This window comes from Cibotium barometz, chromosome 17 (genome assembly GCF_041138505.1).
Source record: "Cibotium barometz isolate CiBa-2024 chromosome 17, ASM4113850v1, whole genome shotgun sequence".
Taxonomy (NCBI): domain Eukaryota; kingdom Viridiplantae; phylum Streptophyta; class Polypodiopsida; order Cyatheales; family Cibotiaceae; genus Cibotium; species Cibotium barometz.
The window spans coordinates 8802800-8874888 of NC_141062.1; the positions used below are offsets into that span (position 1 = coordinate 8802800).

The 72089-nt window shown below is 40.9% G+C and overlaps 1 protein-coding gene across 1 annotated transcript; it reads left to right on the forward strand.

Moving 5' to 3' along the window:
- The first annotated feature begins 27487 nt into the window (after positions 1 to 27487).
- Positions 27488 to 59797, forward strand: LOC147629648 (ER lumen protein-retaining receptor-like). Its single transcript, XM_086811153.1, has 6 exons — positions 27488 to 27703; positions 57789 to 58054; positions 58782 to 58897; positions 59015 to 59088; positions 59225 to 59288; positions 59371 to 59797. Exons 1-6 carry the CDS (start codon positions 27613 to 27615, stop codon positions 59405 to 59407), a joined length of 648 nt encoding a protein of 215 aa, XP_086667279.1. The 5' UTR covers positions 27488 to 27612; the 3' UTR covers positions 59408 to 59797.
- Positions 59798 to 72089: the final 12292 nt, after the last annotated feature.

The following is a 72089-nucleotide window of genomic DNA, read 5'->3' on the forward strand; positions in this document are numbered from 1 at the left end:
TCTCTTTACAATCCGTGTGAATATAAAACGATAGAAATTTCTCTCTTAGAGTATTTACTTATTCATTTATCAAATACTCATAGAAATTAAACATAGAATTAAAGAGAAATCTAATTTTGATATAAAAATTCTTTATGAATCTATTTATGCATGAAAAACCAACTTCAATGGGAATAACACTTTTAAAATAAAAAGAATTTCTTTATGCATCTATTTATGCATAAAATTAATTTTAATAAGAATAACACTTTTGTAATAAAAACTTCCTTTATGCATCTTTCTATGCATAAAAATCAGTTTTCATGAGAATAACACTTTTATAATAATAATAAATTTCCATTATGCATCTTTCTATGCATAGAAATTAAATTCAATGAAAATAACACTTTTATAATAATAAAAATTTCCATTATGCATCTTTCTATGCATAGAAATTAAATTCAATGAAAATAACACTTTTATAATTAAAAAAATTCATTATGCATAGAAATTAAATTCAAAGAATATAACACTTTTATAATAAAAAAATTTCCATTATGCATCTTTCTATGCATAGAAATTAAATTCAATGAAAATAACACTTTTACAATAAAAAATTTCCATTATGCATCTTTCTATGCATAGAAATTAAATTCAATGAAAATAACACTTTTATAATAATAATAAATTTCCAGTATGCATCTTTCTATGCATAGAAATTAAATTCAATGAAAATAACACTTGTATAATAAAAAATTTTCATTATGCATCTTTCTATGCATAGAAATTGAATTCAATGAAAATAACACTTTTTTAATAAAAAAATTTCCATTATTCATCTTTCTATGCAAAAAAATAAATTCTATGAAAATAATACTTTTATAATAAAAACAAAATTCCATTATGCATCTTTCTATGCATAGAAATTAAATTCAATGAAAATAACACTTTTATAATAAAAAAATTCCACTATGCATCTTTCTATGCATAGAAATTAAATTCAATGAAAATAACACTTTTAAAATAAAATAATTTTTATTATGCATCTTTCTATGCATAGAAATTAATTTTAATAATTAATATCAGTGATATCCATGCATATTCATAGGTGAATATGTACATGGAGTAAATTAGAATATTTCTTTTAGAATGCACAAACGGTGGGAATTAATCTTTTGGAATAACATAAAAATAAACTTTCTTTTCCATAAAATTCTAAAAAATTTAACCATAACCTCCTTTGTATGGCTGACCATTTCTCATTTTTATCATTCTAATTTCAACTTAAATTAACCCATTCTAGATGTATAGGACTCTAATCTACTCAATTTTCAGAAATCAAGAGAGTAAACAATAAGAAAAGTTTAATTAATCTTTTTATTAGTCATTCTAGGATAAAGAAAGGCTGAGTTGTAAAGAAGAGAAGAGGGTGGCCTTTTCATCAAGGCATAGCATTAGAATTTACTTCAATCAATTATAAAACAAGAAAATCAAGAAAACCATAGATTTAAAATTAAAAAGTAAGAAAAATTTAGCTTACATGGAGTTGTAAGCTTTCCTTTGGCTTGAGGGATTGAGGATTCTACTCTTGTTTGAAGCAAGAGTGGCCACCAATTACTTTGGAGAGGATTAAGCCAAAAACAATTGAATTATTAAGAAAATTCAATGTAATTGGCTCTGGGTAGGAGTAGAGTAACAGTGCATAATACCATTAAGCTTTTACAAAGGGGAAGGCTTCTATTTATAGGAAAAAGTGAGTCTCAAACCAAGCAAACTGATTCTAGAATTTTCCAGATCAGTTTGGTCAAGTTTTGACCATTTTTGGGTCAGCTTACTTTTTGGAACTAGACTTGAAATAGGAGAGAGGAGAGATGAAATATCTCATTTAATTGATTTAAAATTGGGGGATAATGATGAGAAAAAGGCGCCTCCTTCATGAGGGGAGATCCCTACTCTGAGGTGTCAAAATTTAGTTTTTTAAATGTTTTCTTTGGTCCTTAGTCCACTCTTCATCTTATGTGAGCATTTACTCATTTTTGGGGGGTTTTTCTTTTATTCTTCAATTTATCTCCTCCCTACTCCTCCCTACATTTGGATTAATCTTATTAGTCCCTCAGAATCTTAATCCAAAATTTTTAGAAAATCTGGACCCTTAGGCTAAGGTCTTTTGAGCAAATTATAATTTATTTCTAATGCACCTTAGGAATTTCTTTTTAAACTTCTATTTTGGGAAAATTTATTTTAATAAGAAAGGATATTTTTCCATCCAAAGATATCTAAAAACTGAATTACCTCTCTTTAGAACATTTTCTCTCTCTAGGTCAAAACAGGTAGAAACAAGATCTTTTATTATTTTGAAAAGGGGATTGATTACAGGGGAACATACTAGACATCTTGAGGGGCTGGGGAGGAATCTTACAAGAATCTTTCCACTGGCCAATTCCACTTGCATAGGTTTCCTTGATTTTTGATTTAGGACTAATTTATGCAGACATCTTGGGGAAATAAAAGAATGAGTGTTGCCTGAATCAATCAAAAGCTTGAATTGCTTACCCTGGTACTCTGCTAGAGTTTGGAGGACTGACGGTTATTCTCCTGATGCTCTATTGCTACATAGATCTGTCATTTTTCTTCCTCCACTTCCTCAGCTATAGTGACAGCTCTAGCTGCTGCAGTCTGAGGTGGAACTCTCTCTTTTTGGTTATTCCAATTTTGGGAGGGAGTTCGAGACTGCTTTGCATGGAGGCTGCAGGTTGAGCTGGTACTCTTTTGGGGTTACCCTGATTTTGGCACCGTGGGGGGCCCTGATTGGTGGACTGATACGAAGGAGTCTGTCTCTCAACTCTGGGACCCTGGCTTCCTTGGCCCACAGAAGGAGATGGGCAATCCTTGTGCTGGTGCCCAAACGCCTGACATCCGAAGCACCTGTTCTCACTTCGAAGCTCTTCCCTTTGCATTCTTGAGAGAGCCGGAGTTCCTAAGAAAGTACTTCGAGGGAAAGGTCTTCCTTCATTCCTAAAGCTTCCCATCTCCAGATTCTGATTGGGACCTTGGTGTCTCTTTGGAGGCGGAAGGTTGGAAGAACTTCTCGGTGTCTGGAATCTTTTGAAGAATGAGGGAGTTGGCTTTGGTGGGACTTTTACGATGAAAGCTTTGGCTTAATCCTTCGCCATTCTGACAGCTTCTGCCATGGACACTGACTTGGCATTCTTGACGAGTGTGTCTAAGGGTTCGTTCATTCCCCAAATGAACCTGGCCCCATGAGTTTCTCTTCATCTAGAGGTGGTGAATACTTGAGTAGAAGAGCAAATGCCTGGTGATATTCTTCGATGGTTTTGCTCCCCTGGTTTAGCTCTAAAAATTCATTCATTTTGGTTTCTAAGAACCCGGGGGGGACAAAACCTCTTCCTCAAATAGGCTTTAAGATCATTCCAAGACTAGGTATTCCTATCCAGATGGTTGGTGTCACAATGGTTCCTACATGCCACCCTGGCTATTTCCATAATTTTCAGCCTTGCAAGAGCCATTTTGCTCCGCTCATTGTAGCCTGTGACATCAAAATACTCTTCCATAGCTTCCACCCATTTCTCCACAGCCTCACCCAGGTTCTCCCCTTCTCCTTTGAAGGGTCTTGGCTAAGTTCTGTGAAGAACCTTGCGAACATCGGGATCAAGCTCTTCTTCTTCAGAGAGAGAGGTCTGGCTGACGGCCACAGTTTCCTCGCCTCATGATTCTGTCAAAAATGATATATTATTAAATTTTTATTTTGATATCATCCATGAGATCCTTAGACTTAAGAGGTTCAAAAAATAATCTCTTAAACAAGATAAATGATCTTATTGGAGATCTATGACATATGTCGGTACAGATTTTGCTTTATCAGTTCGTCCATAAACAAAATGCTCGAAGGCGAACGTAGTCATGTCTTGTGAGACTGGGTGAGGTCAGGAACACCAAATAAGTGTGGAACTTCCACCTATAAAGTCAAATTCTTTGATTAAAAATCTTCATTAATGAAGCTTAAGGAATGAAAATACAATATGTAAATGCTCTTTCTGAGTTTTTATTATAATTTTCTGATAAGAATTCATTTCTCCTTATTAGCTTCCAACCTGGCTTTGATACTAGTTGTTAGATCCCCCTCCGGGTACGCCGGCGAGACGGAAGTGGCGTCGGCCTCCCACACGCAGGGTGGGGATCCACACTTGAGGCCTCGCCCGCGCGCGGATGTCCGGACGAGAGACTAGCCCGACAGCTCCTCCGAAACCGAGCCCGGAAAAACTTCCCTCACTCGGAAGGCACGGGCGATTCCGCCATGTGAAAATCTTCTAACAGGGGAATTACTCTAACGAGTCAAAGTCTTAACTAGTTAAACTGATTTGACCTAACCTGAAGTCACATGGTCAGATCAAGAAGAGACTTGCACTTGGTCCATGGAATCACCACTTTTTTCCTCCTTTAACGAGGCACAGCCGCCACTGATCCCTTCCCACATAACAATGTCTTCTCAAGACTTAATCTAAGTAACGTAACTAATCGTCGCATCTTAATTGTTTCGCAGGAATCCTCCGATCCAGCCTAACCCCAACCGGTAGCCAACCACCCAACCACTGTATTCGTGGGATCCCTTTATAAAGATTTGGTTGTGTTTTGCCCGGGTATCGAGGAAAAGAGTTCCCTGGTCCCCTAGCTGGTGATTCATGTAAAAATTAAGGTAGGCATACCACGTACACACCCAATATGAAATTGCCATTTATAACAGATTCGGCTGGCTTTAAAACAATCCTTCAATAGAAATCATAATATTACTGATCATCATCCTCCAAAATTATGAGTCCATTGTATTACAAAATGTGTCCTCTGGACTCTCTGTTGAAGACCAGCTGGCCAACCAACGAGATCCAGTATCAAAATTTGATTCACAAAAATCTTTCCTTTTAGTCCATCCAAATCTTCCTCGATGCACGCATGGGTGTCCTAGCAACCGCGAGCCCGTGCATCACGTGGTGAGAACCCTCTAGGATCCTCCTTAGGTGTCCTAGCACTTCACTCAGGGACCGCTTCATCGGTCCTCGCCCATCGTACCGGAAGCGCACCATTTTAACCGTATCGAGGCTGGTCAAGACCTCGGCAAGCTTTGCTGCAAGCGACGTCCCTGGACGACTCCTCGCCATGTGTTGCAACAAACCTTCTCTTAGTAAAAACACATGCCAAATGCTTCCTCCAGCATTCTGGCGTAAAACAGTCCTTTAAATGAAAACAGAGATTCTATGCAAGTAAAATTCCAAGTTTGAGATTGGCTCCACAAAAACCCCTTTTTCCTTAATTTTTCAATTTCATAAATGAGAATCCTTGATCTCTCATCAGGGTAGTCTACCCATCATTTGACTGATTATCCAACTAGATTCTTGGTGATTTTGGTCAAAGGAAAACTAGTTTAATTCGACGGTGGTCTATTCTTTGTATTTAGGAACTGGAATTGGTCACAAAGTTTTTGCTTGATTTAGATCAAGAGATGGACAAGTAGGTTTACTGTCTGTTCCTCTCGTAGTCTAATCATTCGGTTTAGTTCTAACAAGGATTTTCTTCAGATAAACATCTACTTTTGGGTAAATACCAATTTAGTGATTTAGCCACATAAAATATCTAAAGATATTCTTTCTACCATTTAATTTCTCAACCTTAATTCCCTAGGAAGAATTATGGTGAAAATTCATCTTTTGACACCTAAAATTAATTCAAATCTTTATTTTCTTAAATATCATAAAAATTTTCTTTTAACTAAATACCAATATCTATTTTTTTGAATAAGCTTGAAATTTCTCTTTTTCTCATTTAATGAGTGCAATCCAATTGTCACAGGAAATCCTCTTTTATCATAACTTAAATCTATCTAAAATTCCTCTTTAAATTAAATAAAAATATTCAATATTTCAAATATACCAAGAATTCTTCTTTACCCATTTAAATGATTGAATTCCAAATATGATGGGAATTCCTCTTTGTAAGATTCCTCCCCAGCCTCTCAGAATGTCCAGTATCTTCCCCTATAGTCAAATCCCTCTTCAAAAATATAAAAGATCTTGTTTCTACCAGTTTTGACCTAGAGAGAGAAAATCTTCTAGAGAGTGATAATTTAATTTTTAAATATTTTTGGATAGAAAAATATCTCATCTTATTAAAATAAGTTCCTCTGAAACAGAAGTTCAAAAAGATTTTCAGAAGGTGCATTAGAAATTAAGTATAATCTATTCAAGAGGCATTATCCTGGGGGGTGAAGATTTTTTCGAAATTTTAAATTAAGGTTCCTATGGACCAATAAGATTCATCCAAATGTAGGGAGGAGATAAATAGAAAAATAAAAGAAAAATCTCCCAAAAATGAGTAAATACTCACATAAGATGAAGAGTTGACTAAGGACAAGGTTAATACTTTAAAAAAAGAGATATTTAGAAGTAATGATGCATTTTTGACACCTCAATATGGGGGAATTTTCCTCATGAAGGAGGTGCCTATTTCACATGCTTGAATGAGTTTTAAACTCCCAAATAATGAGATATTTTTATCTCTCCTCTCTCCTGTTTCAACTAGATCCAAAAAGTGAGCAAAACTGACCTAAAAATGGTCAAAAAAATGGTCAAAAATTGACCAAACTGATCCGAAAAGCTCTAGTCTAATCACTTTGCTTGGTTAGAAGCTCACTTTTTCCTATAAATAGAAGCCTTCCCCTTTGTTGAAACTCAATAGTGTTTTTGCACTGTTACCCTGTCTCTCCCAAGTGCCAGAAAACTGTGAATTTACTCATAATTCATTAGTTTTTTGACCTTTCCTCTTCCAAAAGATTGGTGGCCACTCTTGTTTCAAACAAGAGTAAAACCCTCAAACCATCAAGCCAAAGGAAAGCTCTCAAATTCATTAGTAAGTTGGAGATTCTTCTCTTTACCATTCATTTAATGGTTTTTTATGATTTTTGTCTTCTCTTCATTGCAAATGATGTTATGCCTCATTGCAAAAGGCATTCCCCTCTCTTCTCTAGTAAATCCAACCATTCTTTATCCTAGGTGAATGATTAATGAATAAAATCAAGTTTATTCATAATGTTTCTCTTAATAAATAAGTAGAAAAATGTTACTTTAGAATGATTTAAATACTCTTGATGCATTTCTAATTAATTTTAGAGACTTAAAATTGAAAAATGGTCAGCCATACAAAGGAGGTTATGGCAAAATTTTTCAAAAATTTGGAAACAAGAATTATCTTTCATTATTCTAAAAGAGTAATCCTTATGATTTCTATATTCTAAAGTGTCATTTTCATGCATAGAAGATTCATTTTGACTATTTGTATAAAAGAAATTTAGTTTTATTATAAAAGTATTACTTTCATTATTATTGATTTTTATGCATAAAAGTATGCATAAAAGATTATTTTTTTATTATAAAAGTGTTACTTTTATCATATTTGATTTTCATGCATAGAAATATGCATAAAAGATTATTTTTTTATTGTAAAAGTGTTACTTTTATCATATTTGAATTTTTATGCATAAAAGTATGCATAAAAGTTTATTTTTTTATTATAAAAGTGTTACTTTTATCGTATTTGAATTTTCATGCATAGAAGTATGCATAAAAGATTATTTTTTTTATAAAAGAGTTACTTTTATCATAACTGATTTCTTATAAAAGAGTTACTTTTATCATAACTGATTTTTATGCATAAAAGTATGCATAAAAGATTTTTTTTTATCATAAAAGTATTACTTTTATCATATTTGATTTTCATGCATAGAAGTATGCATAAAAGATTATTTTATTATTATAAAAGTGTTACTTTTATCATATTTGAATTTTTATGCATAAAAGTATGCATAAAAGATTATTTTTTTATTATAAAAGTGTTACTTTTATCATATTTGAATTTTCATGCATAGAAGTATGCATAAAAGATTATTTTTTTATAAAAGAGTTACTTTTATCATATTTGATTTTTATGCATAAAAGTATGCACAAAAGTTTATTTTTTTATTATAAAAGTGTTACTTTTATCATATTTGAATTTTCATGCATAGAAGTATGCATAAAAGATTTTTTTTATTATAAAAGTGTTGCTTTTATTATATTTAATTTTCATGCATAGAAGTATGCATAAAAGATTATTTTTTTATTATAAAAGTGTTACTTTTATCATATTTAATTTTCATGCATAGAAGTATGCATAAAAGATTATTTTTTTATTATAAAAGTGTTAGTTTTATCATATTTAATTTTCATGGATAGAAGTATGCATAAAAGATTATTTTTTTTATTATAAAAGTGTTACTTTCATCATAAATGATTTTTATGCATAAAAGATATTTTTTATATTAAAAGTGTTATTTTCATCATAAATGATTTTATGCATAAAAGAAATTCTTTTATATTAAAAGAGTGATTTTCATCATAAATGATTTGTATGCATAAACATATGCATAAAAGATATTTTTTTATATTAAAAGTGTTATTTTCATCATAAATGATTTTATGCATAAATTAGATGTATAAAAGAAATTCTTTTATATTAAAAGAGTGATTTTCATCATAAATGAATTGTATGCATAAAAGATATTTTTTTATATTAAAAGTGTTATTTTTATCATAAATGATTTTATGCATAAATTAGATGCATAAAAGAAATTCTTTTATATTAAAAGAGTGATTTTCATCATAAATGATTTGTATGCATAAACATATGCATAAAAGATATTTTTTTTATATCAAAAGTGTGATTTTCATCATAAATGATTTTATGCCTAAATTAGATGCATAAGAGAAATTCTTTTATTCTAAAAGTGTAATTCCTACTAAATTGGATTTATGTATGGAAAGATGCATAAAGAATTTATTTTAATCTAAAAGTGTTATTCTCATCAATCTTGATTTTATGCATAGAAAGATGCATAAAGAAATCTATTTTTATTTCAAAAGAGTTAGATGCATAAAGAAATCTATTTTTATTTCAAAAGAGTTATTTTCATCAATTTTAATTTTAGATGCATAAAGAAATCTATTTTTATTTCAAAAGAGTTATTTTCATCAATTTTAATTTTAGATGCATAAAGAAATCTATTTTTAGTTCAAAAGAGTTATTTTCGTCAATTTTGATTTTATGCATAGGAAGATGCATAAAAGATTGATTTTTAATTCAAAAGTGTCATTCTCATTTAAAATGAATTTATGCATAGGAAGATGCATAAAAGATTGATTTTTATTTCGAAAGTGTTATTCTCCTTAAAATGGAAGTTATGCATAATAGATGCGTAAAGAAATCTTATATCAAAAATAAGAATTCTCTTGTATTCTATAAATAGATATGAGGATGTGAAACGAATCAGATAGATGAAAATGAACGAGGAATAGATGGAGATGTATGTATGTGAAAGAATGGATGTAAGAATGTGGATGTATGTGAATGTGAATGTGGATGTGGATGTGGATGTATGGATGTAGATGCGGATGTGGATGAATGAGGATGTGAAAATAGATGTATGAATGTGAATGTGGATATGGATGTATGAATGTGGATGTGGATGTGGATGAATGAGGATGTGAAAATGGATGTATGAATGTGAATGTGGATATGGATGAATGAATGAGGATGTGAAAATGGATGTATGAATGTGAATGTGGATATGGATGTATGAATGTGGAATGTGAATATGGATGTATGAATGTGGAATATGGATATGGATGTATGGATGTGAATGTGAATGGATGTATGAATGTGAATGTGGATGTGGATGTATGAATGTGGAATGTGGATATGGATGTATGGATGTGAATGTGAATGTGGATGTATGAATGTAGATGTGGATGTGGATGTATGAATGTGGATGTGAAAATGGATGTATGAATGTAGATGTGGATGAGGATGTATGAATGTGGATGTGGATGTGGATGTATGAATGTGGATGTGAAAATGGATGTATGGATGTAGATGTGAATGTGGATGTATGAAAGTGGATGTGTGAATGTGGATGTATGAATGTGTATGTGGAATAATGAATGCAAATATGAATGTAAATGGATATGAAGTCGATATGAGCGAATGGATGAGATGAGATGTCATGTGAATCAGAATGTGAATGAATAATATAAGATCTAAACGAATGAGATGTAATGAGAAATGGATGTGATGAGACGTAATGTAAATTAAGAAAGATAGGAATGGATGTTATGTGAAGTGAATGAATCTGATGTGATGGGATGGAAAATGATGTATCTGGTCAAGAATGGATACACATATGATTTGGATTTGGATAAAGTAATATGGATTGATGTGGAACAATCTGGAAGGATGTGAGTTCATTATAGAAACTGTATTTGTGAACTGTTTGTAAATGATTGTTTTATGTCAAGAATGCTGGGGAAGCATTTTGATTGTCTTGAGAATGTGGTCGTGGAGACCTACCTGATAAAGTTGCAACAGCTGACGGAGCGTAGCAAGGTCGGTAGACAAATCCCTCTTCAGAAATATAAAGGATCTTGTTTCTACCAGTTTTGGCCTAGAGAGAGAAAATCTTCTAGAGAGTGGTAATTCAATTTTTAAATATTTTTGGATGGAAAAATATCTCTTCTTATTAAAATAAGTTCCCCCGAAACAAAAGTTCAAAAAGATTTTCAGAAGGTGCATTAGAAATCAAGTATATATGTTCAAGAGGCCTTATCCTGAGGGTCAAGATTTTTTTGAAATTTTAAATTAAGGTTCCTGGATTTATGCATGAAAAGATACATAAAGAATTTATTTTAATCCAAAAGTGTTATTTTCATCAATTTTGATTTTATGCATAGAATGATGCATAAAGAAATCTATTTTTAGTTCAAAAGAGTTATTTTCATCCATTTTGATTTTATGCATAGGAAGATGCATAAAAGATTGATTTTTGATTCAAAAGTGTCATTCTCATTTAAAATGAATTTATGCATAGGAAGATGCATAAAAGATTGATTTTTATTTTGAAAGTGTTATTCTCATTAGAATGGAATTTATGCATAGTAAAATGCATAAAAGGTTTATTTTTAATTCAAAAGTGCTATTTTCCTTTAAATTGAATTTATGCCAAATAGATGCATAAAAGGATTTTTTTAAAAGTGTTATTCCTACTAAGGTTGTCTTTATGCCTAGTTAGATGCGTAAAGAATCTTTATATCAAAAAATTAGAATTCTCTTACATTCTATAAATAGATGTGATGAGATGTGATAGGAATCAGATAGATGTAAATGGATGGATAGAAGTGATATGAATCAGATAAATGAAAATGGATGAATAGAAGTGATGTCCTGTGAATTAGGATGTGAATGAATGATGGCATGTGAATCAGATGTGAATGGATGATGTGGTTTGATGTGTGAATGATGTGGGTTGATGTAGATGGATGTGGATGTGGATGTGAAAATGGATGTATGGATGTGGATGTGGATGTATGAATGTGGATATAGATGTGGATGTGGATGTGTGGATGTGGATGTATGGATGTGGATGTGGATGTGGATGTATGAATGTGGATATGGATGTGGATGTGGATGTATGAATGTGGATGTGAAAATGGATGCGTGGATGTATGAATGTAGATGTGGATGTGAATGTATAGATGTGGATATGGGTGTGTATGTATGAATGCGGATGTGGAAGTGGAAGTGGAAGTGAATGTATGGATGTGGATATGGGTGTGTATGTATGAATGCAGATGTGGAAGTGGATGTACGAATGTGGATGTGTATGTAGAATAATGAATGCGAATGTGTATGTGAAACGATGTGTCGTCGATATGAGTGAATGGATGAGATGTGATGACATGTGAATTGGGATGTGAATAAATGATATGTGATGTGAATGAATCTGAGGTGATGAGATGGAAAATGATGTGATTGGATGAGAATGAGTACACATATGAATGAAATGTGGAATAAGTAATGTGGACTGATGAGGGATAATGTGGAAATACAAGAGTTCAATATAGAAATTGTATTTGTGATCTGTTTGTAAATGACTATTTTATGTCAAGAATGTTGGGGAAGCATTTTGACTGTCTTGTGATTAAGGTCGTGGAGACCTAACTGATAAAGTTGCAACTGCTGAACAGAGAGTCAATGGAGGACGTCTCGCGTAGCAAGGTCGACCGAGGTCTTAACCAGCCTCGGTTTGATTTAAATGGTGAGCTTCCGGTACGGTGGATAAGGGACCAAGGAAGCGGCCTATGAGTGAAGCGCTAGGTGACCTGCGAAGGATCCTAGGTGCTGACCATACGGTACTCGGGCTCTGGGTCACCAAAGATACCCACACGTGCGTCATGGAAGATATTGGAACAAGGAGTAAGAGTTGTTTTCTGAAACCGGGCATGGATTTGGTTGATTGACCTTGTTGGTCCTCAACAGATGAGTCCATGGCTCTTTTATATGGATCTGTTGGTTGATCTTGCTGATCTTCCACGGAGATTCCATTTTGTTATGTGAATATATTGCCGGTTACTATGAGCTAGGAACTATCGAACAGGCCCCTGTGTGAACAGGTGGTGAACGTTCTGGTTGCCAATGATGCCATAAGTACACCGATGAAGGAATGATTGGAAATAAGGATTCAACTAGAGATTTTGAGGATTGTGATCAGTGACACAATGGTTTCATTAAAGGATTGTTTTAAAGATAGCTAATGCTGAGAAAAACACAATTTCGTATTGGGTGTGTAAGTGGTGTGACTAGTTTTATATTTGCACGAACATCTGGCTAGGGGGCCTGGGAACTCTTTTCCGTGGTACCCGGGACAAAACCTAACCAAATTCCTAATTGGATCCTATCACTACAGAGGTTGGGCGGTTGGCTCTAACCCATGGGACTGGATGGGGTTAGGGCTGGACTGATGGATCCATAAATTGAGACTGATGGATCCATCAATTTCTGTTTAGTTCGATAGATGAAATCCCGGACAAAAATTGTTCTATGGAAAAGAATCAACGGCCACGATCTTATTCACAAGATGGTCAAAATGCTTCCCCAGCATTCTTGACATAAAACACTCATTTAAAAACAGGTTTCATAAATGCAGTTTCTAATGAACTCTCATCTTTCCACTTTGTTCCACATCATTTCTCCTTATTCCACATTCTTGTACATCAATTCACATTGCTTATTCCACATCCAGTCATATGTATTCACATCGTCTTCATCCATTGTCATCTAATCACATCATATTATATCTCATCACGTCTATCCTCATCACATCACGTCACAACATATCCACATCACATCTCATCCATTCATATCACATCATGTTCACATCTATTTATATCACTTCACATCCATTCACATCTACCCAAGTCCACATCACATCACATCTCATCTATCCACATCATATCTCATCCATTCATATCTAACCAAATCCACATCACATCACATCACATCCATTCACATCTCACCATATCCACTCACATCTCATCACATCCATTCACATCCATCACACCCATTCACATCCCACATTCATTCACATCTCGTCACATCCATCCTCATCTTATCACATCTCGTTCACATCCATCTACATCACATCACATTCATTCCATCCACATTACATCACATCCACATCTATCCATATCACATCTCATTCATTCCATCCACATTACATCACATCCACATCTATCCATATCACATCTCATTCATTCCATCCACATTACATCACATCCACATCTATCCATATCACACCACATTCATTCATATTTCATCACATTCATCCACATCCATTCATTCATTCACATTCACATCTATCCACATCCATCCATTCATTCACATGCACATCTATCACATCACATCTCATTCTCGTCCATTTACATCACATCACATCCTTTCACATATCATCACATCTCATCACATTCACATCCACATCCATTTACATCACATCACATCTCATCACATTCACATCCACATCCATTTACATCACATCACATCTCATCCACATCTCATCACATCCACTCACATCTCATCACATCACATTCACATCTTTTCACATCACATTCACATCTTATCACATCACATTTACATCTCCTCTTGTCACATTCACATCTCATCTAATCACATCGCATCATCCATTTACATCCCATCACATTCATTTAAATCCACATCACATTCATTCAAATCCACATTACATCTTATCACATCCACTTTAGTACCGTTTTCTACTTTCGATACTGATAGGACTTTTCTAAGTTTTTGCCAATTGCTTGGCCTAGTTAAAGGTACTTTTTCTTGATCCCATTGACTCTACGTATCATAGTGTTATTGAAGGTTTAAAAAGGGAAAATAAACCTTATCAGAATTGAATAGTAAAAACTCAGAAAGAGCATTTACGTATTGTATTTTCATTCCTTAAGCTTCATTATAATAAGAATTAATTCTAAACTTCCGTTTACTCATTGGATCCTTGATCCTCCCAGGGATTCCAGATTCTCTTTTCTGAATAAGAATTATCCAAGTTTTCTCGATGGATATTTTTATATTCTTTCTCAAATTTCTCAGTAAAAGATTCATGGGATTTACAAAAATCAATTCTACCCATATTTTCCAATAAAAATAATAATACTCAAAATTTCACTTTTGATAAATACTTATAATTTGAATTATGCCAAAAATTCCTCTTTTACTATTTAATTACTTGGATCTCAATATCATGAGAATTCCTCTTTTGCATGAAAATAAATTTACCAAAAATTTATCTTTTTTTTAATTAAATATTTATGCATAAATACTAAAAATTTATTTCACATGAATATGATGAAAATCATTCTTTTTGCATAGGATGTCCAATCCTAGAATATGGTAGGAAGTCCTCTTTTAGCATTATGCATAAAAATAAGATATGTATTATTTTCTAAAAATTTTACCATAGCTTCGCTGCTATTACTAATAATTCTCAATTTTTCCTAAAAGAGTAAAAGCTTGTAATGAAAATATGATAGTAGTTCCTCTTTTATGCTTAAAATCAAACTATGAATTTAAATCATAATTTTAACCATAATTATAAACATAATTATGATTATCTCACTAGATTAAGCTAATTTCAACATTCCTCTTTTCCCAAATTATTAGGATAATCCATTTCACATTTAGAATGAATTAAAGTAGTTTTTAACTACTCATAAATAATCTAAAAGAATTTACCATTATTTTAATAGCACAAAATCATGAAAATACCATTTTCTTACTCTCTAGCTCATCAAGCCTAGAGTTTAGCTTTGAATTAAGAGACTGTCATTGAGAAGCATCCTTTTCCAAGGTAATTAGCCATAAAGATGGCTATTCTTTTAGAGAGAGAGAGAATTACTTAAAGAAAGCATTATAAATAAGCATAAAGATTAACTTTCTCTTAATTAAGCATTAAGACTTTTAGGGAAAGCTTGATTTGAATTAAAACAATCATTTAGAAAGCTTCTCAACCTTGAGAGGGGTTGAGAAGAAGAAAGTTGAACTGTTTTTATTTTGTGAAGACTGTTGATCTTCACCCAAGTTCTTCTCTTCAATGATAAGCATTGACACCAAATCTATGAAGTTGGGAATGTTCTCCCGAGTTTGAATAGACATCTTGAACGCCTTGTATTGTGGCCCGAGACCATGTAGACACACTTCCACCTCATCATCAACACAACAGAAACACCAATTGATGCAAGGGATTCCACAATGCCCTTGAGCATAATCATTCATAGACATATTCTTCTTCTCCACAGTATGAAGCTCATTCTTCAACTGAATCTTTCATGCCTTGGTGTTAGTTTCATACAACTTCACCAAGGTGTCCCATGCCTCCTTAGGTGACTTGGCATCCTATATATGCCCAATCATGGTGTCCTAGATACTAATAAAAAGCCAATACATGACTTTCCTTGCTCCTTGATTCCAATCCTTGAACTCTTTTACATTTGTAGCAGTTGGATTAATCTTCGGATCTTTGGTGCCTCCTCATGTTCACCTTCAATGTAGTCCCAGTAACATGAAATTTGTAAATCTAAACCTCCAAGCATGCAAGTTGTTCTTGTTAAGATTCTTTGAAACAATGTGGTTTATTCCATCATTCAACATCTTTCCTACAGTACTCTTGCTTGATCTGCTGCTTGATCTGCACAACTTGCTGTATTTTTTGCAGAGCGGTACTATATTGCACCTAGACTCTCACACACAATGACCTCAATTCACATACATACACCCAATGGCAACTTTGAGACCTCTTTGCAGTACACACAGTGTCTGCACAACCAATCACCCTTCCTGCAGTTCCAAAAACAGAGTTCTGTAGAGAATCAAAACTTACCCACAGTGCCCGTGAACGCCTATAAATTGAAAAACGGAGATCCAGACGCGGTCGAAACACTTTTTTGACCCAAAAAATACTATCCAACGAAGCATGTAGTTGCCTTGTAGCTCTACTCCCACGAGAAGAAAGCTCCTCAATCGAAGTTTGTTTGTTGGTGCCTCCCAAAGAGCTCTCGACAGGGTGTAGTAGCCAACACAAAGGGGGAAGAGTAGATGCAGCTCTTACTCTCGTACTGCTTCCTGTGCTTCTCTTGCTTACTGCTCAGCCCTTAGCATGAACCAGGCTCTGATATCATGAAAAGATGTAGGGGGGAAGAGATCTTAAGCTGTTGCAAGCACACACACACTCACACAAACCCTAGAAGAGAACACACAAGGTGAGAGGCTGAAATTCCTTCTACTTCTTCACACAACAAAAGAGGTCTACAAAGAAGATAAAGTGACTAACACACATAATAGAGTATATACAAGCAGTCCATAATGTGAACACGCTAAGTGGAGTAGGTAGATGTGGACTAGTCGGTGTAGCATCTGCCTGCGTTGGGGGGCACTTTGCAACAGTAGATATCACTGCTCGTAAGATCCTCATGGTGGCTAGGTTATGGTGGTCCACTCTAATGGGGCTGACACTATAGAATATGTTAAACGGTGTGATGAGTGCCAAGGTACAGCCATTCCCCGTTTCAAAGACCACATGCCCCTGCTGAACCCTATTGTGTCCTTACAGCCATTTGAGAAATGGGGCATAGATTTCATTGGACCTATTAGTCCAACATCCAAATACACTTAAGCACGTTATATAACTGCTGCTTAACATATTATTGCACCAAGTGGGTAGAAGCTCGTGCAACTCGCAAGGTTGATGCTAGATGGACTGCTAAATTTCTTTATGAATCAATCATCACTCGCTTCAGTTGCCCCCTCGAGCTCGTCAGTGACAATGGGACACACTTCATTAATGAGGTAATCACATTCCTCTTACAAGAGTTCCTTATCACCCACATAAAGTCCTCCCCATATTACCCCACAAGCTAATGGCCAAGCAAAAAGCACGAACAAATTCCTGTGTGCCATTCCGACCAAAACTATGGAGGCCAACCATACGATTGGGAACAAAAGTTGCCGGTTGCACCTTGGGCTTATAGGACCAGCTAAGCATGCGATTGTTTTTGACCTTTTAGAGATCGAGAATTTCGAAATCGTCCATTGCAATGTGGTGTCGCCATGTTCTCATTTATGTCTAGATTATGATTGTCGATGCCTATGCACTCTCATACATTTATCATTATCCTGCTGAATTCACCGCTATCCAGTTAGCCAATCATTGGGGCATTGTTGACCACATTGAATTCAAAACCATTCATTATTCCATTCTTTGATCCGGATATTAAGAAAGAACTAGATGATCTGAAAACTCTCTAGAATGAGCAAGGGTATGATTGAGGATCTACAAGATGCTTTCCTTCACCATTTTTGGAAAGACAAGACCTCTTCCCAAGTGCTAGATAAGCTCCATCGATTGGCATAGAAACAGTTTACCAGTGGAAGATTATGCAGTACGTTTTTTTACTCTTTGGAGTTGGGTGGATCCTACAGATCATCAAACTAAAGCTTTGATGGAGGAATGGTTTTTTCATGAATTGTGTAAAAAGCTGAAGCGAGTTGATGCTTTGGTGGATCTTACAGTTGAGGGATTAGATGCATTGGTGGAAGCCTGCCCATAGTGTTGAGCAGTGCAGCTTGACAAGTCGCACTTCTAAGAATGGAAAAGCATAAGCACGATTTGGATTTCTTGAATGATGACCAGGAAGAGAAGGAAACTTTGGATGCGGACTTAGATTCGAAGTTCAATTCAGATTCCAAGCACTAGAATTGAAAGAAGCGGAGCTAGAAGCTGGACAAGGAAGTCAATGAACGACTATTGGTAGTATTGACAAAGTTCATGGGAGGAAGTGCGGGAGGGACTAGATTTGGATTTCATCCTGGAGTTTTGTGTGCCAAGTTCTTACCAAGGAGGAGTGCAAGATGACCCCATATTGTGCGGTCTGTGAGATCAACACATATAGCACATAAGCTTGCCGATACAATAGTCGTGTTCATTATGCGTCATGGAGGTTGGTGTGCCCCAAGTTCTTACCAACAAGGAGGAGTGCAAGATGACCCCATATTGTGCGATCTGCTAGACCAACACACATAGCACAGAAGGCATGTTCATCGTTCGCCTGCAACAACGAGCCACAGGTTTAGTGCAACCCAGCGATTTCGTACAACAAGTGGCACCCGTCAATCTGGTAAATGTTGGCTCACCACCTTATCGTCCTTATGGGTGCAGCAGATCTAGAGGTGCACCCGGAGGCAACTTTCATTGTTATTTCTGTAAAGCCCCAGGTCACCGCAAGTTTGAAGGTCCGACGTGGAAGTGCCATCAAGGGGAATTACAACAAAATCATGGGAGGAGTCTACTTCTTAGACCTTGGCAATTAATATGGTCTAGATTGAGCCTATTCTGGTGGAAGACAGTCCACCAATGGGCTATATTGGTGGTGACATGTTCACAGGAGCCAGTGGACGAAAGAGAAGCATGATTTGCCAAGGGCAAAGGATAAACCTTGCGGATTGAATGAGGGGTTTCTAGAACCAGGTTGCCAAGTTAGTGCAAGAAGCACAAGGGGCAGTTCGATATGATCATCAGGTTCCTTCCCAGATTCTAGTGGTTGAGCACCGTTCACCGACAAGTCCGACATTGCGTTAACAAAGCACAGTCATGCAAGTACGTTTATCGTTCTTGCTTCTGGGAAGCTCGACGAAGGCCAAAGTAAGAATTAGTTGCACGGATGGTGCATGAAGAATTTTCCATCTGGGAGGAACTCAAAAAATATGAAGGAGGCCGGAAAGTGCCAGTTCACATAGGATGTGTGACAGAAGTCTAGTTGGATGATACTCCGCCGAAGAGGCAAGAAGTTATACATAAGCCACAAGAAGCGGGAACCTTCAGTCAAATGGGGGAGTAGACCCTGGTGAAGAGAAGTCCATCAAAGCGGAATGATATTGTCCAGCAGCCTAGAAAGTAGAATCGATCCAGATGTGGAAAGACGGAAGCGTTTGAGTATGATCTTTGGGAAGATCTGAAGAATATGAGGCTCAATATAACACTGGATCATCTATTGTGTCTTGTACCTAATTACCGTACACAGTTAATCCGAAAGCTTGTGGGTTCCAGGGCATTGACAAGCCATATCTTATGGTACCATTTGAGTGTAAAGGTGTGGGTTTTTGGAAGGGGGGGCTTAAGCTTATAAGTTAGGGGGTGAGGGGAATTTATGGTGGCAGGGGAGGGGGGGACAAGGGAGCAGGGGACAATGAAAGTAGGGGTTTCATTTCTTCTTGTAGTTTACAATATGTGATCTAGTGGTCTAGTTTGAAAACTTGATTAGTTTACTAGTTTTTTAAGCTAACCACACATGGAACAATTTTTGGATAGTACATTTAGGTCTTTGTGCTTCTAGCACTTAAATCCATGTCACTTACATGGGCTGCAACTTGTCACATGTATAACATCAATATCTGCTATTTAATTTTTAAACCTTAATAGGGGGTACTTCAATTTCATAATTGGGACTCATATGCTTAGAAAGGGGTATAGTTTACTTTTTAGAGAAACTTAAATAGGGGGTTTTTATGAGTTTCATGCACATAGCTAATGTCCCTTTCTATGGAAAATGAATTCCCTGGGTTGTGGGTGAAGACTACCTTGCTGAGGTTCTAATCGCAGTAGTGAGCTCCCAGGAAGACAAAGAGGACCACTCAACTTTTAAAGTCTAGCCAGTTGCGGATTGGGATGAGACGATTCCAGAAGTAACAGTTCAGATATATGGGAAGACCATTGAAGGTATGGTTTTTGATGGTAGATCTGGAGTAAATATTATCACGACGGATAAAACCTATCGAAAATTGGGCATCCTAGAGAGAGCATTGGAACCGGCTCCATTTCTCATCCGAATGGCAGAGTAGCAAAGAGTGAAGCCACTTGGGTTAATCCGAAACTCTGAAATCCAAATAATAGGATGTGATTTCCCAGTAGCTTTCGTTGTGTTCAAAATGGAAGGAGTTGCCGGATCTTACCCCATGCTGTTGGACAAGCCATGGATGAGACAAGCAAAGATTAAACACAACTAGGCAACTGATCAGATTACAATCTGGAACTAGAAGAAGAAAGTCTGTGTACAAGTGGCGTCCCACGATATGTTACAACAATTCGTCCCCCCAATTTGTGCTGAAAGATTGAACTGGCTTGAGGGAGTTAATGCAGATGAGGAGGAAGAAATCCTTAATTGAAATCCACATTTAGTATAACTCTTTGAAGTGGACGTGGATAAAATTATTTCCCATTATAATTTGACTCTAGATATGGTCAAGTCCCCAGCGTCCTAGAGCAAGCATACCGGAAGAATTTCAAGCTCTCATCTTGCGGCATAAGAAAATCATGAGAGAGAGATGGAGCATATCTATTGAGTCATATTAGATGTGCTGGAAGACATGAATCTTGGAGATGCGGAGGATCCAGAGATGGTCTAGGTCAGTAGTAAACGTGATGCAGAGTTTAAACAAAATCTCTAGGAATTATTAGAATCATATGTGGATGTATTTGCTTAGAGTTATAAAGATATGAAGGGAGTTAATCCTCAATTTTATCAACATCATATCAATCTTAAGGAGGATGCCATTCCAAAGATGGTATGGGTCAGCAGTAAGCTTGATGCAGAGTTTAAACAAAATCTCCAACAATAATTAAAATCATATGTGGATGTATTTTCTTGGAGTTATAAAGATATGAAGGGAGTTGATCCTCATTTTTATCAACATCATATCAATCTTAAGGAGGATGCCATTCCAATCAAGCAACAACGCTACAAAATAAACCCTCATTATGTAAAACAGCTTAAGGAGGAAATTGATAAACTTTTGAAAGCAGGGTTCATTTATCCACTTGATAAGGTGACATGGCTGTCGCCGATAGTGATTGTACCAAAAAATATTGGAAAGCTCCGCGTCTGTGTGGATTATCTAGAAGCTCAATGCTCCAACTCAAACATATCCTTTTCCTCTTCTGTTCACAGATTCAGTGTTAGATGATGTGGTAGGGCATGAAATGTATTCTTTCTTGGACGGCTTCAGTGTTAGATGATGTGGTAGGGCATGAAATGTATTCTTTCTTGGACGGCTTTAGTGGATATAATCAAGTCTTGATGGCTCCGCGGATGATCAAGAGAAGATAGCTTTTGTCACAAAATGGGAAGCTTCCAATGTGATGACATTTGGTCTTATGAATGCTCTAGCAACATTTCAACGAATGGTTCACGAGATTTTCTATGATTACTTAATCACATTTATGAGAGTATTCTTAGATTATTTTAGTGTCTTTAACAAAATGGTGGAGCATCTTTTGTTTTTGGCATTCTATCTAGAGAGGGGCCATACTGCCCGTTTAAGTCTCAATTCGGCTGAATGCGCCTTTGCAGTAGCCACAACAAAATCTTATTAGGGCACGTAGTGTTAGAGCCGAAATTGTGGTGGATTCTAAGAAGGTGGAGGTAATCAAAGCTTTAATTGCACCTCACAATAGCAAGGAATTAGGAAGATTTCTGGGTCAGATTAAATGGCATGATAGATTCTTGCAGTATTTTGCGGATGTGGCTTATCCGATGTATCACGAAGAAGGATGTTCTGTATGAATGGTCAGATGCCTATTAGCAAGCTTTTTGATATTTAATTGATGTTGACATTTGCTCTAATTTTTCAACCACCAGATTGGTCCAGACCATTCCATGTTTTTGTTGATGCATCAGATGTGGCAATTGGAAGTGTTCTTATGTAAGAATCTGATGATGAATGGTTTCGACCAGTTTATTATGCCATCCGGATGAATAAATAAGCTGTAGGAAAAAGCTGCTACTTCTACATAGCCTAAAGATATAATGAAGAAGTTGGAAGCATATGAAGAAGACCTTCAAAGACTTCAGAATGATCATAAAGAATATGTTAAAGAAAGTGCAGGCAAGACAGACCTACTCAAAAATTCAGTGCAAGTTCTGCAGAGGGAGCTCGAGATGGAGCAATGCATAGTATGTATAATGGAAGCAATGGAGACATTGCGCTCCCACAATTTTCCCCTCCCCTCCAGCATATAGTGCAGAATATCATGGTTGAACACAAAGACGAGGTGCCATCACCTGACTATATGGTCAGAGTAACCAGTCGAAGGTCACGGAGTAGACTGAAGATCATCTAGAAGCTGCCAATCCAGATATTTATCCTCATTATTTTTCAGATTACGTATAGTCTCAATTTCAATCTTATAGGCATGCTCATCCATTCGCCTATATTATGAACATAGATTTTAGAAATGCATTAGATAAAACTGGATTAAGATTTCAGAAAAATTTCTTTCAAGAAACTATAGAATCCAATTTTGTTTTTACTTATCCTCGTCTCATCAATGGGTTTGTCTTTCATCCGCGGGGTAGACTACCCATCGGGTGTGCTAAGTGGTTAACCCATAGTTACCCTTAGATATAGTTATCCGCTGAATAGTTATGCATTTATCCTTAATTATTATTCATTTGGCATACTGGAAGTGTGTGTCACGTTGTATCACAACTGTTAACATCTTATGGCGCAAAGCGCAAGCATATGTATCATTTAGAGCAAAAGAAGCAATATAAACAGATACTGATGGTTTGCCAATTACCTGTCTTTTGTTTATTTTTGTTTGTGATGTTAGTCATTTAAGTTCTTTGTCTGTAATAAGTTAACATGAATAACAATACATGTTGGCTTTTCGCTAACACCCCTGAGACATGTATGTTACCCTCACTTTTTTTAATGAATAAAAATTAGAAAAACCATGCAAAATTTAAATGCAAAAACTTTACAGAATGCACAAATGGAACCAACTACCCAATATATCTTGGAGTGTCTTAGCACAGCCGATGGAGCCTCGAAGCAAATGGCGTGTTGCATCGTCATCTCACCATTTGTGTGACATCCGGTCGACAGTCAAGTTGTTTGTTGTCATGCCAACTATTGCGTTGCTAGCTTGTTTGGCCCAACAAAGCTGGCTTGGCACTCCACCTATGTACTCCACCCCCTATACTCTAGATCGGGTGGCTGTTTGCAAACACCTTGCACACACACTCCGCTGCTAGGCTACCGCTCCCATGGATGGATTTCTTGTTGTAGTCATGAGAGAGATAAAAGGCTCTCTCTTCTAGTCGTCAACATTAAATGATGCCTATGCTGTGCATGTGTCAGTGTGCTTAGCATGTGCAGGCTACTATGTGCACCTGTTGTGCCACCGTTTGTGACGTTGCTACCTGTTAGGCTACTAAAGATAGAGAGAGAGAGAGAGAGAGAGAGAGAGAGAGAGAGAGAGAGAGAGAGAGAGAGAGAGAGAGAGAGAGAGAGAGAGAGAGAGAGAGAGAGCTCCTTGTGGGTTCTCACGGTTGTTTGTTAGGCTTGTCTTATTGTCTGTCTCATCAAGGTTATGTCATCCATTGAAAGGGTTGCTATTGCCGTTGTCGTGCTACCTTGTGCACTGTCATGCCCTGTGTACTGTCGTGCAACTACACTGGGTTTGTGGTGGTGTCGGTGGGGCTGCCCCCTGTGCTGGGCTATCAGTGTTGCCTCTCGGGGGCTTCATCTCTAAGAAATTTTATGTATCACGTGCATTCAAGGGGTATTTAAAAAACCCCTTACACTTACATACTTTTATGAATAAAATGACCCCTTTTTCTTCATGAACTTATGTTTTTTTTTTCAAAATTGGTTTAAAAAACCCCTCTTGTAAATTTAATTATGTAAATTTTTTGAATTAATATATCCCTCCTGATGAACTCACGTGTTACACTTACATATTTTTAGGTGAACCCCCCCGCCGAGTGTTGCATGCGTTGTCGGCTGGTTGAGACGGAGCTGCTATTGTCATTTTCTCTGCTGCCCGATTGCTATTGGCGTAGTTGCCCTCACGGCTTGCCGACTTTGTTGTACACGGGAGCTATCGCCCTCTCTCCCCACACTTTTGTTTTCCGCCACACACACTAAGTGCAAGTACACACTCTCTACTCTCCATTTTTCCCAAGACTTCGTCTTCGTCATAGAGCTCATAATCGTCAAAAAATCTTACAGAGATGTGTGTTCAAAAACTTAAAGATATTATCTTTTCTTAAGAGTGGGTCATGCATGGAGAGAGAAAGAGTCATCATTCAACTCTAATACCACTGCAACATTGTCCATAGGAAGCCACCATAGCCACCAAGATGAGGGAGGAGAGAAGGGCTCTTATTCACCACCCACCAGCCTTAGAGGAGTGTCGATAAAGTTTCCATATACCTTGGTTTCAACCTCACTCACAAACCCTGCTCAACCATCCGTCCCATAAAGCCCAAGCTTTTCATAATATTAGGAACATGAAGTACATCTACTAAGTACTTCATTTTGTAATCTTAAATAGACAATACAAAGTACTTCAATTTACTAATATGCGTAATGGGGTTTATAGTATCATCTCATGTTTCCACATATCCTTGTTTTTCCATTTTTTACATATCTCTAAACCACTCACAACATGACTGGTCATATGGTTAAAGGTGCTAGAATCCACCAGAATCCACATACCAAATATCTTCTGATCTTGATGTATCTCTTATCATAAATTGAGCATGTGCTACATCACAAATAGCTGCTCACTTCTGCTATCACTATGTTTACTTAATGATGCATAGTTGCCTTATTGTTGAAGCAAGGGAATCTACAAGCCCTTTAACTTTCACTATGAGTAATCATTAATACTCATCTTTTCTGTGGTCACATTATGCAACTCTCACTTTAGCTGCATCTTTCTAGCTTGAGTTTTTATACTGTACATATTTACCAAGGTGTCCCAAGCCTTCTTAAACTCATAAAAAAACATCCCTACTTACTCGTATCTCATGTGTAGTGGTGTAATAGCCTCTATAATCTTTCTGATCGCTCACATCTCACTTGTAGGGGTATAATAGCATCTATAATCTTTTTTATCAAGGGAATATCCAATAAAGATACATTTTTCTACCTTGGGATCTAAATTTCTTCTCACCTTTCTGGTAATATTCATATATAATGCACCCAAACACTTTGAAGTGTGCAATCTAGTTTTTTTCTAGTGAATTTCTGTTCAAGTGTTTGTGGTTATCAATGAAAGATACATAATGGTGGAATCCTTTGATTGATGACATCTTTGTTGGTCCGCAAACATCAAAATACACCACATCCAATTGGCTTTGACTTACATTCTTATCATATGGAAATGCATGCTTAGACTATTTTTTCCAATTGTCATGCTTCACATGCTTGACTTACATTCTTATCATATGGAAATACATGCTTAGACTATTTTTTCCAATTGGCATGCTTCACATGCTTTGTGCATTCCATCCACTTTGAACTTCAACAAACCTATAATAATACTTTGGGCGAGCATATTTTTTAGTTAGTGAATATTAACATGAACAATACGATGTCAATGTCTACAATCACACCTATACTATATATGCAAACATTGTAGCCTACACTTCAGGCATGTTTACATCCAATGTAAAATTTTACCAATTATGTTTCCCTTTACAACCATGTGGCAATGATTATCTAAATCTTCTACATAATAACCACGAGGGTTAAACCTCACTTGTAGACCATGCTCAAGCATTTGTCCAATAGAAACTAGTTTTTTTGTAATGTTTAGAACATGAAGAACATCAGCCAAGTACTTCATTTTGCCATCTTATATAGACAATGACACCTTACCAACATGTGAAATAGGATGCACAATATCATCATGTGTTTTCACATACCCTTAGTTTTTCAATTTTTTGTAGATCTCCAAACCACTTACCATGAGTGGTCATGTGGTTAGAAGCACCTGAATCAATATACCATACATCTCTAGCATTCCGTGCATCTGCAGTCATGGAACTAAGCATATGTTGCTTCATAAAAAGTTGCTCACTTCTATCTTCTGCTCGCTTACATGAAGCTACATAGTTACCTTGTAGCTTTCCACTTTTAATGTTATTCTCCTTTTTATAGGAGTCCTTTGCTATGTGACATGATTTGTCCCACAATAATAGCCATCCATGCTATTTTCACTCAAATTTCTTTGCCATCCACTTTGGATCTTTCTGGCTCCCTACTCCTATATAGTTTTGAAATTTGATTTACTCCAAACATTTATCTTGTCAGTATTGCCTTTTTCCTTTTACAATCAATTGACTATAACAAATCAAACTTTGTGCAAATAGATATACAATGACACATTTTTTGGAGAACCCTTGCCTCCCCTTGATTAATGAATTCAAATGCAAATATGGAGAACTCCTGCCTTGCACCAAATACATGTTGAAAGTGAATCCTTACCACTAACCAAATATATGTCGAAAGTGAATCCTTACCAAATAGAACCTACTTGCCCTCAAATGCAAATATGGCGAACTCCTGCCTCACACCAAATACATGTTGAAAATGAATCCTTACCACTCACCAAAATGAAGATCCAAATTCCAACAAGAGAGAAGCTAGTTTGAGGTAGCTTAGATACCAATTACATGGTGAATCCAACTAAAAAGTTTATACACTAAAGGGTAATGAAAGAAAAAGTGGATGCCATTTGGTGATGCATCAATATCACTTGTCAATAATATGATTGGAAGGAGTTTGCCCATTCATAAATAACATACTGTTGAACTGTATGGATAGTGTTTGTTCACAAATGTGGGTGTGAATCCTTATGTTGGTGTTTCTATGTCACCATATGTTTTGCACACGCGAGAACTTCAAACACCCATCCGAAGGGGTAGAGTCAGAAATTCGGCATTCAAGCTGTAAGCTTAGTCCAATGGGACATAATAAAACTATTCTCCTGGCTATGCTTTTGCCCATTCTGATCCAGGTTCGTTTCAGAGGTAATTGTAGAGCAATACCACATTCACAAGTAATAAGGGTGGTCAAGCATGGGTTCACTATTTAGCGTGGGAAAAGGTGGTAATGGCCAAGAAGTGTGAAACAAGAAGGGTTCCACGTAAGCCCTAGGTGGGGTGTAGTTTACCGACGGGGAAATAACGAAGTAGTATATATACTCCTATGCTTTCCTGATTTCCGTTTTACTTATTTATGTGCAACACCTGATATTTATCTTATCTATATAAAGTCCTAGCATTTTGGTGTCGGAGAAAACCTTCGTCTTGTTGGGAGAGAAAAGCACAGGGTGACACAATGAACGTCTTCAGGCTTGCCGGTGACATGATGCACTTGCTCAGTGTTGTGGTCCTCCTCTTAAAAATCCACACTATGAAATCCTGTGCAGGTAAATTATTTTCTAGATGTCCAATTTTCTTTCCTCCGATCCAAATCAAGCTTCAATTTTCACCCAAAAAATGCCTGCAAAATTTTTTGGGGTCTACTTGCCTTTGTATTCCAGAACTGTTTAGGACTCTTGATCTCCCTACAATCTTTTTTGCATGACTCATTTTGTAGGGACACTGGCTTGATCTAGTGTGAAAGGACCCAATTTTTCCTGTATTTTTTTCCATTTTTTAAATGTTGCGCACTCTAGGTCTACAATTTGTTTTCAGCAAATTTGTGAACTGAAGCAGACCTTTCATGGCTGCTATAGAAAATAAGTGGTCAATCTAATGGATAAAGAAAATGATGAATCTCAGAATATGTCATCAACCCGAAAGTGCTAGTATTTTTTTTTGGCAATTTGACCTTCACTCCTTGGAAGACCTTCATTGGGCTAAATGTGGGCTCTATCTTTTTCCTTGCTCGATCTATCAACCATAAAAATTCTAGAATTTGGGTTATAATTAATGTTCTTAATATTCTATTTTTACTGAAGAAGAAAGCTTGAAAATCTTGATTCCAAAGTCACTGATTTGGATGAAATTTGGTTTATTTTACATAAACCTTTTGTCTAAATTTAGAACACTGATTGTATAGATGTGAATTTTATATATTTTGACTCTAAGCACATCCTAGAAACATGAAACTATAATTTTATCATCTCAAAATATTGAAGGGTTTAATGTTGTGAAGCATGGATTTGTGTGTGGCAATGTGTGTGTGTATGTGTGAGAGAGAGAGAGAGAGAGAGAGAGAGAAAGATTTCATTATCGTCTACTCAAGACCCGATTGGTCTATGAGACCAAAAGTGTTACATATGATCCATATGTAAGCTGAAGATCATAAACATAAACATGGAAACATAAAAATGCAAGTGAGTCACCTTCAGGCCCCAAAAAAGAATGTGATGGATGTCTGAGTGGTATCTTGCTGATCTTGTCTCCTTGTGTTTGCTCAGCCTCGATATGTGTTATGTATCTAACACTAACCGTAGGGTTAGCAAGCCTAATGTTGGGTTGGGGGACCCTTAAGATTAGTGCGATAGCCTGTTAATTACCGTTACACCCATAGATCTCGTAAATAGAGGACAAAAAGGAGTAGTTTCCCAATTAGGTGTAGTGCATGCTGACATAGTTATGGTCCTAATGTTAATCGTAGGGTTTGCCGGCCTAATCTTGGGTTAGGGGACTTGAACATCAGGTATTTAACGTAGTTACGTTCTTGATGCAAATCTCCGGCCTTATCTTGGGTTAGGGAGTCTTGAAGTTTAGTGCAAGAGGTTGATTACATGGGCTAGGGTGTGTGTTAGTGTTATTCCATAAGTTACTTCAATAGCAATAAAGTTGCACGATGCATAAGCAAAACATAGAGGGGGGAGAGAGAGAGAGAGATCAAACAATGAACATCTTTATTATGTAGCAAGAGGCTTTTACAATGGCAATATTAGTCACCAGATGGTGTAGAACGTATGTGCCTGTGAATAGGTTATATTGGATTAACAAGTGAGAAAGGAAGAGCCCTTATATAGGGGGGCTAGAAGCTGGCGGCTGCCCTCAAGGAGCTGGTTGATTGCAGCAAAAATACCCCACGACTAGACAAACATGAGAAAATACATGTGTCCAAATAAAATGTCCAGTCGCACACAACAGGAAGATGCACAAATTCTAACATCCCCTCTGTAGCTCATAGTGTGCAAGAGCTTGAAGAAGATAAGTTGATGAAGATGCAACCATGGACACTCCAGTACTGTAGTTACTGAATACAGCGCGGGGCCAACCTTACTCCTTGTCATGTACATAGTGTGTATCTACCGTGTGCTACACGCACGCAAGACTAGCTTCGAGGTTTGGGGAAGCTTGGAGCTAGGCAGGCTTATTGGCGAGCTGAGTTAGGGATAGACTAACGGGCGGGTACCCAAGTATGGACAGGCGGGCGCCCAAGTGTGGACGCCTGATGACCGGCCAAGAGCCTATAAAAGGGTGGCCAAGGTTAGTCATTAGTCATATAGAGTCTCGCGTGACTTGTGAGAGCTCTATGGTCGGGAGCCTGGATCTAGTGCAGACGTGCACTTGCTTTACGCAGCCGAGGCCGACAGCAGTCTCGAGGCTCGCGAGGGTAGCTTCGTGGCGGTATGGGACGTCGCGAGGTAGAGATTGGTCGGTACGTCATCCTAGTTAGCTCAGCCCGTGGCTCGGTGGGGACAGCCAAGTCTGTGGGCTTGCCCATGGCTGTTATGGTTGGGTGGTGAGTCAGGCGTGCACCCCCCTTGTTTGTTTGGTTTGTTTGCAGGTTTCGAGTCTCGTACTAGGAGCGTTCTACAAGGAGATCCTATGGGGATTTGATAGTGGTATCAGAGCATGTCTTGTGAACGAGCAAGTCGGTAGGTAGAGAAGATGAGGTTGAAGAAAGGTATGTGTTCAAGAAGCTTGCTGTTTTGTTTATGCATGCTGCTGTTTTTTTAGATAGTATGTTGCTTTTTCATCAAAGAAACCCGTGATGAGAGTGTAGGTGGTTAGCAGGGTTGTTTGCTTTGCAAGAAGAAGGCTGAAGGTGTTTGTGCAGTTGCATGAACGGTTTTGAGAGAGAAAACAAAGAAAAAGCATTTTCGCATTTGTTTGAACGAGAGAGAGAGAGCGCGAGATGGGATCGTTGGCGGTGCTGGTCGCGTGTTGGTGGTGGGCTACCGGACGTAGGAGGCGCAAGCATGCAGACAGGCAGGCGTGTAGGCAACTGGCCAAGCCTACGCAGGCAAGCGTCCACGCCTACGCAGGTAGGCATCCAGGCTAGGCTGGCAGGCGCCCAGGCCTGTGGCCAGGCCTACGCAGGAGCCACGCCTACGCGGGCAGGCTGGCGCAGGCGGCCTTGGACACCTGCACGAAAGGCGGCGCTAGGGCAGCAGCGTAGGTGACGACAGCATGTTAGGCAACGACAGCAACGTAGGCGCCGGCAGCGCTAAATCCAGGAGGGGAGCGAAGAAAAAAAAACAGTAAAAGCATTCTGCCGATTTGGGACTGCTTTCGTTTTTTTAAATTAAACTTAAAAAAAAAAGTGTTTAAAGACTCTCCCTAAGGTTTAAAGGTGTTAAAAAAAAAGAAAACAGAATATATATATATATATATATATATATATATAAATATGTATGTATGTATGTATGTATGTATATATGAAAACACAAAAGCAAAAGCTCAAGTTGCTTTTGGGGAAGATTATATAAACCCCTTAAGTGGGCTTCTTGCCACACATCTCTCAAGTTTTCAAGCTCTCAAGCTCTCAAGTTCTCTCGCACTATTCTTGTGCTGAAACTCGCGGCGGGTGCTCGGGGGACTAGGGCCTTTGACACACTTGTTGATACCATCAATGCATATTAAAACATTTAAACATGGCCACAGCCTTAACACATATCCATCATCACTTTGCATAAAACATAAAGATGGACAAAACATCCACAAATGCTGAAAATGGAGCTTGCACGTGTGACGCCGCATAGAGGCCGGAATGGGCCGACCCCCCCCTTGGAGTATTTTATTACCCAAGGAGAATAATATCATGTACAAGCTTTGAGGGCCTTACTCTCCCCACGGGAGATGCCGGATTATCCACATACAAATGCCATAACACAGCCCAACACAAGGCTACCAAGCCGGAACATAGGTTGTAGAAATGCCGAGCCAACAATATAATCCATATACCTCCGTGTGGGTACTGATTCTTCCCCAAAAACCACGGGTCTTCATGCAATAGAGCTGGTACAGCAAGTACAACTCTCCATTCAGTCGGTACAACAGGTACAATGGCTGGTACAGCAAGTACAGTGGCTGGTACAGCAAGTTCAGTGGTTGGTATAGTCGGTACGGTGGTTGGTACAATAGGTACAGCAAGTACAAATGTTGGTACAATAGGTACAATGACTAGTACAGCAGGTACAGTGGTTGGTACAGCCAATACAGTGGCTGGTACAGTAGGTACAGTAGGTACGGTGGCTTCAGTATTTCTTCGCGATGGAAGCCTCCAAAACAGTCCCCAATAGCCGGTATTCTTCATGGGCAGCCTTCAAGAGAGAGAGAAAGAGAGTAGCCATCATTAGGGCAGCCTGTATAACGGTGGTAGAGGCTAGTGTGCAGCAAGAGAGCCTCTATTAATGAAGAGAGAGGGCTCCAATTTATAGATTTGGGCCTCCCATGAGCTAAAATGGCAAGAGAAGGTTATGATGACAAGTGGAGAGCCACACAATAGGTGAAGTGACAAGTGTGAGGCCACTTGTCTCACTTTGATCCCTTTTTCTAACAAGTGTCAAGCCACTTGTCTCACTTTGGTCCACTTTCTTGCCACATGTCCCAATCTAAGAGACGGGTTCTTCCATAATCTTTACCTCTAAAAATATCCCAACTGGTAGACATTTGTCATAGGCACTTTGCCAACTCTTGGTATCTGCTCAATTCCAGATGTAATGACGCGAACAGAATTTCCATCGGAGTCGGGCCAAAAATAGCAACTCTCCTAAATTTTAGGAGTGTGGTCCTTTGTATTCTAGGATAATCCCCCATTCCCAAAGCTTGTACTTTCCAAATATTCAGACATCCTGGAGTCCACCAGACCCCTTTCATACTGGGAAATGTCCAGGCTGGTGACATCCTCCCCAACTTCTTAAAAGTTGTCCGCAACTTTAAGCTTCAAGCCATATATTCAAGATATAATCATGTCCCATCGATTGGGCGAGACGAGACAGTCTCAAAAATCCAATATAAGTGAAGAATCCATGTCCCAAAGAAATGGGCGAGACTAAATAAGTCTCCATAATACCAATATCAAAATCATGTCCCAAGATAAATGGGCGAGACAAAAAACAGTCCCATAAGTCCAGATATCATAATGATGTCCCAAGTAAATGGGCGAGACAAATGAGTCCCATAAGTCCAGATATCATAATCCATGTCCCAAGATAAATGGGCGAGACAAATCAGTCCCATAAGTCCAGATATCATAATCCATGTCCCAAGTAAATGGGCGAGACAAATCAGTCCCATAAGTCCAGATATCATAATCCATGTCCCAAGTAAATGGGCGAGACAAAACAGTCCCATAAGTCCAGATGTCATAATCCATGTCCCAAGTAAATGGGCGAGACAAATCAGTCCCATAAGTCCAGATATCATAATCCATGTCCCAAGTAAATGGGCGAGACAAAATAAGTCTCCTGCCAACAAGACATCGGTCCACATGAGCCTTGGCATAGACATAAGTCCCGTCATGTCCACTTTACCACTTGCACTCCGTGTTGGTACCCTGACCACACACCTTGGATGAGAGGTGGGCTCAAGTAACAAGATAAAACAATCACTTGCAAGCATAGATAACCTGGTGTTCCATAAGCATTTCTGCTGTTTATAGGCATTTCGGCCACCAATAGTTTGTAGGCATTTCGGCCACCAACTCACACTACCCTCTCAAGTGCCCATGTTCCCTTCCATCTGCTCTCTATTGTTCCACCCACAGATGGTAGAAACAATCTTCAAGAGAGCACGTAGGACAAGAGAACACTACACAGGGTATGTTGTGCTTCTCGCTACCCTTTGAAGTGCCCATGTTCCCTTCCATCTGCTCTCTATTGTTCCACCCTCACATGGTAGAAACAATCTTCAAGAGAGCAAATAGGAGAAGAGAACACTACTAAGGGTATGTGAATCATGAGTTTCATAAGTCCAATGCATCCCAAATAAAGGGAGCCAAAAAGAATAATCCATCCTAGTAAAAGGGAGCCATAAACATAATCCATAAACCTGAGGATGGATCCAAATCCCTAGAAAAGAAGTCCAGGAATCCATAGACCTGTATACCATAATCCTTGTACACCATAACTCTTACCACATACTCCGTGCTAACCACACACCTTGGAGTAGCGGTGGATTTTATCCATAAAAGCATCATATCCATGAGATATCCAAAGATTTCTTCTCTATAAACTCGGACAGATTCGTCCATAGAAATTGCTTGTGAAGCCCAATATCTATATAAATCTCGTCCAAGAAAGAAATCTCCATAGATATATTCCATCCCAATAAAGGGAGCCATGAAAAGAATTCATCCCATTAAAGGGAGCCATAAACAATGTTTCCCTGAAACCATCTCAAGGCAAACAACAGCACCTTTCTCTTTGCATAGCTATACAAGGGTTAGTGAACATCAAAAACACTTCATAGCAAAAGCACTAACTTTGCAAACTCAAAGTATACTTAGCTTTTCTTTGCCAGGTTGGTCATGAAGCCAGAAGAAATATCTCGTCACCATATCCTTAAGATATCCTAAGATATATCTCCATATAGCTTGCCTGTAAGCTTGATAATATAATCCACAATATCCATATGGAAAGAGTGCTAAACGTTTGCACATAAAGCCAACTCCATACTTCCAAGATAAATTTTGTGAATTCATAAATCCTTAGACCAAGCTGTCTATTGCTCATGCTCTTGCTTCATAGGCTCTGAAGTGGCTGGCCATGCTTAATAGCAATGATGGTAAGTGTGGTCCCCACTCGAGATCTTTTCTCTTCCTTATTGATAGAAGGAAGCCTCCGCTTCCAAGAAAGCCTATGCTCTGATACCAATGAAACTCGCGGCGGGTGCCCGGGGGACTAGGGCCTTTGACACACTTGTTGATACCATCAATGCATATTAAAACATTTAAACATGGCCATAGCCTTAACACATATCCATCATCACTTTGCATAAAACATAAAGATGGACAAAACATCCACAAATGCTGAAAATGGAGCTTGCACGTGTGACGCCGCATAGAGGCCGGAATGGGCCGACCCCCCCCTCGGAGTATTTTATTACCCAAGGAGAATAATATCATGTACAAGCTTTGAGGGCCTTACTCTCCCCACGGGAGATGCCGGATTATCCACATACAAATGCCATAACACTGCCCAACACAAGGCTACCAAGCCGGAACATAGGTTGTAGAAATGCTGAGCCAACAATATAATCCATATACCTCCGTGTGGGTACTGATTCTTCCCCAAAAACCACGGGTCTTCATGCAATAGAGCTGGTACAGCAAGTACAACTCTCCATTCAGCCGGTACAACAGGTACAATGGTTGGTACAGCAAGTACAATGGCTGGTACAGCAGGTTCAGTGGCTGGTATAGTCGGTACGGTGGTTGGTACAGCAGGTACAACAAGTACAAATGCTGGTACAACAGGTACAATGACTAGTACAGCAGGTATAGTGGCTGGTATAGTCGGTACAGTGGTTGGTACAGCAGGTACAGTGGCTGGTACAGTAGGTACGGTGGCTTCAGTATTTCTTCGCGATGGAAGCCTCCAAAACAGTTCCCAACAGCCGGTATTCGTCATGGGCAGCCTTCAAGAGAGAGAGCAAGAGAGTAGCCATCATTAGGGCAGCCTGTAACGGTGGTAGAGGCTAGTGTGCAGCAAGAGAGCCTCTATTAATGAAGAGAGAGGGCTCCAATTTATAGATTTGGGCCTCCCATGAGCTAAAATGGCAAGAGAAGGTTACGATGACAAGTGGAGAGCCACACAATAGGTGAAGTGACAAGTGTGAGGCCACTTGTCTCACTTTGATCCCTTTTTCTAACAAGTGTCAAGCCACTTGTCTCACTTTGGTCCACTTTCTTGCCACATGTCCCAATCTAAGAGACGGGTTCTTCCATAATCTTTACCTCTAAAAATATCCCAACTGGTAGACATTCTGTCATAGGCACTTTGCCAACTCTTGGTATCTGCTCAATTCCAGATGTAATGACGCGAACAGAATTTCCATCGGAGTCGGGCCAAAAATAGCAACTCTCCTAAATTTTAGGAGTGTGGTCCTTTGTATTCTAGGATAATCCCCCATTCCCAAAGCTTGTACTTTTCAAATATTCAGACATCCTGGAGTCCACCAGACCCCTTTCATACTGGGAAATGTCCAGGCTGGTGACATGTGCAAGATCGAATTTTCTCTCCACTTGCCCTCTTCAAGATGTCGACCCAAGAATCCGAGTTGGAGTCCCTTGCCGAACGCGAAGGCTTGCCGGCTATGGGAGATACCGATGTCGATCTTTTTGACGATTATGTGTCAAAATCAGATTTCCGAGAGTTCAAAGTAGCTCTCAAAGCTTCTTCTTCGGAATGTTAGGCACAAATCGCCGCCCAGATGCAAGCTTTGCAGAACTCCATCTCTCTTTTGACCACTATCCTCTCTACTCTTTCGGGTATGGATACCTTGGCCTCTGCTTTAGGTCCCAACATTAGTCCGGAATAGTTCGGGGGCGAGCAAAAGCAGTGTACCAAGGAGATCGTGGACACTTGGCTACATAAGTGGCAGGTCCATTTTCAGTTTCATCCATATGATGATGGAAAAAAGATCCAATTAGCAGCATGTTTCCTCTCAGGCAAAGCTTTGCTTTGGTGGAAGAAACTCAACCCTAAGCCAACGACTTAGGCACAATTTGAAGACGTCTTCAAGAAGGAATTCCTCAAGAAAGAGAATGATCATGATGTTGTTGCCCGGTTTACAGCTTTGACCATGACCTCACAGCACCTCACTTATGAGGTCTACCTCCAGAAGTTTAGGGACTTGCAGATGAAAGCTACAAAGATGGATCCCACTACTCTTTTGGGGTTCTTCGTAGCCGGTTTACCAGACTCATGCCGTTTACAGGTTAAAAATAACAAATGCAAAACTTTGGACGAGGCCATTCATTCAGCTTGTATCTATGATAATACAATGGTCTCTTCCAAGTCTAAACCCGTTACCGAGCAGGGGAACAAGCACAAAAGAAAGTTCTCCGCACCAATGGCTAACACGACTGAAGGAAAGTCTTCGGACCAACCTTCGAAGAATTCAAGTTCGACACCAGCGAAGAAGAAACGACTCCTTAAGGCTTTGAAGCTCAAGAAGAAGGGATGTTGTTTCATCTGCGAAGAAAAAAGACACATGCGTAACGAGTGCCCGAAGCAAAAGGGTGCAAAGATCAACGCAAGACCCAAGCCAAAGGCAGCTAACTAGTTGTCTTTGACAGGTATGTCAGTTACTGTACTTTCTCGCCCTAGTACATGTTGTGATTGTTTGTTCAACTCTAAAGTTTTTGGCTTGCATGATCTTCTCCGAGTTTATGGAGAAGTGAATGGCCTTAGAATCCACATTCTTCTAGACCCTGGCAGCTCACACTATTTTGTTAACTACAAACTTGTGCAAAAATTGAGTCTTGATACGACACCCAGTGATCATACCTATGAGGTACGCCTACCTGCGGGAAGGCAAGTATGGGATTGAAAGGTGGAGATGCTACCAATCCAGATTCAGGACTACAAAGATACTCTGGAATGCTATATTATGCACCTAGAACATATAGACTTGTTATTAGGGATTGAGTGGTTTAAGACTCTTCAAGTCCAGATAGATTGGTCTAGTCATATTTTTTCTTTTCAACATAGGAACACCCAGTATAGTATTTTAGGTGATTATATACATCCCTCTCAGGAATCTCTTGTAAATACAGTTGATTTTGGAAATATAATGGATTCTTCTTTGTATACTGCTTTCCATTGTGTATTGATTCCACTTTCTTCATTTCTCATACCTTCTATGGATATCAATGAATTAAGTGTATTTGAAAGCACCTCCTGAAAGGGCAGTAGATCATCGTATTGACCTGATCCCTGGTGCTCATCCTGTTAGTATTCCACCTTATAGGATAAGCCAAGCTGAGGAAGATGAGTTGGCTAAACAACTCGAAGACTATTTGAGGATGGGACAGATCCGTCCAAGTAAATCACCTTGGGGTGCACCTGTGTTGCTTAGGAGAAAGAAGGACAACACTTGGAGAATGTGTATAGATTACAAGAGATTGAACAAGCTGACAATTAAGAACCGTTATCCTCTCCCTAGATCAGATGACCTAATTGATTGGTTAGCAGGAGCAAAATATTTCACGAAGATAGATTTACGTACTGGCTATCACCTGATACGTATTCATGAAAGGCATGTTTAAAGAACCGCCTTTCGGTCTAGGTATGGCCATTACGAGTTTCTCGTATTACCTTTTGGGTTAACCAATGCTCCAGCCACTTTCCAGGAAACGATGAACGATCTTTTTTGTGAACATTGGGGGAAATTTGTGGTGGTGTTTCTGGACGATATTTTGATATATAGTCGTAGTCTTGAGGATCATGTTAGACACCTCACGATTGTCTTATCTATTTTAAGACAGAATCGACTATATACTAAATTAAGTAAATGTGAATTTTTATGACAGACATCATTTACTTGGGACACAAGATCACTAGAGATGGATTGAGCATTGACTATGACCGAGTTCAGAAGGTTCTGGACTGGCCTATACCAAGAACAGTGAAACAACTTTGTTCTTTTCTCGGTTTTGTTGTTTTTTCGTCGGAAATCTGTGCGGGAGTACTCTCAGCTCATACTACCGATGACCGACTTGTTGAAAGGTCGTGGACGTAAGTCAAATCAGTCTATCACTTGGAATAACGATTTGGATATGGCCTTCAAACTTTTGAAAGATAAAGTCAAGGAAGTACCTATCTTACCATTACTCGATCCTAGTCGGCCTTATGTTCTTGAAACTGATGCCAGTAACTATGCCATTGGGATTGCTCTATTTCAAGATGGTAGACCTGTTGCTTTTGAAAGTAAAAAACTAGACGACACTCAATCTCGTTGGCCAATCCCTGAGAAGGAGCTTTATGCTGTGATTCATGTTCTCAAGGTGTGGAGACATTATTTATATGGCTTCAAGTTTGTGGTATTGGTATTGACTGATCATTAGTCAATCAAGTATGTGTGTGATGCGGATGATTTGAGAGGAAGGAAAGCTCGTTGGGCTGAGTTAATGCAAGATTTTGATTTTGAGATTCGTTATATATCGGAAAGGGTCCATGAATAGTGTTGCAGATGCGCCAAGTCGAATTAGAGAGGTGAATACTTTGTCGTTGACTGAGATTTCTACTGACTTATTTCAGTCATTGAGAGAGCTTTGCAGGACTGATAGTTATTTTGGTTCATTTGGCAGAAGATCCAGGACAGGAGCTCATTGATTGACCAAGACTCAATGACTGAGCAATCTACCATTCAGGCTGGAGGAGGTCAGTGGATGATTCGGAATGGTTTACTATTCCGTAATGACAAAATTTGTGTACCCCAGATCTTGGACATTAGGTCCAAGATTCTTAAGGAGTGTCACGATGCCCCTTCTGCTGGACACCTTGGGATACACAAGACGCTATCGTTAGTGAAACACACTTTTTATTGGCCAAAGATGAAAGGGTATGTAGAAGATTATGTTCTCAAGTGTCAAGTTTGTCAAGCAAATAAAGCTGAACGCTTTAGACAGGCTGGGTTGTTGCATCCTTTGCAAATCCCAAGTAATAAATGGGAAAGTATTTCCATGGATTTTATTATTGGATTGCCAAGAACACATCAAGGCCACGATTCTATTTGGGTTGTGGTAGATCGCTTGACAAAAATGGCTAGATTTTTACTGACCCGGAAGACTATTACAGCTACGCAATTAGCACGGCAGTTTATCGAGCAATTGTTTAGATTGTACGGGTTACCGCAAGACATAGTCAGTGATAGAGACTCTAAGTTTACGAGTGATTTTTGGAAACTTGTTTTTGAGAAGTTGGAAACAACTTTGAATTTGAGTTCCTCAGATCATCCTCAATCTGATGGCCAGACTGAAAGAGTGAATGAGATTTTGGAGGATATGCTTCGGGCATATGTATCCAAAAGACAGAGTTCATGGGAGGATTATCTTCCTATGTTAGAATTTGCATATAACAGTACTAAGCATACGAGTACAGGTTTTAGTCCTTTCATGATTATGTATGGTTTTCAACCTAGATCACCTGTTACAGTAAGATTCTCAGGACTTCAGCATGATGCAGCACGTAATTTTTTGCAAGATATGCAAGAAATGTTACAAGTTGCGAAAGAATCTATTAGAAGTGCTCAAGATCGAGACAGACTTTATTCTAATAGACATCGTTCACCCAGAGAGTTTTCTCAAGGAATGATGGTGTATTTGCGAGTTCCGAAAGATTCCGAGACTTTACGGACAGGTCGATCTCTGAAATTATCCCCTAGATACTGTGGACCATTTCGTATTACAAAACGGATTGGTTGAGTTGCATATGAATTGGATTTGCCTTCTCATGTGAAAGTTCATCCTGTATTTCATGTCAGTAGACTTAAGGGTGGAACAGACCAGTTAGTTACTCCTCAAGAAATCATAGATGTCGAGGACATGACATTTGTTCCACACGAACCTGAAAAGATTCTTGGATTTCGTGAAGAAGATTGCGTAATACATTTATCACGGAATACAAGATCAAGTGGAAGGATCGTGTTGAGGAGGACGCTACATGGGAAACATTGACTACTCTTCAGAGAGAGTACCCTGGCTTTTTAGTGAGCTCAGGAGTGAGCTCTTAGAGGAAGACCTTTTCTTGGCTGGAAAATCCTGCCCTTGACCTTCAGAAGTCCATCCCTTTGCTTGGCAATCTCCTTGGCTTGATTGGCCCTTGATTGGCTTCAGGCTTAGTTCCGTACGTCGTACGACTGAAATCGTACGTACTTGCTGTACAGTACGGTACCGTACGGATTCGTACGATACCGTACGATTTTTTTTGGGGGGTCGTCGTCGTCGTTGTTGTTGTTGTTGCTGTTGCGTGGAGCAATTTCAGTCTTCTAGAGAGCCATTCATCGCCATTTGCAGCCTATAGGGAGCTGTTTGTCAGCGTGTGCACTTGCCATTGCCATATTAGGCAAGTGATCATATTGCCTGATGAGGAGGACGAGGCAATCTTCGTGGAGCTCTATAGTGAGCTTGTGGCAGCAGATACTCGCAGCACCAGGAGTCAGCATGGACGGGGGCCCGAGCAGTTGGAGTTCATAGGCCTCCGCCTTCGGCATCGGCAAAGGGTGGCCTTCGCACATATGTGAGGCGGGGATCCTCGAGCTCCAATCCCCGCCTTCATAATGATATTCCATTGCCCCCTCATGATGATACCCCACTGCCTAAAGAGCCCTTGTTTGATGATGATGGCAACCTACTTAGCGAGAATGATCCCCAGAGTGTCTCGTCCACCTTCGAAGAGTCCTCTTCAGAGAACTCTCTTGATGGACACTCTAGTAGTGATCATGTTGATGATCATGCAGATGTTGGTGATGATGTAGACTTTTGATATGTTATAGCTCTCTAGGCATTGGGCATCTATCTCCTTCTAGCCCATCGATGATGTAATCATGTATGTACGCATGTTGGCGGTCGCCCATGCCATGAGTTTTTGGCCTATCCTTTTGTAGCAATTTTGTACTCTAATGGCATGATGACATTATGTTCATGGTTCTACTATTTTGTAACTTCTTGTCTATAATTTTTAAGTTTAGGAAGTATTTAAAAAAAAAAAAACGTACTAATATCGTACCGCACCTCAAAAAATTTTAAGGTACCAATTAGTACCGTATTTTATCGTACCGTACCGTACCGTACCTTTCGTACTAACTAACCATGATTGGCTTGAGCACTTGGTGAAAATTGAGATGAATGATGGGATTATGGCAATCTTCTATTTATACTACCCTTCAGGGGCAGTCGGCCAGCATAAGGGCAGGCGGCCAGCATCAGTTATGTCCCACGACTGGATATTCAGCAGTTAATGCTGAAAAATCCCATTAAATGCTGGAAAAACTCCCATAATTCCTGCGCATCACTTCCTGGGTGGCTGGACATCAAGCGCCTGCTTCTTAAGGGCTGGGCACATCTTTTGCCCATAATCCCAAAGCTGGGCAGCCTGAATGGGCTGCCTCATACCTGCCCTACAGCCATTTAAAGGCTGTATGCTCCTGAAAATAGCCTTATCTTTGCCCAAGGGCTGTCCCACAGCCCTTCCATGGCTGGTGGGTCCAGCCTGGGCCTTCCTAGCCCTCATGGGGATGGTTTCACACCATTCCCATGCCCATACTAATCTCCGGGGTAGCCCTATGGGCTGGCCCCTTGTCCTAAACATAATCTACTCTGTGATCTGGCATCCGGTACCATACCAGATACACAGAACCACTGACATCATTCTAGAGGGAGACTCACAGCGCGGACTGGCACTGTTTCATGTGCAGGATAGTGCACACCTGACCTTAGACTCCTGTGCAGGACAATGCACACCTGACCTCGGACATCTGAGATGGATCCGTGGCTGTCTCGTCCCGGACTGGGCTCACATGGGACCAGTTCACCATCCCAGGTCCTGCACCTTCTGTACAGAAATGTCTACGTGGCATCCAAGTGCGGGATGCACGTGACATCCCCTTTTGCTTAACTTGACGGAAGCTGCATAGCCTCCAAATAATCCGTTAATAATGCCGGATAGTCTTCGAAAAATTCTTTGTCGAGCCATACCGCTTCATGAGTTCCTCGGTCCTGAAACTTCGTGAGGAACTGTCGTAGTCTTCGGCCCGAGCCTTGCTTGAAACGTTGCAGAAGGATCTGTTCTGGAACCATTACTTCTGCTTCATCAACAATGTCTGGTTCCACTTCGTCTTTGACCTCTGAAGGGGGTGGACCTGCATATGGCTTTAACCAACTGACATGAAATACATCGTGCATAGTCCAACTCGGAGGTAGCTTTAATTGCATAGACACCTCATTAATCTTTTGCTGGATGGGAAATGGTCCGAAGCTCCTGAAAGACAACTTTGGGCATGGCTTGCCCACCTGCTTCAATCTTTGCTTCATAATCCGAAGATACACCCAATCCCCTTCCGAAAACTTCATGTCCCTTCGGTCTTTATTGGCCTGTCGAGTGTAGGCCTCTTGTGCTTTAGCCAATCTGTCTTTAACGGACTCTAGGATCTCCTGGTAAGACACTGTCACTCTGTTCGCCTCTGGTACTGAAGACGAAGTCCTGGTTAACACCGACTGGAAAGGCCTTCCAAACGCTGCCTCATATGGAGTCCTGTCAATAGCTGAAGAAAAAGAGTCATTCAAAACAGCTTGAACTAAAGGCAAAAACGATTCCCACTTACCTTGCTGATCGTGGACATAACACTTCAGCACATCAAAGGCCAACTGGTTGTATATCTCTGTCTGGCCATCTGTCTGTGGGTGGAATGCACTGGAAAAATTCAGCTTAGTACCAAAATTATCAAACAATGCCCTCCAAAAATGACTGGTAAACTTGGCATCTCGGTTTGACACTATGGTTCTAGGAATCCCGCCAATCGGGTACCAATGCCGAATGAATAACTGGGCAACATCCTCGGCGGTCACATTGGCCCTGCAAGGAATAAGCATAACAAATTTGCTAAACCTATCAACAATAGTTAAGCACTGCGTATTACGCTTACTCGGACTGGGAGGCAGATTTGTGACAAAGTCCATTGAAATGTCCTGGAAAGGACCCTCAGGAATTGGCAAATGCTGTAACAACCCTATCTTCTTTCCACGAGGAGCTTTCACCTTTTGACAAATGTCACAGCGTTGTACATATGTAAACACATTACGCCTCATCTTTGGCCAATAGTATTGCCGTTCTAATTTCTCCAGAGTCGAATTCATGCCCCTGTGACCACCTGTAATGGCGTCATGGGCATCATGGAGAAGAGCTGCTCGGAATGATTTCATGACACATAGTCGGCCTTTGTAGAAAAGCCAACCATCGCGTATCAGAAATGGCATGGTCCTGTGGCATCCAATGCTTGTTCCCACTGAGTACGGAATTCCTCGGAATCCGCGTACGTGTGCTTCATGTCTTCTAGTCCTGCACCAACAAGGTCAAGTCTAGTGGTTTGAATCGCAGATACTTGTCCCTTCCTGCTCAAAGCATCGGCCACTGGATTGGCCTTTCTTGGAAGGTACTCAATCATACCACCGAACTGCTGGAATATCTGACTCCAGCGGTGTTGTCGATCACTCCACTGTGCACTTGGCATCGTCTGAATCCAGCGCAATGCCTGATGGTCAGTGCGAACCTCGAAGTCACGGCCATACAGGAAATGTTTCCAATGTTTCAAGGCCTGTATAACTGCTAGGAGTTCACGATCATAGATTGAGTAGTTCTTTTCGGCGGGCAGCAACTTACGAGACATGTAAGCTACCGGATGACCATTCTGTTGTAATACACCTCCAATTGCGATGTTACTCGCATCGGTGATCACTTGAAATGGTTCGTCCCACGAGGCAAGGGCTAAACAAGGCGCTTCTGACAAAGCCACCTTGAGGTTCTGGAATGCCTCCAATGCTCGTGGAGTCATTCGAATCTTTTGCCTTCTTGTTTTCACTCCCTTTAGCAGATCGGTGAGGTTTGCCGAGAGGTCGGAAAACTTGTCAATGTGGGTGGAATATGCCTGGCATATACCCACAAATGATCTAATGTCATAAGCTGTCTGTGGTACTTCCCAGTTAACAATCTCGGCCACTTTAGCCGGATCCACTCGAATGCCTTCAGCACTAATTATATATCCCAAGTAATGTACCTGGAACAGATAAAATTTTGACTTCTTTTCATTGACGTAGAGCTTGTTGCTTTCCAGCAACTTAAGGACTTTCTCCACATCAATGTCATGCTGCTCAACTGTAGCTGAAAATATGAGTATGTCGTCCAAAAATATGAATACACACTCTCCAATCAACTCCCGAAAAACACGCATCATCATGCGGTTAAATGTAGCTGAGGCGTTCGTCAAACCAAATTGCATGACCACAAATTCATAGTGGGGCCGTTTTGTACGGAAGGTTGTTTTGGGGATGTCCCCCTCTACAATCTGTACCTGGTGGTACCCACTCGTTAAATCCAATTTAGAGAACACCTTAGCTCCATTCAGCCTCTCGAGAATATAGTCAATTCGAGGCATCGGGAATCTGCTCTTGATAGTCAGCTTGTTGAGTCCACGATAATCGACACACAACCGAGAAGACCCATCTTTCTTCTTGACAAACAAGATCGATGCTGCAAATGGCGACACGCTGGGGCGGATGAAGCCAGCTTGCAACAATTCTTGGAGTTGGCGGTCCAACTCCGATTCCATTGCCTTAGAAAGGCGATACGAAAACTTGCTCGAGGGTTCCGAGCCTGGGAGGAGGTCAATCTTGTGATCCTCCGGTCTGGACGGGGGGAGCTGGGGAGGGAGACTGTCCCGAAGAAAAATCTTATGGAACTTTTCATGGAGAACCGAGTACTTCTCGGAAGCACTGGCCACCATTTGGGCTGTCTCGATGTAAATCATCGCACACTGTGCGCCTTTCCTGACTGCTCGCTTAGCCTGCAAGTGGCTTATGAGCGGAAAGTTTGGAATACTTGGCTCACACTTAATGGTCACCGGGGTGTTTGACACATTCCGATCGATCTGGAACGTGTGCTTGTCCCACTTGACATCAGGAAGAAACTTGTGAAACTAGTGGATACCCAAAATTATGTCTGCTCCTACAAGAGGGACAACCATAAAGTCACGCACAAACTCTATGCCCTGAATCACTAACTTAGCACCTAGAGCTTCATACTTGACGCTTGTTGTCATACTTGTGCTAAAACCCTCAACCTGTTTGTCCACCAGAGTCGGCTTGAAATGGGCACGCCTAGCGGCCTGATCCGTGACCACATCCTCCGTGCTGCCGCTGTCAAACAAGACGACTCTTTGGCCACCTATGTAGCCAAAGGACTTGAGCAATTCGTTGCGCTCATACTCCTGGTCATGGGCGCCCTTCTGCTTATCTTCGAGCTCCTGGCTAATAATTGCTCCAACTAAAGCACCGGGGGTTGAAGAACTAGGGGTAGCCGCTGGGGTCTGTGTGGGAGTTGTGCTCACCACGGAAGCTGTGGAGGCGGTGGCGGCCTTTGGAGGCTTCTTCGGACAATCCCGAGAAGTATGTCCTTTTGTGTGACAAAAGAAACATCTACCCTCCTTCTTGTACTGAGAAAGCTCCTCAGCACTCAACTTGCCACCTGTCTTGCCTGCCGCCGCTTTCTGGTCTGGAGTAAGCTTAGACGCATTGTTCGAGTTCTTGGAGCCAGAGGCTCCCGGGCTCTGTCCTGGGGAAGATCCCGTCTGGTTCTGGCTTTTGCCCCCCGAGGCGTTAGCCTTGGGAGAAGCCGGCTGGGAAGTCTTGGGCTTGCCACCATTGTGTTTCATTTCTGCACTCTGGGCAAGTGAGAGTGCGTCCTCAAAGGTGGCTGGCCTAAACATACGCACCTCCCATTGGATTTGCGTGTCCAGGCCATACAAAAACTGCCCTTTCTTGTCCGAATCAGATAAGCCTAATTGTAGACACAAGGTCGAAATTTTATTGGCAAACTGAAGGACTGGTTGCGCATTCTGACGCGCTCCCCTGAACTCGTCTTCGAGTCGCTCAAGGTAGTGGGGCGGTAGAAACCGCTGCTTAAGGTCGCGGACGAACTCGTCCCACACATAAGCTGCCATACCTGCTCTGGAGTGGGCATGAGCCCACTGAGTCCACCAAGGAATGGCCTCACCTTCCAAGTACCAACTAGCTAAGATCACTTTGTCAGTATCTGTTTTCCTAACTGCGGCAAAGTAAGCTTCAAATTGATGTAACAATGAATAAAGAGTTGTGGGATCGAGTTTACCATTATACTTACTGAAATTCATTTTCTCGTGAAAATGATTCGAGGGCGCCGCCGGTGTCCATCTGGCGTCCAAAGCTCTGAGGTAATGCTCGTGTGCCACGCGTCGCATGGCGTCGTCTTCTCGTTGTCGGATCTCCAATGCACGCATCTGCATCTCAAGCAAGGAGCTTGGCTGCGGCTGTGACCCAGCGAGAGGGTCACTGTGACGAGGATCTGGTATCTGGGATACGGAAGGAGAGGGAGGAGGAGATGGGAAACGCGACGTTGGAGAGCGAGAACGCTCCTCCAGAGCCAAGATCCGCGCCTTCTGCTCATCCAACTTGGCTGTCTGGTCTGCGATTGCTCGCATCATCTGCTGGAACATGTCTGTGACACTCAAGCCGGGTGCCCTAGCTGGGCTGCCTGGTGCACTCTGGTCCCATGGTTCTGGTTCTCTCTCGTCGCCGAAACTCGCCATAGCGGGAAAATGCAATTCCTTTCTGGAATGCAATCTGACTATCCACTATCTGTGTGGGAGACTTCTGGAGGCTAAAAACCAACCGTCCTTCGAGGGACAGGAGTCACTCCGAAAGGGGTAGTCCACCGGTGTCTAAAAACCAACCACACGAGCGAAAAAATTTTCTGGTTTTCTTTGCTGAATCTTTGTCCTTGAAGTAGGCTCTGATACCACTGTAATATGCGGAGGTTTCGGAGAAAGATCAGTACTTCAAAACTCAAAAAATCAGCACTCTTTTCGGGACGGAATTAACGCACAAACTGAAAGGAGATGTGCAGAAAATAGAGAGAGAAGGGGGAGATGGAGAGGACACAGTATTGGGTCCCAATTACCCTCTGTAGGGTCCCCACCACGGATGGTGTATTTGCTTTATTAGAATGATGTAAATCTGAAAACAAATACAGAAAACTTGACCTTTTCTTGGCTGGAAAATCCTGCCCTTGACCTTCAGAAGTCCACCCCTTTGCTTGGCAATCTCCTTGGCTTGACTGGTCCTTGATTGGCTTGAGCACTTGGTGAAAACTGAGATGAATGATGGGATTATGGCTCTCTTCTATTTATACTACCCTTCAGGGGCAGTCGGCCAGCATAAGGGCAGGCGGTCAGCATCAGTTATGTCCCACGACTGGATATTCAGCAGTTAATGCTGAAAAATCCCATTAAATGCTGGAAAAACTCCCATAATTCCTGCGCATCACTTCCTGGGTGGCTGGACATCAAGCGCCTGCTTCTTAAGGGCTGGGCACATCTTTTGCCCATAATCCCAAAGCTGGGCAGCCTGAATGGGCTGCCTCATACCTGCCCTACAGCCATTTAAAGGCTGTATGCTCCTGAAAATAGCCTTATCTTTGCCCAAGGGCTGTCCCACAGCCCTTCCATGGCTGGTGGGTCCAGCCTGGGCCTTCCTGGCCCTCATGGGGATGGTTTCACACCATTCCCATGCCCATACTAATCTCCGGGGTAGCCCTATGGGCTGGCCCCTTGTCCTAAACATAATCTACTCAGTGATCTGGCATCCGGTACCATACCAGATACACAGAACCACTGACATCATTCTATAGGGAGACTCACAGCGCGGACTGGCACTGTTTCATGCAGGACAGTGCACACCTGACCTTAGACTCCTGTGCAGGACAATGCACACCTGACCTCGGACATCTGAGATGGATCCGTGGCTGACTCGTCCCGGACTGGGCTCACATGGGACCAGTTCACCATCCCAGGTCCTGCACCTTCTGTACAGAAATGTCTACGTGGCATCCAAGTGCGGGATGCACGTGACAATCCGCTCCCATTGTAGACGGTGAACACGTCACGTCTTAAAAGACCTTGAACAATGATTTTGGAACTTATCTAGTTTGTAATCTCTGCCACACTACGCAATAGACTTGGAACACATCCAGTCTATCGCTCCAAAAAACGAACTTGTCTCGCTAGATACTTTTACCTGCTTGAAACTTCGACACACTGGTCCCATGCATCAAAAGTCGAGGCTTTTGACAGCCCCCTTTCCCACCCACAAGCCTCCTCTGGTTGGAAGCACACGGAGGAAAACTTTTTGTATAGTTGTAGAAGTTGACCATTAGGTCCACCTTGGCTTTTGCAGCCTTGGGGACACTAGAAGTATGAGAGACATCATCCTATATATGATCATTGCACTTGTTTGAAAACGTGGTGGTGGCCTGGGCTTTACTGTTGTTCTTGCAATCCTTGATCATTTAGTAGCAGCGACATTGTCCTATCTGTTCCATTGTAACAAGTGCTTGATCCTGTCCATTAGGAGGGAACCTTGCCTGCTCTGTAGAAACAAGGACAGATTCCAGGGAACCCGTATCTACGGCAATAGCAATCCTCCACAAGCAAGCCTTTGTGCCACTAATGATCTCAGCCTCCACCAACAATCTCCAAAACTTCTCCAACGGAACGAGGCACGAGGATCAATCAGCCCCCTCTCAAAACTCAGAGAGAAAGGGGCTGGAAAGCAGCAACCAGTCCACCAAAATACACGAGAAAGCATCCTCTGGAAGGGGAAAGAAGCTGGGGAAGAGGAGGATCTGTTGAAGCTGTGCCGTATGCAAACACACCACCCTCCATTGCTGTCCTTGCTGCAGAAAAGGACCAGACCAAACACCGCCAGATGCTGCATAAAATGCTCGAAGAAGCAAAAAACGCAGCCAAGAGGGCTTGCAGCTAGACACCGTGCGGTTAACGCAAGGGCTAGAGCATTGCATGAGGCAAATTGCTGATGAAGAAGAGGCTTTTGATGAAGAAAACGCAGCCAGCAACAGAACGCAGTCCGCCAATCACCAACCAACGCAGCCCCTCCAGATTGTACAGTGAGATTTATGTGCTACTGCTGTAAATCTGAAAAGTTAAAACAGATAATAAAACAGCATACATTTGTAGAGAGTAGACTGTAGATGATCAAGAACGTGAATTAGGGTGAAGGTATAGCACAAGGGAGGTCTATGAGTGCTGGTATATACAATCAGGGCTGAAATGAGGGATAATGATGAAGAGGATTGAGGCACCTATTATATAGGACCTCTAGAGCTGGTGGGCCAGGTCCTACAAGCCGACCAGGACATAAGTCCATAAAATGCTAAAAAATGCTCGCAAAAAATGGTGCAAAAATAGTAGAAAAAATATGCGATGCAAGGCCTTATAAATGGGCCAGATACAAGCATGCAATGAGTCCGTCCGGGGATGAACAATATTTCCAACACCTCCTCTTCAGCGCCAGATGGGCGGACCAACTGAAGTAAGATCTCCAAAGAGGCTCGAGATAGCGATTTGGTGAAGAGGTTTGCAAGGTTGTCCTTAGTAGAACACTATACCAAGCGAAGAAGATCAAGTTTGATCCAGTCTCGAACAAAATGATAATGTACTTCGATATGTTTGGATCGACCACGAATCACCGGGTTCTGTGCCAAAGCAATAGCACTTTGGAAGTCCGAGAAAATTGTGACAAGAGAATCTTGTGCACATCATAAATGTTCTTGAATCTGACGAATCCACAAAGGAGAGAAGGTAGGACTTATACTCGGCCTGAGTAGATGTTGTAGCATTAGTCCTCTGTTTCTGAGACTTCCAAGAAACCATTCCAAATCCAAGCAGAAAACAATATCTAGAAGTAGATCGCCGAGAATCAACAGAACCAGCCCAATCAGCATCCGTGAATCCCACCAAATCAGAATCACTGGAATAAGTGATACCATAACTTGATGTGCCACAAAGATACCGAAGAACCCGCAAAGCAGCTTGTCAGTGAGACTGTCAAGCCGCAAGCCGCAGAGGAGAAGTGACTATAGAATACTCAAGGCATAAGAGATATCCGGACGAGTGTTGTTAAGGTAGAGCAATGAACCAACCAATAGTCGGTACTCAGTAGAATCAACCAAAGGAGAATCATCTTCCTTTGAAAGCTTGGATTTAGGATCCATGGGACAAGAGAGCAGAGTACAATTAGTTCAACCATAAAGAGAAAGCAATTTTCACACATACTTCTCCTGATAAATAAAAATGCAATCATCACGATGCCATACTTCAAGGCCAAGAAAGTAATGAAGTAATCCAAGATTAGTCATCTTGAACTGTTGTGAAAGTTGAGATTGAATATGAGTGACCAACTGTGAAGCAGATCTTGTAAGGATGAGATCATTGACATATAGCACAACAATACAAATATCACCATGAGAGAGAGAGATGTTTGAATTTGGATAAGCTCTCTCAAAGCCAAGTGAAGTCAAGAAGGCATCAATCTTCTGATACCAAGTACGGGGGCCTGTTTGAGACCATATAGAGCCTTCCGCAATAAATGAACATGATATGTGTGTCCCTGAATCTCAGAGGTTTCTCAACATATACCTCCTCCTCTAAATCTCCGTTCAGAAAGGTAGATTTAACATCCATTTGAAAGACAAGCCATCCAAAAGGAGCAGCCAAGGCTAAAACAATCTGAATGGTAGTATACCTTGTGAGGGCAAAAGGACGAAAGGACCAGATGTGCGAGAGATCAGAGCAAATCAACATAGCATGAAAAGGAGTGTATGTACAGTGATGAAAGTAATCTTGTACAAGAGGCCCTCTAATGTGAGGTGACTCTGAGTAGTAGCCTGGTGAAGAAGCAAAGATGAGGTTGGAGTTGAAGCACGGTTGGTGACGAAGGCTTGCGTTGAGGATAGCAGTGGCACTCCGTGAAGATGTCGATGTCAAAGGACTCGGTTGGGGACAACGGTGGCACTCTGTGAGGTGGACCGTGGTCGGTGGTTGCGGTGGCACTCCGAGGTAGTAGATGTCTGTAGTGGGCATCAGAAATGTAGTGGTGGAGGCTCTAGTGACAAGGGGGCTGCTGTACCTGAGCGGTGGTGATGCAGACAAACGCTAAGCTTAGATGAGTGGACTGTAGGACAAATGCAGATCTGAAGAGCAGAGAGGGTTGCCGTCCCGGGCAGATGGTGTGCTGCCCTCACGAGGTAGGTGGTGAAGAGCAGAGAAGGTTGCTTTCCCGATGTCGTCAGGTGATGATGAGTAGAGAGGGCTACTGTCCCAACTCGATGTCAAATGAGCAGAGAATGGGCGGCTGTCCCGAGGTGTGCTGCAGGTACAGGTACAGGAGCTGCAAGCTGTATGTACAAAGCAGAAGGTTTGCCGGGCTGCTGCTGCTGTAGGGGGTAGAGCCAACAACAGATAGGTATGGGCAGAAGATGTGGGCTGGTGCCTCTTTGTGCAGAGGCAGGAGCTGACGACAACTGTAGATAAACGATGTTGATCCAGGTTGCAGGGGTAGGTCGGCAGCAACAGTTGGTGAATGTTGTTTTATATGTTGTGTTTTTACTGATTTTATGAAGCGATGCTTATGTATGGGGTGGGCTGCTGGTTGGCCTAGAGAGGGTTGTCGGCCAGCAACAATGCAAAAATATACCAAAATAAAAACCCCTTTTTGGGTTGGGTAAAATACCATTTTGGGCATATTTTCACACCCCCCCTCTCAGGCCAAAAGGGGACCTTGAGAGAAGATGAGATGAAGACAAAGGATACCAAGGTCCCACGTTGGCACACTGGCAGAAGGCATGTATCCCCCTCTAGAAACAAAGTCTAATAAGTTCTGAGAGGAAGGTCGTGATGTCAAAGGTGTAGAGGGTGAGTAGGTGTAGACAGGCTGATTGTCTCCTAATGTGAGACCTCGAATGGGGCTCTCCAATGAGTAAGAAGTCCCATCCTCCGTGTGGTCCAGAGAATCAACATCTGGTGAGAAAGGCTGGTCCTTCGGAATCGCGGGTAGACGATCCATGTTGTGTGCTCTTGAGGTCTTCAATCCCTTTGCTCACTAGCTCTAGAGAGGGCTGCTGTCCCGGACAGATGGTGTGCTACCGTCACGAAGTAGGTGGTGAAGAGCAGAGAGGGTTGCTGTCCTGATGTCGTCGGGTGATGATGAGCAGAGAGGGCTGTTGTCCCAAGTCGGTGTAAATGAACAGAGAAGGCCAGAGTCTTGTAATAATTTTTGGACCCACGAGGGTGGACCAGACCTCCTCTCAAATTTGAAAGAAGAAGAAGGTACTGGTGCAGAAATGGATGCATCCAGGACATCAGTGGATGAAGAAGCCGCCGCCAAATGTGGAGAAGATAATGGAGAGGTTGCAGTTACTAATGGAGAAGATGCAGGAGACAATCCAGCGCTATGTAAGGGGCTGGACACAGCAGATACAGGGGCTGAAACAGAGGGTAGAGCAGGCTGAATTGGTGCTAAAGACACCGGTATCACGCGGGAGAAGAAGCTCGCTGTGGTAGATGAGAAAACTCTCCAATATCGGCTGGAAATGGGTCCAAAATTTGCACAGAAGAAGACATGGAAGAAGGATCAAGTCCAAATAATGTTTCATCAAACCGAGCATCTCAAGATATGATAATATCCTCCACATCCGGATCCCAAAATCGGTATCCTTTGGATCTCGAGCTATAGCTTGTGAAAATCATCCTCTTGGACTTGAGGAGCAAGTGTGGTCCGCTTCTTATTTGGGACATGAACAAAAGCAACACAACCAAAGACACGAAAATGTGATATACATGGCTTATGTCTAGAAAATGCCTCCTCTAGTGTTAACCCATTAACCACCTTCGTGAGTGAGTGGTTTATGAGATAAATAGAAGTAGCCATAGCTTCTCCCCAAAACGCAGGGAAGACCAGAATGATGCAATAAAGAGCTTGCCGTCTCCTTCATGGTCCGATTTTTCCTCTCAACTACTCCATTCTGTTGAGGAGTATAAGGAACCGTTGTCTGCCGTTGAATACCTTTCGTCGATGCAAGAAACTCATCAAAGGGTACAAACTCACCACCATTGTTGGTCCGCAAGAATGAAACTATAGAGTGAGTTGATTCTCAACCATGGCTATCCAAGTCCTAAAACTGGCAAAAGCATCCGACTTCTGAGCCAAAAAACATACCCACACTTTCCGAGTAAAATCATCCACCAAAAGCATGAAGTACTTAGCCCCTCCAAGGGACTCAACTTCCATAGGTCTAGCCAAGTCTGCATGTATAAGCTCGAGCTTTCGTGTAGCCCGATGTGTAGCCTCCCCTCTGGAAAAGCATCTGTGATTTTTGCTCATCATGCAAGTCGAGCATATATGTGGTAGATGATGGAGCTTAGGTAAACCAAGAACCAATTGCTGGGAAATTTTTTTCTTCAAAGCAGAAACAGGTACATGACCAAAGCATGAATGCCACAAAGAGGTCTCATCAACGGAGACTAAGGCATGACCAAAGCGCGAATTCTCATCAACGGACTCTAAGGCATGAGAAGGAGAGAATAGTTGATGGATATGAGAGTCGGATGAGGGAATGTGGGAGGAGAAAGTCCATCATGAGCTCCATTGGCTACAACCGAGAGTGTTTGTCGGTCAATGACCTCAACCACCTCATCATCTAAATAAACTCCAAGAGCAGAAGGGGAGAAAGGAAATTGCTCTCCAAGGTTTAGTGGCACCACTGATGCTGAAAACACAGCTTTGTGAAGAAAAAACGCAGCCTGATTGAACAAAGTGCAGCACCTCTGAGAAAAAACATAGCTCCCAGATGAAAACGCAGCTCCTAGAGGTCTTTATGTGCTGAAATCTGCAAACAAACAGGTTCATGAAGAAAAATGCAGGTCCTAGAGCAGATCTAGGCTCTGATACCATGTGAGATTTATGTGCTACTGCTGTAAATCTGAAAACAGAGAATAAAACAGCATATATATGTAGATAGTAGACTGTAGATGATCAAGAACCTGAATTCGGGTGAAGGTACGGTACGAGGGAGGCCCATGAATGCTGGTATGTACAAATCAGGGCTGAGAATGATGAAGAGGACTGAGGCACCTATTATATAGGGCCTCTAGAGCTGGTCGGCCAGGTCCTACAGGCCAAGTCCATAAAATTCTAAAAAAAGCTCCCAAAAAATGGTGCAAAATTAGTAGAAACTATGCAAGGCCTTATAAATGGGCTAGATACAAAGCATTTCCAACATGTTCCTGGACTCCGCGAGGAAACATAGGGCAGGACCAGTAGGAGATGAAAATGCTGATCGAGAAGGGAGAGCAAGAGAAGAAAATGCAGCCACTGTAGAAAATGCAGCAATGTCCTCGCCCGCCAAAAAATGCAGAAGAGGGAGCAAGACGCACATGCGGGCAGAAGAAACCTAGGCGATTGATACCATGATAAAGTTGCACAATGCGGAACCAAAACATAGGGGAGAGAGAGAGAGAGAGAGAGAGAGAGAGAGAGATCAGGCAATGAACATCTTTATTATGTAGCAAGAGGCATTAGAAAGGCAATACCAGCCAGCAGATGGTGTAGAACATATGTGCCTGTGAAAAGGTTAGATTGGATTAACAAGTGAGAAAGGAAGAGCCCTTTATATAGGGAGGCTAGATGGTGGCCGACGGTAGTAGAAATACCCCGCGACTAGGCAAACATGAGAAAATACATGTGTGTCCAAATAAAAGGTCGGGTCACACACAATAGTGAGATGCACAAATTCTAACAAATAGTGACTATAGAAGTGGGTGAGCCTATTGAGTGGACTATTGTATTCTATTGTGCTGTCAGATGTTGTCGTCGAATGACAGAGGCCTATGCCTAGACCTGAGAATAGTCCACTCTATGCCTAGCCCTTGTGCTTGGGGCTGGTTTGCTGATGCAAACTTACGGTTGGGTGGTGAGCTAGCTTGCACGACTCCTAATTGTGTGACTAATCCTGTTTGTTCGGTGTTCAAGAGATGCATGGGGCGTAACAATATGGCCTATCGGTGATGACACAACTCTCCTAAGTAGAGGCCCAAACACCTTTGATCTCAAATCTTTGTAAAGATATGCCAGGGTCACTTTTTGGATGTTCTAGAGTTTTGTGGCTAGACATTGTTGTCGATTTGGTTATTTCGGCATGGTAGGTCGAGAACATGTCTTGTAACATTCCGTAGAGATGGAAAGAGGCCACATGGGATGCATACCTCTTTGAATCTAGTTGGGAGAGGGAAGGAGCCCATTGTTAGATTTGATAACTAACCTATGAAGAGTGATCAAAACATCCTCAAGGTGGATCAAAGATTGTACAAGACATCATGAATATGAGGGACAAAAATTGTTATATGCAGAAAATTGATATGAGATTAACACAATAAGACTAATTGTGATTAGACATGAACCAAACTTACATAATCACTTGATTACGACTTGTACCTTATTTAGAGACTCCTTTACCCTATTTTTAGTTGCATGAGTTGCATGAACAACATGCACCAACCATTTGTAGGCTTTACACACCAACCACTGACCACTAGCCTATCAACCACATTTAAATTGGACTAAGGAGATGGGATTACATTTATCCAACAATCCCTCCTTAAGACCAACTTCTTACAAAACATGAATCAAGTCTAACAAACCTCCTTGACACAATGAGTAAGAGTCCCCCCTGAACAACAACATAGGGTAGTGTACTCTCCTCTACAACTCGTCAAGTTGGAACAACATAAGTCTTGACTCAACCACATACATGACATAATCTAAAAAGCATATTCCTCATCTACATCTTTTATACTGAGACTAGAACAAAGATTTGTTTCTTCTTGTTGGTTGACTTCTTCAACCACATGTGCCTTTGCTTGCTTTTGATCTTTTTGGTAGCACTTTGAGGATGGATGATTCGGCTTTCCACAATACTCACAAGGATGTTTGGAGAAACAATTCTTCGTAAGATGATTTGTACGACCACAAATAGTACACTTCTTCTTTGCCGATGTCGTAGTAACAGTATATGCATAAGGATCTATCACATCCTTTGTAATCTTCTTGTCTTCTTCCTGCAAAGAATTTATGATACTTTCCAAAGAAGGGACTGGCTCCTTCTCTTTAAGTACCGTTACAATTTGTCTAAAGCTTGAAGGTAAGCTTTTGAGCAAGATAGCAATAGCATCTTCTTCAAGAACAGGAGATTGAACATAAACTAACTGTGTCATTAAGCTCTTCAACCTGTTAATCAAAGCTGCTAAATTTTCATTACTCTCCATGGTTAGATCAAAGAGTTGCATCTTCAAACTGATCTTGGAATGCTTTGCCTTTGCACCAAAAGTACGTTCTAATAATTCCCAAGCTTCCATAGCTGACTCAACATCATCAATATGATGAATAAAATCATCTTCTAAAGTAGTAATGATAATACCAAGTACTTGCTCATCTTTTGCTTGAAGTGCAGCCGTTGTAGCTCTTGTAACTGCAGTAGAAATACCAGCTTCATCTTCCAGAAGAGGCTTGACCGTACTCCATAGATTTTTCTTCATGAGGTAGCCCTTCACCTTGATTTGCCAGGTATGGAACCCGGTTCCGTTGAATTTGTCGGGGAACTTTGAACCCATGATGAAGAAATATGATCCTTGATGTTGAAAAATTGCTCACATAGATGATTTAGACCCAAATAATAAGAATATCATCAATATAAAGCAAAATTGGTATCACCATGTTGAGGGAGCAGAAACTGCAGAAAAGGGGCGACTGGAAATTTGCTCTGTGCAGTTGCTACAATGCACCAAATGGCACAAGATTTGAGATGCTTAATGTTCACTTGATAGTCTTGCTACAGCTCAGAGGAATCGGCGCAATTCGAAGTGAAGACGGCGAATTGCTGCGCTGAACAGAAAATGGGCGTTTTGGCTAGCGATGCAAAATTCGAGCTGCTGCGTTGAAATTGGGCGATGAGACCTGAGTTGTAGCATGCGTGGGAGCTAATCAACAAGGCTATATGATTGGATTGAAGTATGATGGCTTAGAATGATTGCATGAAGCCAATCTTTGGCATGCTGTCCAAAACAAAAAAAATTGGCTATGGTGGGATTAGGGTTTTTGGCTAATAATCTAATCCTAAATTAATCATGCTCTGATACCAAATGTTAGATTTGATAACTAAGCTATGAAGAGTGATCAAAACATCCTCAAGGTGGATCAAAGATTGTACAAGACATTATGAATATGAGGGACAAAAATTGGTATATGCAGAAAATTGATATGAGATTAACACAATAAGACTCTAATTGTGATTAGACATGAACCAAACTTACATAATCACTTGATCACGACTTGTACCTTATTTAGAGACTCCTCTACCCTATTTTTAGTTGCATGAGTTGCATGAACAACATGCACCAACCATTTGTAGGCTTTACACACCAACCACTGACCACTAGCCTATCAACCACATTTAAATTGGACTAAGGAGATGGGATTACATTTATCCAACCCCCATGATGGGGACATGGGGTAGTAAAGCGAGGAACTGTTTACTTGGTGATCTCATGTTGTTATTTTATTTTAATAACTGAAAATTACTTCCAGCAAAAAGATATAATAAATATTAAAGTTTACACTTCATCTACAGAAGCTTATCATGTGATTATTTTATGCAATAGGTATATCACTCAAAACACAAGAGCTTTATGCTCTTGTCTTTGTGTGCCGATATCTTGACATCTTCACTGATTACATCTCTTTTTACAACACCGTCATGAAGATTATATTTCTTGCAAGTGCTTTTGCCATTCTATGGTACATGAGATCTCATAAAGTTGTGCGACAAACCTACGACAAGGATCAAGATACATTCCGGCATTACTTTCTAGTTTTGATCTGCGTGGGACTTGCACTTGTTGTGCACCACAAATTCACATTCCGAGAGGTAAGTCAATCATCATTTTACAATTCTTCTTATTTGGTTTTCAAGAAAAAGTTATGTGCAGGGAATGTTTTTTTAATAAATGTGGACGTACACTTGTAAAAAATGAGCTTTCCTCTTCAATGTTGTCACATGGAAGCTCTGATGGGTCTGGTCTTTCTGCCCTAAATGCTTTTCACAGAAACACTGACGCAATCGTGTGGAAGATAGATGGAGATAAGAGAGAAAAACGCAAAGCTTTGACCTAATCTATTATATCTTCATATTATCAAAAGAGTATAAGTGTTTATACAAATCTGTGGCCTGAAGCACACCTAAAAGGAGTCTTGACTATGAAAAGTCCTATTCTAGACCTAGTATATGACCTATTCTCCAAGTGGGAACTAGATAAATGATGCATTATTAATGCCTTGGCTTATATGGGCCCCAAGTGTGCAGGTCAGCCAACCAGGCTGCTGTTGGCCGGTTTAGTCCTCCATAAATATGCATTTAATGCAGGTGCTTGGCCCAATGATCAGCCAACTGGGCCCCTTTGCTGGCGACTAGTTTCTGAGTCTTGCACTGAGCCTATCAAAGCCTAAATCTGGTCCAAAATCTGGCTGCCAATCTGCATTAGGCATGTCCATGAGCAATGCACATGACAAATATCTCTTTCTTAAACATGTATTGTGGCATCGAGGTAACTTTCCAGAAGGTGTGATTAAAAGGCATGACTTACTTGAATTAACAGGTTATGTGGACATTCTCATTGTATCTGGAGGCAGTTGCAATCCTCCCTCAGCTTGTGCTACTACAAAGGACTCGCAATATTGACAACCTTACGGGAAACTATGTCTTCTTCCTGGGGTGAGACCTTCATGTGATTTTTTATATAAAACCTCTTCAGGTATCTCTTTATACAAAATTCTGTGTAAAAATATTTCATAAAAAAAGCTCTTTATCTTTGGATGGGTCTCCTGGCAGGACATACCGAGGTTTGTACATGCTGAATTGGCTGTATCGCTACTTGACAGAGGCACACTATCACCGATGGCTAAGTAATGATACTGAAGTCTTCATATGTCATGCTCAGTCTGTCTTTTCATGAGTTTCTGATTTTGTTTCTTGTGCTGTGTAAGTCTTGCCTACACCTTTTGTAGAAGATAATAATGTGGGGTTTTCATTGCACAACAGCATGGATATCTGGCTTCGTGCAAACGGCACTTTATGCAGATTTCTTCTATTATTACTTGAAAAGGTATGAGTCACCTTTATTCTATGAAGTTGGCTCAAGCGGCCGTATATGCTGAGGCTTACAAAATTGTTTGCATCTTTTGCAGTTGGAGGAACAACGAGAAGCTGCAACTACCATCATAGTTGAACCTTGATACGTTTAGACGTGGGCTATGTAACTTATTGGTTCAGGTTCAGTTTAATTAACCCTTTCCACAGTTGGAGGAACAATCAGAAGCCATAACCACCATCATAGTTCAACGATGATACCTTTAGGTGTGGGCTATATAACCCATTGGTTCAGGTCAAGTTTTTTGTTAACCGTTTCCACAGCAGGCGATAAAAGCCATTCTGCAGGAGCTTATTTACATTGTATTATCACAAAATTTGGGAGCTGGAAATCCACATAAGAGGAGGATAATTTAAACTTTGTCCTCGGCCTTGGGTGTTGAGGAAATATTAATAACTGAATCCTGTGTGTGTACGAGAAAAGTTATGTTAATGTCTTCAAAAGGCCACAAGGGTTTTATGAGACCAAAAGTAAGTACGATGATTATCATCAACTCATGAGATAGAGTCGTGGAAAGTCCAGTGCATAAGCAGCAGTGTTGCATTTTTGAATAGTTTTGGCCTTGCTATTTTATTTGGAATGATAGTGTCACGGGCCCTAAAAGGATTGGTCTGTATTTTGAGGTTAGGCTTATAGTGACTTTAGGCTCTTATAAGCATGGGCTAATGTGAAAGCTTGTACTTAACTCTACTTATTAACTATTAATGTGTACTTTCTTGCTTTATTATTAGCTCTAAATCTATACAAGTGGATTATTGGCTCATTAAGTGCACGTCCCTCATAGGGGGATTGAGACCAAAGAAAGGTCTAGACCTTGATGTCATGTGCATTACCTATGTGTTTCACGTGGACATGCTTCCTATTTGCAGTGTCTGAATTCAATATTCAAGGACAAGGAAGAGCATGGACTAATTGACATTGCTGGGATTGTTTTGGGACAACTAGACTATATGACTAACAAGAAGTCCCTCAAGTTCATCGTATGTGGATAGCTTCTAGATACATTGTATCTAGTCATGCATAGTAGGCTTAGTTGGCATAGTTTGCTGACCAGTTAACTAATTGACAAGTCTCTTGCCACTATATGAAAAAAGGTAAGTGATAATTTTGGATCTCTCTCGGGTGTTGGCAAGAACCTTTGCATAAGAGGTAGCTTGAGGTAGTTCTAGGCCAGAATGCAAGCATTTGGATAGCATGGATAAGTGGTGGCTTCAGCACATCTTTTTTGAGAGGTGTTGGCAAGACCCTTCGCAATAAGAGGCAGCCCAAGATAGCTTTAGGCAAGAACACAAGCATTTGGAAAAGAGGATGGTCAAGTTGTGGATTTACCAAGACATCTTTTGGTATGCATCAATAAGTTAGTTTATGCATAAGTAGGATCTAAGTTTAGTTACAAGAACCATTTTATATATAATATCATCTTTTGCAATATACAGTAGGTTAGGGCTACATTCTATAGTCTCTGGTCTCCTTGTGTTTGCAAGATAATTGGATCAGTATTAATCTACTTCACTTAGCATTGATCATGTGTTAAAGACTTTTATTGTTACACGTGTGACACTTGAGTTCTAGTTGCACTTCTCAAAGGGGTGTGCTATGGTGGCATGGGCGGGCTGTGAGGCTAGGTGATGAGCTTTGAGGTGGGTTATGGTGGTATGAGGCGTCATGGCTAGGGGATGAGTGATTTGAGGGGATCTCGTGGCTAGGTGATGAGTGAGGTTGTAGTATTGGTGTAGCCTTTTAGCTCATCTAGGTAGTGTATTTCCCCACTTCCAGAGAGCTAGAGATTGAGGAAAGGATGAGAGAGACACAAGCCCAACTTAGGAGGCTTAAGCAAGAGAAGATCAACCTAGATTTCCATAGAGAGTTGGCCCGAGTGACGTTATTTCGATTCAGCAATGTTTGGGACAAGTTCCTCCAGTCTCAATGGTTTGAGGCATGAAGAAGATAGGTGTTACATAGCCTGTAACGGCTACAGGGAGCTTGACTGAACTCCAGGACCGCCCGTCGGAGCGCAGGCGACAAGCGAGCCGGGGTTCAGGGGAGAGGGCGTCCAGGCATAGTTCCATGGGCGGTCAGGTATGTGTGACAGGTGGGCCACCATATATACCCAATAGTGGGGAACCTTATCCCCATTCCCTCTATGGTTTGGTGGTGATCCAGACCTCTCCTCCTCTGGCATCGACGAGTTGCTACTACCATAATGTGATATTGGTATCAGAGCCTTAGTTCTCATCTTCGTCGCATGAACAGGGGTCGGGTCCACAAAGGTTAATCAACCTTATCAAGATAATTTTTGTTTGGTGGAGGGGGATAATCTTATGGACTCTGCAGCACGGTGCTTGTGGAAGAGATGGTTGCAACATAGCTCTGTGTGAAGTGCAACTTGAAGCTCTTGCTCTCGCCATTGTGAAGCCCTCGTGCATATTACATTGCTCTCTCTCTCTCTCTCTCTCTCTCTCTCTCTCTCTCTCTCAGCTACTGGACGTCTTGAGTTGATGTTGCTGCTGCTTCTAACAAAGCCTACCTATTCGATTCATCAAATAGTCATGCCATGGGAATTATGTGAGGTAGGTGATACGTTTCAATTTTTGCCATTGGGTGTTGTGTTCTTAGACACTATTTGGAAAGTAGGAAAAAGCTTCTTGTTGGACATCCAAGATCTCATTACTTTTCTAAACTTCCTAGATGAGTTAAACTTAGTGTAACATATGCTTCTTGTTGTCTTTTGGTAGGTGATCTTCATAATGCATTTCAAGGTACCTTACATATAATTAGCCTTTGCCTTTCTCTTATACATGCATGAATCAAGCATGTTTCGCAACCATTTGACATGATGCTTCTCCACAACCTATTGCAAAATTGGTAAGTTTGATTAGGATAGATTTCGAACCTATGTTGCATGAAGGAATAACATCCCACTTCAAGCTTTCTCTTTTGTCTCTCGTCTCTTAAATGCATCAAAGTAATCACCTTGAGATACATTGTCCAAGACTTTCACATACTACATAACAGATTATCCCTCATTTTGGGACAACCAACCCTACTCTGTGTATGTTCTTCTCAAAGTTTGGAGGTAAGAATTGTGCATGAAATGCATGCTTGATGTCCATCCAATTGGTGGAAACTTTTCCTAAAAGCTTTTGAACAAGCCACCAAATTACTTGAGGTCCCTTTCATATATGTGGGAATATCATGGAGTTTGAATTTCTCCAAGAAACCCTCATTGAAAAAGGCAATCTCAAACTTTCAAATAAAAGTCAAATGCTTGCCTCCATCTATTAGAGGATGCTGAAGTCAAAGCTAAGCTTGACAAAGTCGGCCTCGGCAGAATGGCAGAGGTACTACCACGAGGAGTTGACACCGACCTCTGCGCCGAGTACTTAAGGACATACGACAAGCAGACAAAAATAGGTAGGATTACAAAGGCGGATGGCACCATAGAAGAGCTACTCATCACAGAAGATTTAATCAGAGAATCTTTACAACTCCCAGTTGCAGTGAAGGCACATGCACACCCTTGATACAATGCCAATCAAAGAAATTCTAAAGAGAAATTCTTACAACTCAAATGGAGCAGAATACGAAAACATTAGAGATGAAGCCACTGAAAAAGCATGCAGAGCAATGTCACTAATGATGCAAATAAAGCCGGTTGACAAGAACAACAAGGTGGGCTTGAACAGGATAGCTAAAGCTTATCAGGATAGTAAGAGAGAAAGCTCGCCAGATCCTTCAAGTCCAAGCAAAAGGTGAAGGTTGGATGATAAGGAGCAACTGCCGTCAGCTCGAATCCTTCAAAGACATGGATTCTCAATGCTTCATCTAGGAAACCATGGAAGGCTTAGAGGCACTACTTCATGATCCACTTATAGAAATGGATGTTGAGACCAATACAAATTGGGAACAAGTGCAAAAGGTGTGGCGTTGCCACCTATTGACAATGCACATGTTACATGACAGGAACGCCAACCTATGGAAGCAGCTGAAAGATGCCAATGGCACAAGTACAAAACGTAAAAGCAACTCTGGCGTTAGCAGAAGCAACTCACAAAGAAATGATCATGAAGAGCTTAAAGAGGCAGTAGAACAACAGGAAAGCAGATCGAGGCCTTGGAAAGTAATAATCTTGTTTTAAGTTAGACAATTGTATAGAAGATCAACGAAAACGCTGACTTAAACGCAAGGCTGGAGTAAGCAAAAGAGCAACTTCAAAAAGAGATAGCCCACACATAGAGTCTCACAACTATGCATGCCAGGCAAATAAAGGAGTGCCAAGACAGTGCAAAGACCAATGAAGATATGCTTCAACAACAATAGAGCTTCTAAGAGCTTAAATCAAGACAGAACAAGAAAGAGTGCAAGGTATGCAATAAGAAAGAGAACAGGTAAACAAAGCGCATGCACAAAAAAAAATGACGGCCCTCAACGAAACCATCAGCACCAACCAAGCAGAGGCGCAAAGGAATCAAGAGACCATCTAACAACTGACAGTACAATTACAAGACGCACAAAGATTGGCAGCAGCACAACTGCTTAATCAAATTACTGAGGCACAACAAAGGGAAGCCACTGCCAGGAGAGCACAAGAAACTACAACAAGAAGATTTGAGGAAATGGATGCTGAATGAATGATCCGAGAAACAACCATCTCCAACCAACTTAGCAATGCCGACACTCGCATGCAGGATCTGGCTCGCCAACTTGCCGCCGCACAAGAAAGGAGTCTACGCTCGAAGCCGACAGATGATTTGTGTACCCTCCTTGAGCGCGCCTTGAAGTTGGGATAGCTCTGCCAGTAACTTCTCGGGCCCCTCCTCACACTCTTACCTTGTTTTTATCTACACTAACACTCTCATTACTTCAGTATGATATCAACTTAGCTGAAGATATAAGCTTAGGAGAAATAACCCTAATTAAACAAAATACTGAAAGGGATGCTAACCCAACAATCATTATGGGCATTTTGAGGGGAGACTTTACATTAACTAACCCCTCAAGACATCTTCTTCTATCCCTTGCATCCTATAGTGCTAAACCTCCGTAGTTGGTATCATCATGTGCTACAAAATTCTGACATCCTGGACAACAGTGTCGACAAACTCGACCTGTTTATTCTAGATGGCATACCAGAGACGCCAGCCAACTACGAGGTGGTAGCAAATACTTATCAATGGGTAATTAGTCATGGGTGGCTAGAAGTATACAATACTCACCAACATTTAAATCTTTGCGAGACCACCTTATACACCCTGTCGAAATCCTCAAACTCTATACTAATATCCACAAGCATTTAGAGGCTATGCTCACCAATGTAAGATATAATTTTGATGCCACTCACATAAATTACCCGGATATTGATAATGAAGAAATTCCTGAAATTCAAAACTTTTTTAAAGCTCATAAGCCTAGCCACCCACCCGCTAGCACGGGTCAAGGAGAAGAAGGTCCATCTTCAGTTTCCAAAAACACTTGCCCTGTCTATTCTAAATATCGCCAGTAGGCTTCTCAATCCTTATCCTAGCGCGTCGCCTACTATATCTTCCCAAGCTGTCTGTATCTACTCTTCTTTCTCCTCGCCAGAATTAGATTTTCCCACTAACACTCTCACCCCCGAGAAGGTATTGGCACCTATCCCATCTCCACCACAACAACCTCCTGAGGAGGTACGTGATCTGCCTCCACATGATAATATCGTGCCTTTCACTGAAAGAAGTGTTTTGGATTCTTTAACAGCTGCAGAGTATGAGGAGTTCATTCAAGTAGGCAATCCACTTTTAAAGCTGAAGCTCATGTTCAAAGTACTGATGCAGATTACTCCATTCGATCCTACACGCCAGATCCTGCCAGAAGCATACTTTGCAGTCACACCCACCCGTCAACATTATGTACCATACCCTCTCCATGCCCCACATCCCGAACTAGAGGAATTACTCCCGTTGGGTGGTAGGAGAAGGAACATTGTGGGCAAATGTCACAAAACACACAAGGCTCGCTAAACCTCATCTAGCTGATTTGCTGGAAATTCACCTTGTCACGTTCATGATCAACTATTGTTATAGAAGATGGAGGGATACTTACCAATGCTTCAATTTTGAGTCCCTTGAGGCCTCCAAGCTCACTTGTTAAACTCCAAACTCCAAGCTCCACCTCCGCACTGTCACCGTGGAGTCGCTCACACCATCACATAGACCAATCACACTATCTCTCACTCTCTCATACAAGCATGAAAGAGGAACAATGCTAGAATGTTCTCACTCCTCACTCTCTCACAAAGCACAAGAGGGGAGAACTCTCAATAGCACAAAGGGGATTGTGTCCTTTTCATTATAAGAAAATGCCTTATATACAATTGGCCCTTATTCACGCTTGGGCGCCCAAAACTTACTAACTAGGCCTTGGGTGGCCAATATCTTATAATGTACAATCTTTATAGTGCCTTTGCATGACACTTATTAATGTCCTCAATTGAGGATCATGTTGTTAATCCAAATGGGATTAACATTTCCCCCTTCGTGATGTAGGTTCTGTCCTCAGAACCTGTTATTACCGACGAGGTCGGAAGACCTGGTCACCGAATTCATGTCAGTAGAAGTTACGTCTTGACTGGAGTTTCCAGAGTGTTCGACGGAATGCTGAGTGGGACTTCCAAAATCCAATGTTGATCATTTCTTCAAATGTAAGATGCATATAGGCTAGAAGACATCGTAAGCGGTGGTAATACAGCATCATTCCTATGTCTAAAGGCCCTTGGTTCATGTCGAGAACTGCAGATGTTGTGCTTCAAAGCCATTATAAGTTTCCTTAGGTTGATCTATGAGTACCACCAATAATTTCAAGAGAACCTAACACTGGCCACAATGGCAGGATCAGGTATTCTCCGCCGCCAAGCTCTGATCCAGGTCAACAGTTGCTGTCTTTATTCCTTGAATATGGCCAAATGTTGTTGGTGTGAAGATAGGGAAGTTATAGCAAACATGAGAGTCCCTATTTTTGGCCTCTTGGAACTCCAGCGGCGTCCACATGTGCAATCAAATATGCATGTATCTTTTCATACCAAGCTCGTGGAGCTTGCTTTAAACCATACAAAGCCTTTTTCAACCTGCACACTTTGTTTTCCTACCCTCTTTGAGCAAAACCACGAGGCTGCGATACATACACCTCCTCATGCAAATCTCCATTCAAGAACGCAGTCTTTATGTCCAACTGATGTACATTCCAACCATTATGAGCTACCAATGCACAAATGCTACGAATGGTAGTCATACGAAAAGTGGGAGCAAAGGTCTCATCAAAATCAATGCCCTTTTCTTGAGCACAACCCTTTGCAACAAGTCTAGCCTTTATAGCGATCAACACTGCCATCTGGCTTTTGTTTCAACTTACTTACATCCACGACGGTTGTGTTCTATTGCTCATCCATTAGGTGAATGTGTAGAGTTCCCTCTTGGAGGAGGTGAGGTAGCCCATAACAACATCACGTCTAGTATGCATGCAAGGATGGCATGACATGATTGAATATTCTTCACAACAATGAATTACAGATTTGACCCTCCGTTGGTTGCTCATGAACTACTGATTGTGAAGGCTCCTTGAATACCAATCTGTATCCCTCAAAGCTCACTCATCATCACCTAGCCAAGACACCCCATACCGCCATAGCCTACCCCTTCGAGGTGTGCAACTATGGCTCAAGCGTCACAACAATATAAGTCTTAAACAAGTGATTAATGCTAAGTAAAGTAGGTTAATACTAATTCAATTATCCAACAAACACAATGAGATGAGAGACTAGAATGTAACGCTAACCTATTGTGTATAACAAAAGATTTATATGTACAACAATGGTTATTATACCTAAACTTAGATCCTACTTATGCATAAACCTGCCCCCATTCTTTGGGCACTTATAGAATCCTTGAATTCTGTCACACGAAAATACATGCTTTTTTTGCTTTCCAAATTGGCATGCTTCACATATTTTCTGCATACCTTCAACTTTAAACTTTGGTAGCCCTGTCACAATTCCTTTAGTCTGCATAGACTTCATTCTCTGCACATTCACATGTCCAATTCTTTTATGCCAAATGTCTGTATCTGCAACAATTCCTGAACCATTTGCAAACATCGCAGCACTCACTTCAGGCATGTTTACATTTAATGTAAACATTTTGCCCACTCTGTTGCCTTTTGCAACCAACCTGCACTTGTCTTTAAAATCTTCAACATAACAACCATCAGGGTTAAACCAAACCTGCAAACCCTGCTCAATCATTTGGCCAACTGAAACCAGATTCTTTGTTATGTTCGGAACATGAAGTACATCTGCAAGGTACTTCACTTTGCCATCCTGCATATAGACAATGGCACATCTCTAACATGGGCAATTGGATGAGTAGTGTCATCCCTTGTTTCCACAAAACCTAGTCTTTCAAGGTTTTTTATCTCCTTGAACCACTCCCCATGACTACATGCGGTTCGAAGCACCTGAATCAACATACCATACATCATCTTTATGTGCTGCTTCAACATTTTCAGACATGGCATTAACGACATGTGCTGCATAACAAACAACCTTTCATTATCCTCATTGTTTCTGCTCGAGGATGCATAGTTGTTTTGCTGCAATTTCCCATTTTGCATGTTAGCCTGCTTCTTATGACAATCTGCTTGCACATGTCCAGGCTTACCACAATAAAAGCATCCACGTATATCATTATACTGCCTTTGCCAATTTCCATGACCTCTTTGACTCCCCCTACCTCTGAATTGGCCTCTTCCACCTGCGTGTTGTTGTTGTTGTGAATTCTTGGACTGTTATTGTTGCTGCTATTGGCCATGGTTCTGATTACCTGTTCGGCCACCTCCTTGGCCGCGTCCACACCCTCCTCTACCTCGTCCTCTTCCAGAACTTGTGTAGAAGACCTGTTGCTCTGAACTGTTTTTGTTTTGTGAAGACTGTTGGTCTTCACCCAAGCTCTTCTCTTCTATAATCAACATACACACCAAATCTATGAAATTGGGAATGTTTTCTCGAGTCTAAATAGACGTCTTGAATGCCTTGTATTGTGGCCCGAGACCACGTAGACAGACTTCCACCTTATCATCATCATCTACTAAAATGCCAATAGATATGCTAGGGATTCCACAATACCCTTGATCTTCAATGCATAGTCATTCACAGACATACTCTTTTTCTCTACAGTATGAAGTTCATTCTTCAACTGTATCTTTCATGCCTTGGTATTCGTTTCATAGAGTTTACCAAGGTATCCCATGCCTTGGGGGACTTGGCATCCTGTATGTGCCCAATCATGGTGTCCTGTATACTGATAGAGAGCCAATACATAACTTTTTTGGCTCCTTGGTTCCAATCCTTGAACTCTTTCACATCTGCAGTAGTTGGATTGATCTCCGGTATCTCCGGTGCGTCTTCATACTCACCTTCTATGTAGTCCCAGAGTAACCCTTCCCCATCAGGAAATTTGTCAACTTGAATCTCCAAGCATGGAATTTGTTCTTGTCAAGCTTCTCAGCAACAATCTGGTTTATGCCATCATTTGACATCTTGCCAGGCACACAAATTTACCAGAAACAGCACTCTGGTTTGTCCTGCACAAACTGCTGTATTTTCTGTTAGCGGTACTATACTACACTCAAATGTCACAACTAGTGGCCTCAATGTGCATACATACACCCAGTGGCAACTGTTTGACCTCCTTGCAGCACACACAATGTCTACACAACTAATCTGTCTTCCTGCAGTTCTTAAAACAGAGCTCTACATAGAATCGATGACTTACTCGTAGTGCTCGAAATCGCTTGCTTTTCGAAAAACGGAGGTCCTAACGAGCCCGAAACGTGTTTTCGGCCCAAAAAACACCGTTCGATAAGATAATGTAGTTGCCCTATAGCTTTACTCCCACGAAGAAAGCTCTCAATCAGAGATCGTTTGCCGGTGCCTCCCGTAGAGCTCCCGCGACAAGGGTGTAGTCTCGTCAACACGAATAGGGAAGAGTAGATGAAGCTCTTGTTGAGATTCAAGCTCGATGTCAGTGTGAGCCAGCTATGCTATGTGCTGGCATGTTAGGTAGGAACATGTGTGAGACATAAATGACCGCGCGTCCAGCTGGTCATAGTGTGTGGACATTAGCTAGGGTTAGATGTGTGTGGACACAACTCATAGTGTGTTGTGTGTATTATGGATTATGGTTTTATGCATTGTGTGAGAAGGGAGATGGCTTCCCTCTATGGTTAGGGTTTGTAATATACATTAGGGTTTGCTCCTGTGTTGTGTGTGTCTCCTCTCCCTCTACCTGTTTTTTTAACATGGTATTAGAGCCTTGTGCTGTCTATTAGGGTTTATGAGTGAGTGAGAGAAGAGGGAGAAGAAGCTGTGAAGACAAGCTGTGAAGCTTGCCATTGAAGCTGTGAAGCTTGGAGCACACCGATTACTATCAGATCTGAGAGCTTGGCCTACCGGGTAAGTATTCTAAACATCCTTGAGCGGATTGCAGGTGATTCAGGCATAAACAAAGCAATTTAGGGCAACTCAAAGCAAAGAGAAATTTTGGTTTTTGGAAGCTTTCCATTAAAGCTTGGAAGCACTGATGTATGGTGGAAATACATGCAAATCTGGCAAAAGACACATGTATCTGACAAGGAGGAATGTATTGGCAACTCCTATGCAAGCCTTAAACTGATTTTGGAGCAATTTACATGCATTTGAATGAGTGAAAAAATTTGGTTTTTGAGCTCTCACAAAACAGAGAAAAGGAGGTCAAAATTTGATGCATTTGGAGCATGTTTTTGGCAAAAATCAAAGCATTGACTGGTTGCACACATACCTAGGTGTGTTGGGGACTCAAACCCATCATCAATTAGTACTACAATTACTCCCAAATCACTGTAGAGTAGGCGGCGCAGACTGCACAGAGAAACAGGGTAGTATTTTGACATTTTTGATACGAGGAGGTCAATTATCACTTGTGTGCTTGATATATTTAAAAATTGATTTAGCAATTGGCTAATACACACACTTGAGAAGAGGGCTACGTGATTGGATTGATCAATTATGCCTAATTGAGCCGGGAATGAGCTGATTAAAAACCCTGTCTACTGGTTGCAAAGAAACAGAGTGAGTTTAATCGAGCAATTAATCTTTGGTCTTAAACAATTGGACAAATTCCTCTTACATGGAGTTAGTGGACATCATTGCTAAGCTAATGAATGCCTGGTTTCTCAATTTGGACAAAGATTGAAGAAATTAGAGCAAAATTACTACTGGTTTTTCTGGTTTTTCCCAAAACAGAGAAAGGGTTTTACAAAATTGATCTGTACACATGTCGGATGGTGTTGATATTCAACATTGAGGTTGTTTAGGTGTCAATGCAAGTTACCCATACTTGATTGCACCACTACATTGTAATTTGGAGCCTTGTAAAGTGCATCAAATCAGGGTATCTTGGACTGTATGAGCCATTTCATTTTGGATGCATACAGGTTGATTTTCTACATCAAATTTGAAGATTGTTGGCTACTTTGGAGTATCTGGAACACTCATTGGAGTGTGGTTGAGCTGAGGAAGGCTCGTTTACAGATTTGAATTGTGCGGAAAGTGCACATTGAGCAAACATGTCAGATAATCCAGTACAGTTTGTTGGTGAAAAGCTGGATAGGAAGAACTTCCAGGCATGGAAGTACAGGATCAAAAGTTTCTTGAAGGGAAAAGATTTTTGGAATCTCATTACTACAGGTGCTGAGCTAGAGCCAGAACTACCCCGACGACCTACACAGCAACAGGTTATAGCTCATAAGCAATGGTCAGAAAGAGCATTCAAAGTGTTGCATTATCTGTCTATATGTATTTCGGATGCTATGCTCATACACATACATGATGCTGAGAATCCCAAGGATGCATGGGATACATTGGTGAAGTTGTTTGATACAGACACGAGTGCTAGCAAGTCTCAATTGCGACAACAGATACATAATGTGAAGCGGAATAGAAGGAGCATCCATGATTATGTGCAAGAAATAAAGAAGTTTGCAGATGCATTGGCAACAATAAATGCCCCCATGCCTGATGATGATTTGGTGGATATTACCTTGTGTGGTCTTGGCAAGGAATATAAATCTTTTGATACATCTATCTCGGTTCGGAGTACACGTTTACCAGACTTTGATGAGTTAGTTTCACTCTTACTTGTTGAGGAAATCAAACTCAGTGATTCATTGCTGGTGGATGCATCTACTAGCCATGATGATAATGGCAGAAATCAGGCTTTCTATTCTCAAAGAGGTTTTAGAGGCAGGGGGAGATTCGCATCACGTGGCCATGGTGGTAATGGTCGTGGATGGCAAGACAGGTCACCACAACAGAATTTTCAGCCTACATATGGTACTAGAGGTGGTCGTGGATATACACCTCAGAGAGGCAGAGGTAATCCTCGTGGTAGAGGATGTTGGCAAGGCCAACAAACATCTATGCAAGATGTGGAATGCCATTACTGTGGGAAATTTGGTCATATGGCAAGAGATTGTTTTCGCAAACAGAATGATTTGAGAGGGGGTAGAGCACAAGGTGGGACATTATGGTGGAAATTATGCACAACATGGTGGAAATTATGCATCAAGCAGTAATGATGGCATCGCAAATCATTTGTTTGCCATGAAACATGTTGTGGGATCTATGATGACAAATGCTGAGAATGATGACACTTGGTATATGGACTCTGGAGCATCAAACGATATGAC

Bases quoted from the DNA above. Each gene is read 5' to 3' on its own strand.
- LOC147629648 (XM_086811153.1), top strand. From the start codon at position 27,613: ATGAACGTCTTCAGGCTTGCCGGTGACATGATGCACTTGCTCAGTGTT. The intron at 27,704-57,788 runs GTAAATTATTTT...TTTATGCAATAG, and splicing joins CACTATGAAATCCTGTGCAG to GTATATCACTCAAAACACAA. The intron at 59,089-59,224 runs GTAATGATACTG...ATTGCACAACAG, and splicing joins ACACTATCACCGATGGCTAA to CATGGATATCTGGCTTCGTG.